Source organism: Ammospiza caudacuta, chromosome 10 (assembly GCF_027887145.1).
Source record: "Ammospiza caudacuta isolate bAmmCau1 chromosome 10, bAmmCau1.pri, whole genome shotgun sequence".
Classification (NCBI taxonomy): domain Eukaryota; kingdom Metazoa; phylum Chordata; class Aves; order Passeriformes; family Passerellidae; genus Ammospiza; species Ammospiza caudacuta.
The window spans coordinates 9,426,204-9,483,938 of record NC_080602.1 but is presented as its reverse complement, the minus strand read 5'-3'; the positions used below and the strand labels follow the sequence as shown (position 1 = coordinate 9,483,938).

The window sequence follows — 57,735 nt, the reverse complement described above, 5'->3', positions numbered from 1 at the left end:
TATAAATAAATAAAGGAATTATAGAAAGTAATCTCACCCCCTAAAGAGTTGCAGCTGGTTAATTATTAAAGATTAGGAGCAGGCCTGATGTTAACAGGCTGCATTTAGCCAATAAGGAGAGTGTTATAAAGAGTGGATTGGGGGGAACTGGAGTTGGCTGCTGTGAGGACAAGGAGGAGTCAGTGCCTAGAGGAGATGCCTACAAGAAACATCAAGGAGGTACAAAGCTCTAGCAATATGGAACCTTTGCAATGTAATGACAGTTGAACTCTTGCAATATAATAACAAAGAAGAAGGAAGAAGCATGAAGAAGAAACTCAGGATGACACCCTGTGCCCTCCATCTTGCTTCCATCCACAACATGCTAAAAACCCCAAAACCTAAATTTCTCACCAAGTGACACACCTACACTACTCTCTATACTCTATTTCACACTTTTGTGGATTCCAGGCTATCTTGAAGTCTGGGGAACTTTCTCCATGAATGAGGGTCAGAGTCAGTGCTCCCTGGGCGTCAGGGCACCCCAGAGCAGACACAGAAATATTCCCAGTGCCCTGGGTTGGCACACCCCAGCACATGCCCATGGTCACTGCCCTGGTCGTGCTGGACACACCATTGCTGGTGCAGCCCAGCGCCATTGACCTTTTTGGCCCCCTGGGCTCATGTTGAACCACTGTCACCAGGCAGTTCTTTGCTGCTGGGCAGCTTTCCAGCCCCTCTGCCCCAGCCTGTGGTGCTGCAGGGGCTTGTTGTGACCCAGGGACAGCACCCAGATCCTGCCTGTCCTGATCCCTCTGCAGAGCCTTTTTGTCCTCCAGCAGATCAACACTCCCATCCAACTTTGTGTCATCCATGAACTTCCTAAGGGTGCTCCCAATCTTGTCATCCAGATCATCAATAAAGACCTCAAAAAGGACTGGCCCCAGTACTCATCCCTGGGAAACACCACCAGTGACTGGTCCCACGTGGATGTGGCACCATTCAGCACCGTGCCAGACATTTTAACCCAGCAGAGAGTGCACCTGGGCAAGGCATGGCTGCAGCTTCTCCAGGAGGCCAATGTGGGACAGTGCCAAAGGCTTCCTGAAATCCAGGCAGACTGCACAGCCTTTCCCTCATCCCCCAGGCAGGTCACCTGCTCATAAAAGGAGAGCAGTGCCATAGTTCAAGCTCATCCAATGAACAGGGGAGTCCTAATCAAGGCATGGCAGAATTCCCTTAGTCACTGGGCGCAGGTAAAGTGCATCTGTTAAAGCCCTCAGTTCAAGAAAGGAACTAATAGGAATATCAATGTGTAAGGATGACCTCTACTCATATGCACTAAGTTCAAAAATCTTTATATATACATTAAAAAAGCCAGAAAACACTTGTTTACCGACACCTACATTTTAAAGAAAAAAACAGATTATATTGCTACTTCATTCCCACTCTCATTTTTAATTTCTCAAATGATAGGCATCATTACTTCTAGCTTTCAAACATCCCTTTTCCCCTTTAGTTCAAAGGTGAGACTGGGTAGGTAAAAAGACAACTGTGAGAAAATCTGTTTTCAATGAAGCTCTTCTCAACACACACAAAATTGTAGAAAATTCTGCATCTTAATTGCTTAAGTACAAGGTTTGAAAAAAACAACAGAGTTTAAAACATGTTGGTAGAAATAAGATCCTGTTATTTTGGCACTAACTGGAATCAGCAGGTCCAAGTCCTACCAACAATAATCTTATGAGGCAGTCCTGCCCTGAATGCCACCTAACCACAAGTCATTAACATGAGCTTTGCTCCTTAACTTTTGAACTCTGCTACCCAATATAATAATACTTCTGATGCATATCTCTAACAACTCTGACTTTGGCAGGTGAGGTGCCTCTGGAATTCATTACAGTAGATAACCATCATCTGACACTCCTTTAAAAAAGTCACTTATTACCTGTTTCCAGTAAATAAGTCTTTCACTTATTTCACTAGAAGGTGAATACTTCTATACTCATTGTCTTACTGCATTTGTTAGGTTGATATGTCCTGCTTTCAACTCCTAGTTTTAAGATCAATGTTTAATGTACAAAGAACAGTACTCTACTATAGTGATCTAAATGTATGAATTTTCCATGTGTATATACTGCAGAACTTTATATAGAAGAGGTTAAATAAAGTCATTATTGAGAAAAAAATTACACAAAGTATGTACAGTTAAATTCCAGAAGGAAAAAACACTGTAAGATTATCTGTAAAATCCATTACTTTCAATTTTGCTATTACAGTAGTGCTAAAAGTGGAGTTTCTTCAGTTTCCACTGCTAATCTAAACTATCTGAGCACAAGCATATTTAAACCAAATTATTACATGCCACAGTTTACAGCATTAGTTTACAATCAATTTGCAGTATAGGCAAAACCACAGACTGGTCACATTCTGGATCAAACATACCACTTGAAATGAACTTCTTTTGAGTGCAGCTTAAAGGTGGTTAGCAAAAAGAAATCTAAATGCTCTTAACAATAGTATTACAGAGATACCCACCCCCATTTTAGTATTCTAGACAACCACTATGAGCATTAGTAGCGTGAATTTGGGTTTTTAAAATCAGTCATTACACACTTTGTCAGTGACCACAGGCAGTTTATACAAGGTATTGTAGTAAAACCTCCCAAAAGCTGTCAGAGAGCAAATCCTAAGGAGCTGCCCAAATTCAGGTGCAGAGGACCACAAATGGAGCAGAGAAAAGCAGTACCAGGGGCAGCAGGTGCTCATCACAGTGAGGGTTTGCAGGCTGTCCCAGCCCAGCAGGAGCCACCACAATGCCTGTCCTGAGACTGACACAATGCAGGAGAAAACCCAACTGTCATTATGTTGTTTTAAAACATTTCCAGATCAGCTTTTGGAATTTTTCTGTTGTCATTCTAGCAAAGAGACAAAGTTTCTTTTTCTTTTTTTTTTTTTTTTTTTTTTTTTTTCTAAAATGAGATCAAAGCCCTTGCTTGCTGGGAGAAGGCTGGAAAGAGGAAGTTGTTCTCTTAGACCTGAATCTGTCTGTGTCTCAGTAGGCCAAGCCACTGTTGTACGGAATTTCTGTCCGTGCTAACTGACACTCAATGCTGCATTTCTGTTTTCTTAAGAGCACACTTCATGAAAAGTTTAAATTGTAAGATTAGAGGTAATCCATTCGAATTTACTCATACAGCAGGTCACTGAACTTCTAGCTGTTACAAAAAGGAAATGAATCTACAAGCAAAACCAAAATAGAGAACCAGAGGAATGTGTCCAAAACACATCCTGTTTTCAGATCATCCTGTGTGCCCTTCCTTCCATGGAAGCCAATTTCTAATGTGACTCTGAAGTCTTCCTCAGGCACCAGAGGTTCTTTACAGGAAAGAGTTCGAAGGGAAAGCCAGGAGGAAGAGGTGAAGAAGGATGGCACTTCAGAAGTTCTATTTTATTGTAAGTGGCACTTTATACATGGTGAAGATATTTTGTTTTATTTAACACAGAAAAACAGAACTCTACTGCAGATACTAAATCAAAAGCCTTAAGCAATTATCCTCTTTCCATTCTGCTGGCACATAAATAACATGTATTTGAAAAGGACAGGAGGGTAGTAGGAACAGCTTAAAACACAAGAACTGACTCTGTGCTCCTAACTGGTTTGTGCTGTTAGCTTCACAGCACAGCATGCAGAGGAAAGTATGAGTCAGAGCCCTTCCTAGTAAATTCCCCATGATACAACAAGAAATACTTCCAAAATACCTCTATCTGTGTGTCATCATCACATAAGGAAAAAATGCTAACACAGCATTACAGTGCTACAGGGCTGGGACAGTGAGAAGAGGAAAACCAATATAATGGCTTGGAGCACTGCAACACACGGGACTATTCTGGCAGAATAATGTAAGAATTTGGGGTGGAAAGTATTTTGAAAGTTGTTATAGCACTGGAGACACCAAGCCCAGCCTTGAGAATATTGTTGTCAGAGTGATATGCTTCTGTGAAATTACACCCTCACTTGTGCTCATGGCAAACTTTTCAAATAAGTTTTGCTGAATGCATCAGTTCCCTCTCAGAAAGGCAGTGTCCTGACACGTTCCCGTTGGGCTTTTGGGAAGACTTCATACCGAGAGATTTTTGTAAGGTCTGTTGTGCCACCAGGAGGATTTCTACTGAACTGCACTTTGAAATATTCCAAATATTCCAGGATAAAATACGCGATTTTACAGATTACATTTGTGATTACTGACTTGCAGAAAAAAACACTCAGCCTGTTAGAAAAAAAAAAAAAAGTTTTTTTAAAAATTTCCACTCTCTGCAATATTTTTATGTCTCATAAGTTCTCTAAATTGATTAAGCACATAAATGATAGCTAACATAAATTCTTCTGCCTTTTTCTCCTTTTTCTTTTTGACTGGGGTGGGAAATTGCAAAACAATAAGCTCACAGGTACAACTTCATGTAATGTATATTTTACTATGAAACAACAAACATATGTTCAGTTCTGGGTTCCTCAGAACAAGAAAGACAGGCAGAGGGTCCTGCAGAGGCCCACAAAGATGATGAGAGTTTTTGGAGCATCCCTCTTATGAGCAGGAGCTGGGCCAGTTTAGGCTAGAGAAGAGAAAATGGAGAGGGGATCTAATTAATTCATATAAATATCTTCAAGGTGAGTGCCAAGAGGATTGTGCCAGAGTTTTTTCAGTGATGCCCAGAAATGTGATGAGGAGCAATAGCCATAAACTAAAGCACAAAAAGTTTCATCTCAGCACGAGGAAGAACTTATGTGTAGGCTGGCAGAGCACTGAAGAGCTGCCCAGGGAAGTTGTGGAGCCTCCCTCTCTGGAGACATTCCAAACCCACCTGCACACCTTCCTGTGTCACCTGCTCCAGGTGCCTTCCAACCCTGACAATTCCACAATTCTGTGCCATATGAGTGATGATTTAGTCGCCATCCAGCGTGAAGCCAGTGCAGTTCTGTGAAAAATGTGTATTTTATGATTGGCTTTTTGCAAATATAAAAATGAATATTGTATGTGCTGTGTTAGAAAGTAATGCTGTATTAATTCTCTTAAGTACTGCGTTAAATATAGTTTTAGGTTATAAAAAATGTTAAAATAGAAACTAGGCTATGTAGGATGCTTTTTTTTGTAAAGAAAGGGCTCGCAGTGAGATAGCAGCCACAGGACACCTGAATCTTTCAGAGAAAAATAATTTATTTCTCCGTTATCAGAAGAAACGAACTTCTTCCTGCCTCAAAGGTGCTGTTAGGATTAGAAGGAAGAAGTTGATGATGACCAGACAGAATCCTGAGTTTGAATGGAATTTATGCATCATGTATGAGGTGTATGAATATGCAACAGGTCATTGTTTTTAAGGGTTAATCCTCTGCTAACGTTTGTCCTTTTTCGGGCTCGTGCTGCCCAGAAAAGGTACCTGGACATCCATAACTCTTTGTCTCTATTGTCTCATATTGTCCTAATTCAAATTGTCCAAATTATTATTACTCTTTTTGTATTACTATTTTATAACCATTTTATTACTATTAAACTTTTAAAATTTTAAAAACAAGTGATTGGCGTTTTTCACAGATACGTTCCTGTATCACCTGCTCTAGGTACCTTCCAACACTGACAATTCCACGATTCTGTGCCATACCAGCGATGCTTTAGTCACCATGCAGCGTGGAGCCGGAGCAGTTCTAGCGGGCATTCACTGCCGCCCTGCGGGCCGGTGTCACGCCCGGCGGTGCCGGAGCGCACGAGCGGGGCTGGCAGCGCTCGGTCCCGCCCCCGGCGCTCGGCACAGGCGCGGCTGCGGCGGCGGCGCTGAGGGGCGGCAGCGCTGAGGGGCGGCCCGGCCCGGCCCGGCGCGGACATGCCGGTGAGTTGTGTACGGTCCGCTGGTACCGCCCGGCCCCGCAGCGGCAGCAGGGACCTGGGAGCGGGGGCTGACAGAGCGGCCCGGCCGTGCTCGCTCGGGCTCCCGCTGTTCCCGGAGCCCCCTCAGAGGCCCCGGGCCGGCCCTGTCGGGGCTCGGTTGCGGCCGCGCTGGGGCAGCCCCGGGGCCCGGCCCGGCTCCCGCCTGACGCGCCGGGCGCTTCTCCCCTTGCCCCACGCAGCTGGCCAAGGACCTGGTGCATCCCTCCTTGGAGGATGAGAAGAGGAAGCATAAAAAGAAACGTCTCGTGCAGAGCCCGAACTCCTACTTTATGGATGTAAAATGTCCAGGTAAATATTTGAAACCTTCATGCATTATGGAAGGAACAAAACTAATTTTATATACTGTTAATCTTCATATAACAGATTATTATTTCTTATCTGAGTCTGTATTCTATAGAGATCTTCATATAACAGCTGATTATTGTTTCTTAACTGAGTTTGTATTCTATAGAGATCTTAACATAACGGTTGATTATTATTTCTTATCTGAGTTTGTGTTCTGTCTAGAAAAAGGTCTGCATATTGCTTTGGGCTTTTTAACAATAACACTGTTTTCCATCTTTGGAAAAAGTTGATGTAAACAATCACACTTTTTTTCTGGAGGTTCTGGCATGAGTTCTTTAGTTGGGTTTTTTCTGGTATAAAACTCTTGCAAGTAGGGAAAAACCCAGCTCCCCAGGTTTGCATGTATAAAGTGAGATTAACTGGATGCCTTAAAGGATCCATAGCACAAGTTTCAAACAAAAGCCATCGTTGTTTTCCTGCTCTTGTAACTTAGTTCTGGAAGAGCAACTAGAAAAACTTTTGACAAGGATATATGCAGGGACACTGCACATATACATAAAAGTAAAACATACAGCACTGCCTTTTTTGCATATGCTGTTAAGAACTAAGCTGCCATCTAACTCACATACAAGGGTTATAAGAAGTTGCCTGTGTCCACTTCTCAGAGATCCTCAGTACTTTGGCTCAGAGATATCTGTATAATAAACTTCACTTTTATAAACTAAACTATGGGATTTTGTAGCACCATGACAGGAATGTGCTCTACCAGTGAAGAGCTTTTTTATTCAGCACAGTCACATCCATATTGCACAGTGTGGTAACTTCCTAGCAACTGCTGCAGTATAAGAAGATTTTAGCAGTAAGAAAACATTTCAATAGTGATCTTCCTGACATAGAACCAGGGAATTGTTGATGTGCTCAGGTTTTCTGATCTTATTCTTTCTTAGTTGCTTAATTTTCTAAGAAGCTCTGAGACATATTCCATCTGAAGTGAGGTAAATTAATTTAAACAACTTGAAAGTAAGCTCTGATTGCTTTCAAACAAATCCAGGGTTGAAGACTAAGCCTCTGGGGTTTTTGGGGTTTTTTACACTTTGTTCAAACCAGAATACATGAATGCATACACTTAGTGTCAAAATAGGGCCATAGGTCATGAGTTATCTTCATTATTGTTGGGTTAATTGTTTTTTTGTGTTTGAGGGCTGTATAGAGCAAAGCAGGAGAGCTTCACTAATGATAGAATCCTATGCACAAGGCACTGAAAACAGCAGATGGCCTTATGTGTCCCCAGGTCAGTGGAATTGGAAGTTCCTACCTAGATACTCAAATGGGTTGGGCTCATTTCCCTGCCAACTCACAAACATTAAAAACTCATCAACATGGAAGTTCAGCTTCAGTAGGGGAAAAAAACCAATTTGCTGTGATTAAATTTTAGCTGTTAGCAGTTTTTCACAAAGATTTATACAGTTGCTCTTTGTGATTTAAACAGAGATCTGTTATTCTGTCTATAGTACTTCTCCCTACCAAGCAGAGCTTTTGTCACAGGACCCTGCTCACAACATATGTTCTGTCTTAGCTGTCTGATCCACATGTGCTGAAAATGCAATCTCTGCTCACCTTTACCTATTTATTTTGTATATGCACATCCAGATTAAATCCTTTACAGGATTTCTCCCTCCAAAAATACTTCTTGGCTAATTAAAAATACTTTTCAGGGGGAAAAAATTGAAAAGCAGTGAAAATCCCATTTCTAAGCCATGTATGAGTGATCTCATCCTTTCTTAAGTCATAAAATTTATAAGTTGTAGACAAAAGCATTACATAGGGAATTAGTGAAATTTTTCTGTGCAAGTCTTTCCATTTAAATATTATGTTAGTTTTATAGAATGCAACCAAGCCTTACATGTACCAATTATTAAACAGAAAGCAAACACAGATTGGAACAGCAGTGTTTATATTCCCAGCTTTCAGACTTTGTCAACAGCAGTGTTCCACTGTTACAAGGTAAATATTTCTCCAGCTCCATGGGTTCCTCTGTTCAGCAGAGGAGGCTAACCTGGAACTGCTGAACTTCTTTCCAGGAGATGTGATAGGCAAACTGGGGTTTGTCAGCCAGCAGGGCCTGTTGATTTTCATATGGAATCAAACCAGTTTCTGTTACCTAACTTGCTTTCCTGTGCATGTAAGCAAAGGCAAGCACTTCAGAACACAACCATGGCTTGCTTAGTTTGGCTTGGTGTGCTGTGTAAGGAACTACAGATGCATTTTGGACAAGTATGTTGTGTAAGGAAATATAGATGCATTTTGGACAAGTATTTAGAATACCTGATTCAATTACCACATTAAAAAATGATGCTAGAAATACCCAGTGGAAAGTTTCATGATGTTGTTTTTCAGGATGCTACAAGATCACCACAGTGTTCAGCCATGCTCAGACAGTAGTTCTGTGTGTAGGGTGCTCAACTGTGCTGTGTCAGCCAACTGGGGGCAAAGCCAGGCTCACAGAAGGTAAGGGCAATGTTACACAACCCAAATATGTCACTTATATAAATGCATTGTATAGCCTGCAAATATTTAGCTTGAATTTTGGAAACTGATACTGGAACACTGATTTTGCAAATGGCTTAGAGTTGGCTACTAGAAACATTGATAATAGGCACAGAATTGTGAATTTTTCTTCAGATTATTTGTTTTTAAATGGCTGTACAGATCTGCCAGGCAGCTAAACACCTACATTGTCAGCAAACACACTTCATTTTAGGTGACTTGTCATTCCCTTCAGCTTGTGTAGTGAATACTGCTGTTTAACTCTGAGCTGGGTTTAAAGTGTTCAAAAGCACCATCAAAGGAGTGGGGTACTTTTGCCAGGCTAAAGTAATCCTGTGCCACTGCTAGTCACTAATGGTTTGCCTGTTTGTTTTTAAACAGCCCTGCTGTAAAGCAGTTCCCTGGCTCAAAGTATATTTGTTTCATATAAATTATAAGGGAGCAAATAACCACCAATAATGTATATACAGATAACTGGTACAACACCAGCATCTTTGAGTGCAGCCCAGTTCTGAGGTATGTGAAAAGCACTGGAAACACTTTAGGATTTAAAAAATGTAAGAATTAACCCAAATTTTAGTAATTTCTTATTTAAAGGGCAAAAGGTAAGTATGTGTGCAAATTACACATAGCAGTGCTTATATAATGTGCTACAAAGGGGTGTAAACATGAGGACAGAATACCTGAAGTGAGGCTGTTGAAATGGTAACAACACACAGCAGCTGTTTCAGTTTGGGGTTTGTATCACTAAGGGATGGAATAATAGACTGAAATTTTAAATTGCATCTGGAAGAAAAGAAATAGTACACCTTAATCTTATTTTAAGATGAATTGCATGACAACCATGTTGCACAGGTTGAGCTAGAGAAGACTTACAGTGCTAAATCTTCACCTCTCATGGTACATGAAGTTTATATTTAATCCACGGATTTTTCATTGGATGGGCAATTTTTCAAGGCAGTCTGACAATTTAAGGACTATTCATATCTCTACTCATGTGATTTCTTTGCAGGCTGTTCATTTAGAAGAAAGCAACACTGAGCAGTTCAGCATGTGATTTTTGGATCTGTGTTCCTGAAAACCTTCCCAATTTAAAAATGCCTGTTACAACAACAATGTGATTATGATTGATTTTGTACTAATTACATGCTCCTGCTGACTAATCTGCTGGAATCTCTTTTTCAATAAATGATCTGAAGTGCAAGTTCTTCCTGTAAGTTTGCAGATAACCAAGCTCTATTTTTATAAGTTTGAACAGAAAAAACCTTTGACTTCCTGCATCCTTCCCCTTGCTAATCATAAACTACAGCAGTGTTTATAATGTTTATAGTTCTGTAACTATATAATGCATATAGTTAGAGAAACTGCTTTAAAGTGCATTTTATTTTATTACTGCAGCCACCATAACTGCAAGGGTTGCAAAAGCTAGATAAGATTTAAAATAGCTCATTTGCTTTCAATGTTGCTGTAGTCCCTTCCCCCTCTTGGGCAATATGGTGATAAATAAAAATGAAATGTTACTCACCTCTGTTCAGCTGTTTCTGTGGAATGCATGGGTTTTCCCTCCTGCTGATTTGATCTCAAGACTGCACTTGGTATTCTAAACTGAGATGGCTATCCAAAAAAACCCCAAAGTACTTTGCAAAGCACTGAAAACCTGCAGCATAGAGAAGGCAACAGGCATATAAACAATTTTAAGTCATGGAACTACACTGGGAGGTGTGAATGGTATCTAGGCACAGCAAAACTGTGCATACTGTTAGTATTAAATACTGGCATTAAATAATTGCCCTCTTGCAATAAGGAAAAGGATATAATTATTTTTTGAAAGCCATGTCTTTCTAAATGGCTGGTAAAAATGGATTTTGTTTTTAACCATGAGAAAATATTAAAACAAAATCTTACATATATCTTATTAAATAATATCTCAAGTTATGTATCAACAGCTCTTTACAAGTATCAGGTGTCTTGGTGAGCTAATTATTATTGGGATTTTCTAATTAGCTAGCGTTCTTTTTATGACTTTGAAAACTCTTACATGTCTAGTCAATAAAATAAACCAAAAACCTGCTACTACAATTGGTAGCATTTGCAAGGTAAGTTTTATTTCTGTTATTTCAAACAGCAAACATGTAATTACCATATGCAGAAGGAGGTGTTTGATACAGAAACAGGTGTACCCATGGAATGCACGTGCCTTCTAAGAAGAGTTGGGGTTCATGTCAGTGCCACTCACAACAAAGGTTCACTCACAGGTAAGTTTATCAGGAAAGCTGCTTTAATTAACCAAATATAGTCTAGTTAATTTTCCCACATACAATGGCAGCCCATCAGATTACAGGTTTTAGAACAAAGATCAAAGTAGCAATATTAATTGTGACCTGAATACATATGCTAAGGCCACATTGATTCCTAGTCTCTCATATCTCTGCCTTCTCTACCCTAAAATATAAGAACTCATGATTAATTTAATACCAAAGCAGAGACTGTCAGGGACCCATTTTGTTCCAGGTGCTAGAAGATGAAATGATTGGATACTCTTGAGATAAATACATTAATAATGAATAAAAAAGTGAAATTTTGGTGAGTGGGCCAGAAACCCCAAGCAAACCATTTTTAAGGTACAATAATGATTGTAGTTATGAAGAATATACTAAACTAGTCTTATTAGCTCTGATTAAAAATATAGGTAAAACACTGACCCCTCAAAATACTAAATTTCCTGGTTTCTTGTTCTTGGGTAATAAATATTACCACAGGCATAGTGGGAGCAGAGATGGCAGCATGCTGTATCATCCCAGGGCAGGTAACAGCTATGAGGATAACATTAAAAACATTAGTTTGGTGTGGGATCTCAGCACCTCAGGATGGAGGTGCAGAGTGGCCGAGACCACCCTTGGGGGGCTCGGGAGTCCTGGAATGTTGCCAGAAGTGTCTGGTGGCAGGATTTTGATCCTACACAGGAGACGAGACCTGTATGAGGATGGGAGGATTTCACTGGGTGAATGGTGAAGGGATAAGTTAATTAGAGTGTAAAACACAGGGTTTAGGATTTTGGTACAGGGGGGGTCTAAAGAAGTAAGATGGAGGAATTGGGGCGTGTCCTGTTCTTCTTCTTCTTCTTCTTGGCCTCCATCTTCTGTGGTGGTGGTGGCACTTTGGGATTGGTCATTACTAGAAGTGCACCGGTTAATAAGAGTAGAAAGTATTGGAGAAAAATGATAAATATTGTACACGTAACTTAGGGTATAAAGATAAGTGACCGCCCGGGGGCTTCAGGAGTGTGCCCATGGCTGACTTGCTGTGCAGACCTCTGTCGGGCTGAAAGAAAATCTTTTAGATAAACAATTAATAAACACCAAGACCGAGACAAGATCAGAAGTCTCTCCTCGTCCTTTGAAGCGTCAGCTCTTCAAGGCCATCCCTGGACCTAAACAGCCTAAACAGCAGAAACAGAAAACCTTACAAGTGGCGTCCCTGAGCTATCATCTCACAGGACATAAATCAGCAAAGAGAAGAGAAACATTGAAAATTTGCAGTTTGGGAAAAAGGCAGGGAGGGCTGTCATCTGCTGGCTGCTAACCAAGACATCTTGCTCCTTAAATTCAGAGCAGCAGAGCAGTGCAGGAAAGGAAGTATTGAAACCTTTCCTAAAGATACTCCTCTGTTTTGTGTCAGCCTGGAAGTGCTGTCAAGTGTAGCTGCAGGGGAAGTGAGGTGGGGTAAATCTTTGAGATGACAGAGATCTCCCATGCCATTGTGAAATAATAAAATGGACACTTCAGATGCCACTTTATTCCCATTGTGAAACAAGATTAGAAAATCTCCCACCTCTAGTCCTGCATCCAGCTCTGGGCCCCTCACATCAAGAAGGGCATTGAGGAGCTGGAGCATGTCCAGAGAAAGGCAGGGGACATTCTTTCTTTCTTTCTCTGGGGAAGGGTCTGGAGCACAAGTCTGACAAGAAGCTGAAGGAGCCTGGAGAGAAGGGGTGACCTTATCACTCCCTACAACTCCCTGGCAGGAGGCTGGAGCTGGGGTTGGCTTCTTCTCACAGGGAACAAGTGAAAGGACAAGAGGAATGGCCTCAAGCTGCACCAGGTGAGGTTCAGCTTGGACAACAGGCAGAATTTCTTCACAGAAAGGGGGATCAGGCATTGGAAGGAGCTGCCCATGGAGGTGTTGGAGTCCTCACCCTGGATGCAGCACTTTGAGCTGTGCCCCAGCTGCCAGGGCCATGTTTGTTGGTGAGACTTCTACTCCTGCCTTCAAGAATGGGCTTGGAGCTGTATTGAACTATTGGAGTTCCTAATTCCTGTTCACAAGGGAGTATCTGGGCTACAGAACACAGTGCCATTTCTGGCTACCAAGTGTTTAGCACTCAAAAACAACAGGACAGTTTGACAGCTTGCCACATTGTGCTATTCGGGTGGACTTGACTCTGGAAATAATACTTTTATTGCACAGTAAACTAATTCTACACATTCTGTGTCCAATAAAAATGGATGAGATAATATCGAAAAAACAAAAAGAATTTTACTTACATTGCTCTAGATTCATTCTTTTCTAGTTCTTAATCCACAGCTCTGATAAAAGCCTGCTTCTGGTATAAATCTGCATTCTGGAGGTAGCTTCAAGGTTTGGGTTTTGTTGGGTTTTTAAGCAAGTAAGGGAAGTGGCATGTGAAAACAAAAAACAATGGTGACACGATTTTTCTTTAAAAAGTAATACTGAATAGTTTTGGCAGACTGGAACTGTAAGAATAACAAGCAACATATTTGTGTGGTCAAATCAAGATGTGAAATTTTTCAAGAGTTTAACATTCAAGGTAGGTAATTTGTACTTAGTGTAAAAAAAAAGGCTATTTTTTTATCGTGGTCAAGTGTTTCACTAGTTGGTAAAAATAACTTGCTAATATAATGATAATTTACACAGGTACTACAGAAAGTTATCTTTGACTGTTACATTCTCATTTTCTGTAAGTTAGGAACTTCCCTGAGAGATGAATTCCAGTTAGACATAAGATTAGCACCACTAGCAGAGGTTAATTAAATGAATTATTTATGCTGTTTCTTCCCATATTCTTAGTGAACTCGAGGTCCAACTCCACCCTTTGTTCTCCAGCACAGTGGGTTCAGTCCCACAGATCTCAGCCCACACTCTGTGCCTGTTTCTCTCTGTCGAACTCCCTGGCGATCTTTAGGGCGGTGCTGTTGAGTGAAACCGATTGCATATTGCAGATGATGGTGACAACGACCCCTCTGGGGGGTGCCACTGGCCAGGCACCCACGGCCCCGGGGTCCAGCTCTTCAGGCAGGATGAGGAGGACGCTGCTGGCCCCCACAGCACCCCCAGTGTGAGATGCATAGTGTCTCTGCTGTCTGCAGCAGCCACACTGTTGGTTTTTCTCCACCACGGCCCAAGCCATGGCGTATTTACCGTCCCTGTCCCACGACACTTCTGTTTTTGGCACTGGAGTCCACATCATGGCAACTGTGCTTGGCTTGAGGTACCCTGGGAGGAGTTTGCTGTTGTTGGTTTGAAATTGTCCAGCTTGATAACTGTACAGCAAGGCATTTCCAAATTTCAGGAGGTCACCTACTGATGACAGGAAGCCACCACCAGCCCACTTGTAAGAGTTGTCCACATATGGTGCATTTACCAGCCGTCCCTTTTTGTTGTAAATGTAACACCTGAAATGCAAGAAAATTCAATTTGTCATTCTCATATACTATGCACAATGATTTTAAGCTGCCCTACCTTAAAAGAGCAAGCTGAGCATGTATTAGCTCATTCTCGTGAACATTTAGAGGGTTTTTAAAACACATTTTTAAAATATATTTAGTGCAGAAAAATCAACAAGTAATTCAGACAGCAAAGCAAAAATTAAGGTGACTTCTTAGGTTAGAAGCTGAACTTCAATAAAAGTACTAATCCTGCTTAATCTTAGGATATACTAAGAATAAAGACAATATACAAATAAGAGATGTGACAGAGATAAATAGATCAGGCAACACAGATTTTTTTCTTAAATGCCTGTACTAGAAATGTTTAAAAGAACAAGGAATTCTACAACTGAGGCTTAGGTGACTGCTCCCAGACAGTAGTTCCCACTTATGGCTGATTTCCCCCCACTGCCCCATTACGGTTGCTGTACTCTAGAACAAAGCAAGGACCATTAAAATCTTGCATAACACAAATGTAGAAACTGCAAACCAGGGCTGCAGAATGAACTGCCAGCAACAATACAACAGAAATGCAGAACAAATTGTGCTTTTGAAAGAAACAGTCCAATCATGACTTGGGTAATTTCATACAACATATGAAAAGGACTTGTTGAATAAATATATAACCCAAAGAATTTCAGCCTTTGGTCTTTTGACCAATTAAGGTCTGTGGAGAGTTTGTGAAAAGGAAAAACCCTACCTAGATTTCACTTGTGTTGGAAAGCTTTCTAACAAACTTCTGAATAACTTATAACACTGGAAGTCAGAGGTTGAAACAAAGGAAGAAAGATGAATGGTCCAGGATGCAAAACTGACAGTGATTTAGTATCCTGTTGTCCCCATAATGACAACAGGTTTTTTTATCACAAAAAAAACCTGTTACAAAGACATTGACTTATATTTCTAAAAGATCTAGAACATGGGTTTTTTAGCCTTTGCCTGTTAGATAAATATAATATGACCAAACCATTAAACAAACCTTAACACATCAGTACATTCTATTTTGAGGCATCAAGCTCCAATTTGTGGAAGCAAATCCATCAGCATCTCAGTTTTGCTTAACAGTAAATACCTATAAAAAGATACCCAGAAGAGCATCTCTCCCAACTCCTTGATCCCTCCCATATTTCAGTTTATAAAAGGATGAACATACACATGTTCTAAAAAACCTTGACTGTACAAAGTTGATAATTTATAAGAACATCACTATCATCTAGATGAGCCTCTGATCCTACAGCCAGAGAGCCTCTGAAATTTTGCAAGCAAATTGAACACCAGCACAAAGCATCTTAGAACAGAGCAGTAAAGCTGTGCACACACTTTCAATATACACCTGTACTTATAAACCTCAGCTACAACATGTTTATCATTCTTTGAGAACATTTTAGAAGCCAAACTTTTAAAAAGTCTGTCTCATTTTCATGAGATTGTTACTGAAAACTACTTTGTCATTCAATAGAATTCTTGTCCCACACCAAAATTTAACAGGGGAGTCAATAATCAATTTCTGAGCCCAGACAGGAAATTCAATAAAATAAAACAAGAAACTCTAGCCTGATCCACTATATTGGAATGGATAATCCAGTTACAAAATTTATCTCAGCTTGTTGTTTTGTGGGTGTTGTTTGGGGTTTTTTTTGTAGATCTGGAGCAGAGGGGTGTGTTGGTTATTTTTTCCTATGTTAAATTAATTTTAAAATTAAATTGATGTTAAACAGAATTTTAATTCTGGTCAACATGCATACTGAAATTTGATTTATGAAAACATTGTGTTGCTGTGAGACTATTACAATTCCATGGAACCCTTTAAATGCTAGTATATTAAGCAAGGTAAGGTAATTATATATTCCAACATAATTTCCTAGTTACTCCTTATTTAATTTGCATTTATGTGCTTACTTGTACCCAAGGTAAATGCAAACTTTGAAGTCACCCCTATTAGTCCCCACACCTCCCATATCCATACTTAGAACAAGAAATATTTATTTCTTATTCTGTAATTTTACATGCTAATTAGAGAACCTATACCATGACATTGGAAGCAGCTACATGAGTAATGCTGAGGAATTCCCTTGTAAATTGTAATGTAAATGTAAAAAGTAATGTTGAGGTAACATACAACACTTCATTCAAATGTCTGGGAAAAGAAAAATCACACATTCTTAATTCAGGTGTCTTAATTAAGATGGAAAGGGGAACAGTTGTTGTGGAAAAAGCAGAGTTCCACCCCTGTGTACCTTGCTCTGTTGTATATCATTGCTTCATTGTCATCTAGGACAGTTGACAGCATATCCAAGTCACGAAACATTTTCAGCATATAATCTGTAAATTTCTGTCCTGAAGCTCTCTCCACAACAGCACTTAAGAGAGTAAAGCCATATGTTGAGTACAAGAACTGACTACCTTGAAGAAACACAGTGAGAAAGGGAAAAAACCCCAGGTTAATTGCATGATGCTTAAATGGAATCATATGTACAAATAAAACTATATATAGCAATTAATAATCAACTGTTGTTGATCCTGGCCTTCTGTACTGCAGCAGGCACACATCCTGCCAAGAGAACAGCACTAAAATCTCCCAGAGATCTCTGTGTACACTCAGGTTTCATGCCAAGGTGTCAATGCTGACATTTAACATCCTTTCCAGGAGATTTACCACATCAGGTCTAACAAGGATGTCTGGATTTGGAAAGCTGACACAAGCCATAAAATCACTGCTTAAAAGATGCTCAGCTACTGTGACTTGTTTGTGTGTCCATCCCCTGGAGAAGGAAAAACAACAGCAATACTCACATTTTTCAAGGGTATTCATCACTTTAAGCACAGTGTTTCTAGTTCTAGAATATCCCAAAAGATTATATGAACACAAGCATGTGTATTATTTAAGACAACTGAATTTATTTACAAAACAGTGTTTCATATTAAAAATCTCATTCTTGTACTAATGCCTTCTATGAAACATTTACATATTGAGCAACTGCTGAAGTGCCTACATCTGAGACAGGTCACTTATTTAAAGTGAGCTCTCCAAGATTGTGTGTTTAACTTCACCCTCTTTCTACCTCTCTCCCCCTTAAATGCACATTATTTACTGTTTATCAGCAATATATAGAATTTACCTTAACCTACCTCATTTAAAACTTACACGTGAAGCTCCTCAAAGTCCTCTCTAGACCTAATTTAAATAATCCCAACAATAAATTACTTGAGTAATTCTGTGAGTGTATGGGGGTTTTTTTAGATTTTTTTTTAGGTCTGATTTAGTGTCTCAGTAAAACATTTTGCTTTTCATTTCCTATCTAGAAGGCCCAGAACATGACTACAGCAAGTTGGTATCTGCTTACAAAATACTTTGTAGATACAAATTTGTTACCAGAATTATCTTCTGCTTCACCATTTATAAATCCACTGACTGGTATGTTTCAGAGCACTTACTGCATTACTTACTGCTCCTGGGAGAAAAGTCTTACACATAAATACTACATGACCAGATGGTTTGTGCAGAACAGACCAAATACCTCTCTAATGAGCTTTTAATGGGGCATGTGAAGAAAAACTAAAAAGGGAGGGAAGCAGAACAAACCAAAACACCCACACAAACACTCTTCACTGGACTCTACTACCATCATTACATGTCAAACTATTTGAAACAAAACTCTCACCAGAAGAGCATATTTTAGTCTATATTAATAGAAACTCACCTGGTTTAAAGAATAAGGGATCATTTTTAAATATCTTCAGTGACTCAATCACACTTTCAAATTTTTCCTTCAGATAATACTCTTCCTGTTCAAACTCCTTGTCGTTCCTGCCAGGCTTTGAATTTCGGCTCTTTGTCTCACTATCATGTTCTTTCTTCTGTTTGACACAACCAGTGTTTTCAGTCCCTTTACCTTCTTTTGCTTTTTGTTCTTTATCCTGATGGGATTTTGTTAGCTTAAGTGCTCTGTTTGCCTTTTCCTTTTCTTCTTTTACTTTTGTAATATCTTTTTCATAGTGACGGATCCCACTCAAGTGTGAAACTAACTGTCTCGTGGTAATGGTGACCTAGGTGGAGAGGACAATGTGAGCTCTCTTCATTAAAAGAGAAACAACAAATCACTGAAAAAGTAACATTCACCATGACAAAGAACAGACAAAGGTGCAAGACATTTTAAATATCACATATTAAATAGAGTATTAAGAAAAAAAAGGGGTGTGTATGTGGACACACACTGATATAAAAGTGAAGATCCAAATATGCTTTTCTGAGCAGGAAATCTCAGTACTTGTCTAAATGATTTTGAGTGTTTTATAGGAATAGGTCCACACCAGACACCTGCACACAGATACCTATGCAATGACAGGAACAAAAATTTTTTAAAACTCTTACCAACAAACAATTGCATACCTTTTCACCCTCGTAGACCTTTTCTGGAAATTCAGGGACATATTTCTGCACTGGAGCATCTAAATCCAGCTTCCCCTCTTCCCACAGTTTAGCAACAGCCATCATGGTGAGACACTTGCTGATGCTGGCGATGCGCATGACGGTCTCAGGCTTGCACAGCACACGGTTCTCCACATCAGCATAGCCCAAACCTGGCAGGAAACAAAACACTGCTAAGTCCTTGGCACATGCTGAATTCATTACATGCAATGAATTAGATTTACTGGCTCTTGAAAATATTTTTTCCCCAGGTAAACTGGGATATGAAGCTTTGGAATATCCCAGCCCCGGCTTCAGTTCAGTCAGTAACATTTTACTGTAGCAGCAGCGGGTAATCAGAGTCCATTGGATTAGACAATGGCATCTCAAATTGATGATTAAGACTACAACAAACATAATGATAAAAGAGATTAAAGATTAAGCCAAAATTTACACTCCTGAGGTCAAATTTTCAGCATAAAAACCCAAAGAGACCAAAATCTAGACTGTAAAATAACTAACCAACAGTCATAAACACTCCTTTTACTGGTCTAAATTAATGGCTAAAGCAGTAAAGGGTCTTATTGTATCAATCCAGAAACTGAGAGAGGAAATCACTCACAAATTTATTCCCATTACCTAAACTGTAAGGTTTCACAGAACCCAGGTGTTACTATGTTTCAACATCACTCAGTATAACTTCAATTAAAACACAGTTTAACAGTCTCTGTAACAATGTTTTCCTATGTAACCAACCCACAAGTCTGGGAGCAAGAACTTGAATTAAAAGAGCATTTTCAAGCTGCCAGACCTGCCTTCAGTTTGAGAGAGGTCTGAAGAAAGTGCAAGTGATGCTGCAGCATAAAAGCAAGAAAATGCAGCAATGACATATTTGCAGTTTTCTGTACAAGATAGGCCTGCAAGCAACACACCTCTGTCTATATACAACTGCAGTCTAACAATGAACTGCTCAGGATATTAAACCACAAACCTTGACAAAGTACAAGAAATACAATAGATGACATGCCATTTGCCCAAGATCCTTTCTCTTACATAGCTGCTACTCAAGTGCCTGGTGCTTGTTAATGCAGGCACTTGAGCTAATTAAGCTTGTTAATGATGTTCTCCCAGTGAAAACACCTCCCAAACCTCACACCATCCCCATCAGCAAGAGAGCAGGTTCAGTGCTGTGGTCACAGAATACCTGCAACTCACACCTGACCCTGCTTTGCCCCCATGGAGAAAGGGAGGAGGAGACCCAAACAACCCAGAACTGAGTGTTTTGACACTCATGAAAATGTTTCTGAGAACAGATAGACAATTTGATTGTTTTTTTAAAAACATCAAATGTCTACATTATATGAGGAATACTAACACACTCTACTTACACCCTGCGTAACCAGAAAAAAAACAACTGCAACTTCTGCAAGGAGGGCACCTGTTAAATCCCAGTGCCTTCCCAGTAAACACCTCAGCCCACAAACAGGAGACAGGTCACCAAATGTGAGCTCTGATTCCTTTGACTGCTAAGGAAGTTCCTGTGGGGAGAACAGCTCTTTTCCTCCTACACCCAATGCTACCAGACCACTGCACAGCTCTATGCCCAGAGTACATTCAAAGGTTATTCTGAAAAATTACTGGAAGAAAGATTCTCCAATCTAACTGTTGAGACATACTAGCATATTATGGAAGTTAACTAATTATCAATTACTGGAAATTACTGAAGTTTACCAAGGAAGGTGCCATTTGATACTCCCTAAGCACCCATTTCTGGTGACTGTCCAGAGATGGGAGATCAAGTAGACAAAATCCCAGCCTGATTAGCTTGTCTGAATTGTTCATTTTTCAGATGTTCATCAGTTCTTGACAGCATGCACAGCTACTGCTCCTACATACTAACCTTCTGACCAGACTTCCTTGCCATCTACAGAAACTCCAACTAATATACCAGGGATTCCTGCTTCATCCTGCAAAAAACAAAATGGACAGAAGACATTTAGAAGGATATTTAAGATAAAAACCACCTCCTCCCAAGCCTTGAACTGAAAAAGCTACAAAACCCCTACAAATAAACCTGCTTATTGTTGTCAAATTATAATTGAAATTTTGTTATGTACCAGTTTGGTTGAACTGGTACAATCCGCTTTGCAAAACTGACATTTTAACTCAGCTATTGGGAAAAGCATACCTAACAAGAACAGCAAGGTAATATTTTTGCTTTTATAATTCAATTAAATTACTGAAAGGAACATGCAAGAGAAACAAATCATGACAGTTACTATGCAACTGGCAATCTGCATCACCTACTGGCAGGCAAGATTTCAAAAAAGCTTCGGCTGGATTTTCGAAGTAACTACAAGGTGCTTTTTAAACAGGATCACAGAATATCCTGAGTGGGAAGGGACCCACAAGGACCTTAGAGGCCAACGCCTGGCCCTGCCCAGGAGAGCTTCACCAATCCCACCCTGGGCATGAGACCGTGGCTCAAACACTCCTGGAGCTCTGCCAGGCTTGAACCGTGCCCACTTACCTGGGCACCTGTTCACTGCCTGGCCACCCTCGGAGTAAAAAACTTTTCCTAATTCCCACCTAAACTTCTCCTGACATCATTTCCTGGTATTCCCTAGTCACAGAAAGCAGAGATCAGCGCCTGCCCCTGCGCTCCCCCTCATGAGGAAGCTGCAGTGAGGTCTCTCCGCCAGGCTGAGCCAAGTGCCCTGGGTCACTCCTGCCTCTCTTCCTACAGCCTTCGAGGCCCCCCTTGTTCTCAGACACCCCACACTATGCCACACTTCCACACTCCCCCGTATCGAGCTGGCCTGAGCTGCGCCAGCCCCGCCAGCCCCCAGCGGTCCCCCCTCAGCACCTTGATCCTCCGCACCAGGTCCCTGCTCCTCTCCACGGCCGCGCCGAAGCCCCGCGGCGACGGCGGCTTCTCCTCCCGCCCGTTCTCCGGCTCGCCTCCCGCCGGGGCCGCCCGAACCCCCAGCGCCAGCCCCAGCGCCAGCCCCCAGCCCCAGGGCCGCGGCTCGGCCCCGCCGCCCCCTCCGCGGGCCGGGGGGAGCCGCCCGGGAGCCGCCGCCCGCCGCAGGGCCCGCGCCAGGCCCGCCATGGCCGGGGCGGACATGGCAGCGCCGGGCCGCAGGCACCGCCTCGCCGGGCCGAGCCCCGAGCGCATCGAGCGCCGCCGCCTCACGGAGCGGCGCGGCCGCGGCGGCGGGAACGGGCTCCGAGCAGGGACGGGCTCCGAGCAGGGACGGGCTCCGAGCAGGGACGGGCTGCACTCCACGGGCTCCGCTCCGGCAGGGACGGGCTCCGGGCAGGGACGGGCTGCACTCCACGGGCTCCGAGCAGGGACGGGCTGCACTCCACGGGCTCCGAGCAGGGACGGGCTCCGGGCAGGGACGGGCTGCACTCCACGGGCTCCGCTCCGGCAGGGACGGGCTCCGCTCCGGCGGGGCCTGCGGCGGCTGGGGCACGGCAGTGCGGCTCGCCGCCTTCACCACGGGCTGCACACCGGGCGCTCGGGCCGCTTCCCCGGGGCTCGGCGCGACTGGCCGGCCACGGAGAGAAACAGAATCACAGGAACGATGAGGTTGGAAAAGACCTCTGAGCTCAGCGGGCCCAGCCCGTGACCGAACACCTCCTATCAGCTGGACCGCGGCACCAAGTGCAGCGTCCAGCCTTTTCCTTGGACACCCCAGGCTCGGTGACTCCCAACACCTTCCTGCTCAGTCTATTCCAATGCCAGTCTCTCAGTGAAGAAATTCCTCCTAGTGTGAAAAATGTGTATTTTACGATTGGCTTTTCGCAAATATTAAAATGAATATTATATGCGTTGGGTTAGAAAGTAATGCTGTATTAATTCTCTTAAGTACTGCGTTAAATATAGTTTTAGGTTATAAAAAATGTTAAAATAGAAACTAGGCTATGTAGGATACTTTTTTTTGTAAAGAAAGGGCTTGCAGCAAGATAGCAGCCACAGGACACCTGAATCTTTCAGAGAAAAATAATTTATTTCTCCATTATCAGAAGAAACGAACTTCTTCCTGCCTCAAAGGTGCTGTTAGGATTAGGAAGAAGTTGATGATGACCAGACAGAATCCTGAGTTTGAATGGAATTTATGCATCATGTATGAGGTGTATGAATATGCAACAGGCTGTTGTGTTTAAGGGTTAATCCTCTGTTAACGTGGGTCCTTTTTCAGGCTCGTGCTGCCCAGATAAAGGTACCTGGACATCCATAACTCTTTGTCTCTATTGTCTCATATTGTCCTAATTCAAATTGTCCAAATTATTTTTACTCTAATTGTATTACTATTTTTATAACCATTTTATTACTATTAAACTTTTAAAATTTTAAAAACAAGTGATTGGCGTTTTTCACACTGGTGCCTATCCTAAACCTCCCCTGGCATAGCTTAAGTCTGTGTCCTCTCATCCTGTCACTTGTGGTGTGGAAATAAAGTCAGACCCTCAGCTGGCTGTACCCTCCTGGTGCAGGGAGTTCTAGAGGGCAATAAGGTCTCCCAGAATCTCCTTTTCTCCAGGCTAAACACCCCCAGCTCCCTCATCTCACCAGATTTGTGCTCCAGACCTTTCCCCATCCCCATTGTCCCTCTTTGGACCCACTGCAGCCCCACCAAGTACAGGGACTTAGAGTTGGTTCCTTTTGTTAACCAAAAGCCACCAGCTGTGTCCACAGGTGGTATTTGGCAAACTGAGCCAAACCCCTGTGAATCCTCCCCAAAAACTTATTTGAAAATAAAATTTCTTGAAGCAGGCTCAGTACTAATTCGTCCTCCTGATGGAGGTGAGGTTGTAACTCCTACCAGCATCAATGTGCCTCTGACAAAATAACCTGCTATTAACCAACACTTTCATTGCTCTGATGCACAAGAAAAAGGTAGAGAAGGTAAAGAATACTTCAAGCCACAAAATAATTTCTTTATTTGTCACTCCCCAGCAAATGTTTGCAGAATCAAATGACAAAAGCCTGCTGCTGAACATATGCCAGGCTGAAGTACAGCAAGCTAGGCTAACACCCAGATAAAACCTCTTAACTGCAAGATGACCATATTTGAACTAGGTTTGTCAGGAATTACAGAAGCTGAATCTTCCAGGACTGGCTGTAGGGTCAGGTTTCAGCCTAGAACAGTGTGGATGGCACAGCTGGCTCATGGAGAGTTCTAGAAGGACAGACTCCCCACTTCTGCTTACAAGTGTGGCTCACTTCTTTGAGGGGCTAACCTAGGGATTTCAATCTTCTTCATGTCTGAAGATCTCAAAAATGGCAGGATTTGGCAGAAAGTCAGGCCAAATAGCTTTCACGTGTGAGTCAAATGCAGACCAGCTGCTACCTTTTCACTGCAGGCATTTATTGCTCATTAGTACTTTCTCAATAAAACTCCACTGCTTATCACAGTACAACTTCATACCCAACTGGTACAAGATGATGCATTTCCTTTCTTGTAACTCATTTTCATTGTGTTAAGCTGTCTCTGGAAGCATTTTTCAGCAGCATTCTCTGCATTCCTACATTAACCTGCTCAGCATGAGCACTCTTTGCCATCACACTTTTGAATGGGCCAGAAACAGAGCTTGCCATTTTTGTCTGATTGCCTTAATGAAGAGCTTTGTGCTAAGGCCAGTAGCACAATTGTGTCAATTGTTATCTGGTTTATTTTCCTCTAAACTTCTGGGTTTGCTAACTTTGAATTGAACTATCAGGCTTACAATGTTTTGAGGATTTTCAACTCTTTTTCTACTGATTGCAATAGAAAATGAGGACAGCAAGCGCTAGGCTTATACAATTCTAATTTAACAAAAAAGACAATGTGTTTCTTCCATTCTTGTCCATCAGTGACTCAGAAGTACAGGCACAGAGTCTCAGCTGTAATCTGTCTTCTTTATGCAACATAACCAGAAAAGTCAATCTGTAGACCCCCCTGGCACAGTGGAAAAATCTCAACATGGTTGGTTTATTACTAAACCAGATAATTTTTCTCCTGCTTGCTATACTTGCTGGATTTATGTTGAGATATGCCTTACTGAGATGATAAAGAGTGGTGTGAGACAATGGGTCTCTCAGCAAGGCAGGGCTGTGCTCACTCTCCTCCACTTGGGCCCAGTTCTGGAGTCTCACCACCAAGAATCCCTTAAGGTTTTAGAGCTTCTAAGATGTGGAGGGATAGAATGTAAGAAAATAGTGCAGAAGGTAATCTCACCCCTGAGGAGGTGCAGCTGCACTAATCACCAAAGATTAGGAACAGAGAGGTGGGCAGCAGCTTCTGTGCTGTTCTGCAGGGCTGTAGCCCACCAGCAAAAGGCACAATATGCTCACTCTGCTGCTGATGGTCACCAGTTTGTGGGAACATCAGGCATTTGCAAATTGTGAGGCTTCATTGACATTTCCTAAAACATAACTCTTGGGGCGAAAAAAGAAATCAGGAATTTTGAAAACAACATCATCACTTCTGTCACTTGCATTTCTGTAAATGCTTGTGTGGATTCTGATGTCTCAGCAATAATAACAGATGTTATTATGGCTGCTCCTGCTTGTAGGTCTGGACTTTGATCACATTATTTCTTGCTATGATGATCTTATTTGCTTTTCTAGCTCACTGACAAACTTTGCAGTGACACTCCCCTAAATGTAACCATTCAATTGAAAAAATGGGTGAAGTTTTCAACAAATAACATGTAAGGTATGAAAGATAGAATACAAGTGATCAATATCAGTATTCCCCTGATAAAGGGCTGGGCAGACCTGAAATCATGAGCCCATCTCTATTCTATTATATTTTTAAATGCCATTTGTAACTGCCCCAGACTGACGGTTGTAGGATGAATGGGTAGGAAAGGGCTCTTAAAAATGAAGACAGTAGTAGTGTGAGGAAGCTCCTTTGTTTTCTTTTTTGGATTTATTGTGAAACAATGAAATGGTCCAATGGATTCCCATTATTCCAGCTGAATTCCCATTATTCCAGCTGGATTCCAATAATTAAAGACTAATTTCTGTAAAGATTTCTGGATCTAAAAGTGTTGAATCTAATAGAACATAATTAACAGAGAAGAGCTAAAGTTGTCAAAAAGGATTGTAATTTATATTTGTACTAGATAAAATGAAGAAAAACAGGAAAACAGTAATTAAAAATACTATCTGTGTATATATAGATATGTGGAAAAATTATGTTGATGGAAAATGCAAAGAGTGAAGGGATAACAATTACCTTGATCAAACCTGATGATTCTACTCTCAGCACAGGAAGGAAATAAAAGACCCAAATCCTTTCTGAATCAGAAAAGAAGATAAATAAAGAGAATATTAGCTGTAGAGAGAAATCAAGCTCTGCTTTCCCTCTCTTTTCAGAAGTAATTTCATTTATATGAGAACCAAGAGACAGAACTCTGGCTTGAAGCATTTGCACAGTAGATGGCAGCAAAAACCCTCACCCATTTAACAGGCTGCCAGCAAAGGGAGTGGTTCCACCGCAGGGGGAACTTCCTTGGTTGTCCCAGAGTTCCTGATTTCAGTCTCCTCACCCACTTACATTTTTTTTTTTTTGCTTGGTTTTGGTGAGTATAGCAGTCCTCAGAGTATTATTATTTGTCAAGTAAGGTAAGAGCAGCCTGCTCTCAGTGTATGTACACTGCAGTAACAGAACCAATCTGCACCTGGAACATTCTGTGCCAGGACAGTCAGAGCCAGCACAAACCCAGGCATAAACCCCTAAAGGTGCAGAAATAAAGGCATACTCACAGCTCGAGTTTAACATTTAAATCTTCCCCAGGTTGTCTGGGGTGGTTTGGGTCTTTTCCACAAGCTCAGCTGGGACACATTAGTCAGGAACAAATCTTTAAGATATCTTACAAGAGAACCAAGAGAAAGAGCAGGATTAAAAGCAGTGGATCTTCAGGCAGTGAGCTCAACACATTTATCATCAGCTCTGCTTAATTTGTTTCATTTTCCTGTGTACTCAGCATGTACCATCTGGGCATTATATATTTTCAATGAAATAGAATATGCAAGTTTTATAGTGCCACACTGTTACTGCCTTAGTTTCAAAAACTGCATGCAGTCTGACACAGTTCCTAAAAAAACAGGATGGGAGTTTGGAAAATATTTTGCATGTTAAAAAAAGGAATGCTGAAAAGACCGGGCTGCGGTTACAGATCAGCCAAAGGGCACACACACTTATTTTTCTTCTTTGCAAAAGCATTGGTTTTAAAATTCCAGTTTTGCAGTGGTGATTTTCTCATAGTTTTAATTCAGGGCCTACTTGAAACTTTTTTGGACCCAGAGGAAAAATAATTTTCACCAGCTGAAAGTATGTAGTGAAGGAACATTTGTGAAATACATCAGTGTAAAAAAAGAGAAAACCACCACACATACACTCTTCTTCCAAAGAAAAGAAAACATGCAGATTTTTTTTTCCTGTTTTCCCTGAAGTTATTCTCCAGGTTGCAATCCGTTCTGGTAGAAAACAGCACAGAGAGCACTGGACAATTTTGTGCCTGGGAATGTACTCACATTTATCATTAAAATTCAGTTGCTGTGTGTAACCTTTTTACCCTCTCCAGCTTTTCTCCCACTTACTGGGCAGAGGTACAAGACAGCATGGAAAATGATGGTGTGCATCACCACCCAGAGTGCCAGAAGCACCACACACCATCAGAGAGTTTCACTTTCCAGTTTATCTCTTTTCAGACTCAAACATGTTTCTAAACAAAGTAAGAGCCATGGGAGGTGTAAAACATCTGAAAGATTAAACATATTAACAAGGAATTGTGAGGCTCATATGCCCAAAAATAGAATTACATGTGCAGGCACTTGGGAAAGCTTTCTGGCTTGCTCTAGAAAGAGCTCCTCTGTAGCCATGATATTTTATAGAAAATCCTTTCCTTAGGATTTTTCCTCCTGAGAAGCTGGGAGGCCTCAGGAACAAAATGTAATCAATGATTATCTGCTGCTGTGGAATGCAACAGGGGCATCTGTGATTGGTCTCATGTGGTTGTTTCTAATTAATGGCCAATCACAGTCAGCTGGCTCAGACTCTCTATCCGAGCCACAAACATTTGTTATCATTCCTTCTTTTTCTATTCTTATCCAGCCTTCTGTTGAAATCCTTTCTTCTATTATTTTAGTATAGTTTTAATATAATATATATCATAAAATAATAAATCAGCCTTCTGAACATGGAGTCAGATCTTCGTCTCATCCCTCATCCTCAGACCCCTGTGAACACGGTCACACTCCTCACAGGAGGTGATAACAACCTCTCTCCACCCTTTCTCCCCAAAATACAAAGCTTAATGAAATGAGCATGGCCCAGAGTCAAAGATGTGGCTGTGGCAGGACAGATGTGAGCACTGACAGCCTGACACTTACTGGTGAGACAAGTGGGCCAGGCACTGCATTCAGCCACCCTGAGGTGCCAGCACCGAGTGCCACCCCCACAGCAGGAGTCTCCAAGTCAGGAAGAAAGACAACAGGCACATTTGCTTGGAAAGATACAGCAGCAGAAGGAAAAATGTGGTTCCAGATTTTCTGTGTGAATCTTCTGCTCTGTCTGAAGAATGCAGTCCTGATTTGCATTTACTGTACTTATCTGTTCTTCTAGACAGAAGACTCTGGATCCTGCTCAGGACCTTGTCCAGCAGTTTTTCCAAGCCATTCAACATTATTTGAAGCCCCAGCAGGTATTTTTACTGATATCTACTGCCACAAGCAAAAGGTTCTGTGCAGTTTATGCCAAATACTCACCCAGCTATAAATGCAGGCTGGTTGCCAGCCCATTTCCCACACATTTACTGCTCTGACCACCCATTCTCGTGTGCTTTCACCTGTGCTGCAACTACACCTTCATTCTGCTTTGCAGACATGTTCTGTGCCACTAAAATTGCTCTTCGTGGGAAAGGAGTACAGATAGCTTGAGAAACTGCACAGGCCAGTAAAAAAACAGGAAAAGGACTCTTATCAAATTAGTAACGTCTCGGGTATTTGGGTGGAGGCATTTGGCACTGGGCTTGCATATTCTTATGGGACTGAGTCCATGAATACTACAAACTCCATTCCTTTGCTTCATATTTTTCTTCCCAAACTTAGATATATTTCAAAAGAGCCCCTCTAAAGATGTCTGATTACTATATGCTACACAAATTGCTAAGCAGGAATTTTACTTTATTCCATTTCCATACAGGATAAACCAAGTTAATGATATTTGCAAAAACTAAAGGAGGTATTTCTTTTGTACCTTTGCGAGCAGGGCTGTGGGAAACAACTAAGAAAATTTAAAAAAAAAATTTGCTACTGAGGGAAGACAACTCCCTGGGATGAGTAACTTCTCTAATATGCCCTAATTGTAAGACAGTTCATGTCTCTTGTGACTTGGAGTAACTCATCAGCTGCTTGAATTGGAAATACTGTCATTTATCTCTTTTACCTTGAACACAACCAGGACCATTTCCTTGTTTTAGATGCTACTTGTACTTTCTGGTGTATAGCAATATCCATCACACACTTATAGTTGTGCCTCAGTGTGATTAACATGACTCAGTAGCACAGACTGACTACCTGCACACTCATCTCAGTGTCTGCCACCCAGCTTGGGTTCTTTTCATCCTTTCATCACCAACAGCAGCAATCTGCAGTGTGAAGACAAGCAAGATAAGGACACATCCATCAGAGGAGATCAAGGCTTGCTGGTGCTGGAAGGAGGCTGTGCTCTACTTAGTGGATGACAACATTTTTTCCAAGTGCTGTAACGAAAGCTAACAAGTTCCTACTCGACTTGTTGCCTGGAAAATTTAACCAACAGGTGTGGGTAAAAAACATTTTTTATGTGGGCTGTTATGTTCTTCTAAATTCTCAGCCAGGGAAATTAAATAGAACCAAAGCTAAATCCCATGTTGTCTGAGAAATACGTGTATAACTGATAAGTGACACACCTGATGTTAGACAGCAATGTCTTCATTATTGATTCACATGCAAAACAGACTTGGGCAAAAGAGGAACTGGGAAAAGAGATATTAGGGCTTTCTGGGTTTAAAGTAGCTTGAAAAGGGATTTCTGCCATCTCACACCTTTAATACAGTATGCAGATGTTCTATTCAGATTTAAAAAAAATTCTCAGCATCTCTGAACACAGTTTTTTCTCTAAAATTGAAATATAACATTGCACTGCTCACTGTGGGCAGCTGTTTGGTTTTTAAACCTACATACCAAATGTCACAGCAGCTAAAGATCCAGCAGCTTTAACACAAGAGAGAACTTTTCATTGTGCAATGGTGATTAAAGCTCAATTCTGCAACACTGAGACTTTGCTCTAATGGAACTGTTTGTTTGACTAAGGCTTAGTCAAACAGGCAGGCCTGAGCTGTGTGTGCTCCATATGTGTGTATGGCCAGAGCTGTGTATGCACCTGGGTGGTTTGGGAAAATGATCTTTAAAACAACTTAGCTGAAATGGCACAAATCCCTACACAATCTGCACCCAATTTAAACTTGGATTTTATCATTTTTCTTTAATTAAATCCAAATTGTTAATAGCTTGTGATTCACAAATATAATGGATCTAGGGCAAATCCTTGCTATCAGTCCTTTTGCCAGCTGCAGTGTTCCTACTGAAGGAGATGCAGAGGGAGGAGGCAATAACTTAATTGCTCAAAATGACAGTAATGTCTGCATCTCCTGCACACAGCCTCATAAGCTCATGTGCTTTTCATTCCAATTTATGACAGCAAGTCTCAGCACTGAGCACCTCCCATTGACTAACAGCCAGTTGGGGTGGTGAGCTGAGCTGTCTCTTGCATCCACAATCCTTCCCAGCAGTTGCTGATTTCCTGGAAATGCCTTGCTCTCAGATACAGCAGCATGTGAATGCAATGAAAGCACACACACATGTGCTGCACGTTTGCTACCTGCTGACAAGCAGCAAAAAATGGTGGGGGTTTGTCTTTTTTTTTTTTTTAATGTTGTACTTTCCTGGTTAAGATAATTGAAAATGAAGTCCTAGCACAGAGAAATTTTACCCAGATTCTGCCAGTGTGGCAAGAACTACTGAAAGGATTTTAACAGAAAAATTTCCTGCATACTTTAAACCCAGACAAGGTTGACAAAGAATTCCTGTTACCTAGACCTTAGCAAACATCTTCCCCTGTGGCAAAGGAATGTGGTGACTGCATAGACATGTGGAGGCTGCAGGACCAGGACAAAACAAACACAGCAGCATTTAGAGGGGAGGATTCATCCCTCTGTAGATCATCTTTGTGTTCTCCATACCCTCCCAACTGGCCCTGAGCCCCCATGTGCAATTCTATCATCTTGTTTCCCTTCCTATTTTCTCACCTAATTCATGTTCCAGATTTTTTTTTTCTGGAAAGCCTGCAGCAATTACATCACCCTTTTATCCTATTTCATGGTCTACATGTGTACAATAAAAAATAAGGAAGTAGCACTGCAATCCAGATTAAGTAGAAAGAAGTCTGGCAGGCTCTTCCTTGCTGGCTGCAAAAAACCATAATCCTGAAAGCAGAGGAAAGATTCTGAAGCATTTTCCCAGGCTATTTCTCCAAGTAATATTCTTGTCAAGAAAAACATAATAACCTATCCATTGGGCCTGCAAAGAAATGCTCTATTCTTAAACTGGAAACTCACACAGATCTCCATGTTAATATCAATACCAATGTGTCCCAAGTTAAAACAACTTACCAGAGCTTTGTAGTTGCTCCACCCTGATTATTCTTTCACCAGAGCTGCATAATTTTTTCCTCAGTGGCACAGCCAGCTATCACTAGGTGCAGCACTTGGCAGGTTTTAGCCAAGGAAACACTGTTTGCCATGAGCTTTGGCTCTGACAGACCACGTGGATTCTTGACATTTCTCTTTGTGTCTCAGGGCAAGAATGAAAACTACATCTAAGAAAGGAACAATCCCAAGAAGCAGATCATAGTCAGACCCTGGAATAGAAGGCATTCAAAACACTTTGCTGGATCATGGCCTCAAACATACCAACCCTTTATACCCATCATCCATAAATCTTGCTGTGAGGAACAGAGAAATATTCACAACCCTGCATGTCAGTGTGTTATGACGTGCTCTTGGCAGCTGCAGCTGGGTCTGCAGGACTTGGGGTTTTTGTATGTCTTTGCTTTATTTCTTTAATGAAAAAGAGGCTGTTTAGTCTCTGTCCAGCTATTCCTCAAACCAGCAAAGATAGAAGAAGCCAGTGCTGTGGTGTCCTTAAGGCCCACAATACTCAAATCCAAAATACTGTAGAGTGTGCTTTTATTTTGGTGCATTATGAGTCAGGAAATAACAAATGGAAAGGAGTGATGGGGTTTTATGTGTCTGTAAGATTTCTGTCTGCTTCTGTTTCCCATTGTTTCCATCTGGACTATCTGCACTGCTCACTAAGCTGCTGGCATTGAGGGGCATCCTGCATTTATGTAATTCTCAGCTGCAGCTTATGAATTGGCAAAGCTCTGACTTACAGAAAACTAGATGGGTTTGCAACTGAAGCCAAGGAGATGATGCAAACTTGTAGAGATTCTCTGTACCTCGGGAAGAACACAACACACACTGAAGACAGTAAGTTATACAGCTTCCCTCCATTAAAAGAGCTATTGCTGTGTGCATTTTCAAAAAGTCCTCCATGAAGATAAGAGGCATTATCCTTGGTTCCTCCACTTTGACCTTTTTGCTGCAATTTCCACTTAATCTTTCACTGATGTTCCTGGTTTATTATTAAAAGAAGCCCACCCAGAGGAACACCTGAAGGAAAAAGTACTCTCTTTTTCTATGTGCTGAGTAATGTATAAAGTATTCCCTTCTTCAATTTTAAAATTTAGTTGACTAACCACTTTTTCTTTTTCTGACACTGAAGAACATTCTAGCAGTCAGTGGCAGCCCAGTGTAATAGATATTCCTGTGATATTAACAGTGTAGTGAAGTTTGACAACCCAGATTTTGAGTAGCATTTAATACACAAAATACTTACAGACCCAGAGCTGAGGCAGTGCTCTACAGGTGCAGCTTACTGGCTTTAGCCTTGCTTCCTAATCAAAGTTCCTGTTCTTTCTTATCTCTCAGCCATTCAATAACTCTGGAGTGAACTGATTGACCACACAGAGCTCTAAAAGATAAAATACATTTCTGCAAGCTTTGTGAACATAAGGAACCATTAAGATAGAACAGGCCTCTGAGGGTCATGATGGAAGGAAAGCACACCCTGCAGCAGGGCCTTGTACATTATTTGGTATTCTGATGCCAAATACTCCAAGAGGGAGCAGGAGACAACAAAAATGTCTCCATATCTGGAAAATAACTAATTCCAAGTTTGCAGCCAACCATGAGATAGGAATCTGCAAGAAGGCAGGTTTTGCCAGTTCTGGTGCTCTCAGAACTACTCATTTCATTGAGAGAGGTCAACTCAAAAACCAAACCAGACAATTACAGAGCATGGCTGCACAATTAGGATACATTTCAGACTGCCAAATATTTTTTCTGGATTAAAAGAAAGGGTGAGTAACTCTCCAAACCAGGACATACATCTTGAGGAATGCTGAACGATGCAGGGTTCTGTGAGTTAACAAATTTTTAGTTAAAATACCAAAGTAGCTGCAAATGTGCTAGAATGGGGTTAAATCAAGGCTCAGCTTGTTTTTACAAGCCAGTGCTTTGTAGCTTCACTGACTTTTGTCTGATTAGACACCCCATGAGGGGCAGTAGCTTATGAGATACGGTAAAAACAATTTTTCTGCTCCAGCAAATATGCTCTTATTTGTATTTATGTGTCTCTTGCTAGTCAGCAAAAAGCCACTTGGTGAGATTCATCATTATCATGTTCACTGCTCCATTCAGCTCTCCCTGAAACTGGAAAGCTTTTACTTACCCATTATGAAGCTTTATGGATTCATCTGCAAAGTGCACTTTGGGGAAGTCTAGCTTGCCAACAGATTTTTTTCAGATTAATTCTTATCTCCTTGCCTCACATGCTTGCCCTATTAATGGTGACATGACACCAGTAAGAGATATGAAAACCACAGCCTTCTCATATCCTTACACACAGGGAGAGCTGAACTCAGATTCCCCCAACCACAAGGCAGTTTGTGGTCTCCTGAAAAGCAATATAAGCAGCAAACCAAGGGTGTGACCTCACTCAGAGCCATTGTTTAGGACTCAAGCACATCCCAAGGGCCCATGGCAGCAGTGCAGTGGGGCTGGCAGCACACCCAGCTGGGTCAGACTCACAGCCCAGTGCCAAGAGCTCCTCTGCTCCACTCCTGCACAGCCTCTGACTCTCTGGGTGGCCCTGGGCCCCACTCCACAAACAATTCCCAGCACAGACTTTGCCATGGGAAACCCTCCTGACTCCAGCAGCACCAGGGGAAGCCACACAGGGATGGGGATTTGAACTCTTAGATTTCAACTACCTCACACTTCATCCTTGTGCTAAGCAAGGAAGCAATAAGAGATTAGAGTGACTTACCTCAGCACTTTGTGGTTGGGATTTTATCTGTCAGTCTCCAGTTCAAGCTAAGGCCCTGTAACATGTATTTTGCTTCCCAAAAACACAAGAGAAACATGAAGCCAGGGATTTCATCCTTTCTACTTAGGATGACTTTGCAGCAGTCAATAAATCACACAAAAACTTGTAATGTTACCAAGTTCCTCCCTTTAAAACATAATAAACAAACTCCAGGCTCATACCAGTACATCTTCCCTCTCTGACTCCCACTTAACCTGAAATTATTGTGTATTACTTTACCCCCTCACCAGCTTACACCAGGGGCTGATAAAGCCATCTGTTTTCAGTGCCTTGCTAAGGGCCCACTAATGGAAATTCTTTGGTGATCTGGAAGGTGTCTGTACCTGTCTCCTACCAAGCTCCTTGCTGCTAGAGGGATGGACAGCATCTGCTTTCAGCAATATACTACAGAAAAAGAAGGAAAAAAAATATTATTTTTCAAGTCCTGAACCTGCCTATTGACAGACCTAACAATTCAAATAAAGACACCTACATATATAGAAATTAGCAACCAGAAGTGAAAAGTTGAGTGGAAGTACCTCTTGTGAACACAAAACATGATTTTCTAAGGTTTATTCATTGCATTAAAGTAAATTAGCACTTATTACCAGGTAAGATATACAAACAGATGGTAATGCTTCCAAGAGCATTTCCCAAAGAGCTCTGCAACGGTCTTACCAAAACCATTTTTTGGTCAATGATGAGTAATTCTGGAAAGTTCTACCCTCTGCTATGGGGTAATTGCCTCCTGCACAGAGCTGGGCATGCAGTGAAGTGACAGGGACAGGCTCCTGAGGTGTGGCCCCCAAAGGGTCCCTCTGAGCAGCTGCACACCCACATCTGTCCACAGCACCCCATTTCCATACCTGGGCCTAACAACACAGCAAAGACCCAGAGCCAGCGTGTTACCAGTGATCCACACCATGAGAGACACTGCACAACGCACAGGAAAACTGATGTGATGAAAAACAAACCACAGGAGGACAAGATTTACAAAATGTCCTGAAATGTGCATTTTATTTCATATCATTATACAATGTTTACATACAGGTATACTTTTAAGACTGCTCAAAGAAAGTGTGAAAAAAGTGAGGCAAATATCAGTTTAAAAATTCCTCCCCTACCCCAAACCCCCACAAATAAAATACATTTTAACACAATCTCTTCCAAATTAATGTTTTGTCCTGAATTTATTGAATCTTTCATTTCAACATGAAAAATACAATCGAATGAAAACTCAAGGTGAAATGCTGACCTACACTTCTGTATTGAGTTGCAAGAACACAATTTAAAACCTTCAGAAGCCTTCACTTGTCTCCACTGCTTAGATATCTTCGTTTTAATGAATTAGAAGGCACAGAAAGTCCAAATTCTCACAGACCAGTCAAGTTCTGATAAAAATAAATTACTGTGCTGGACATCTCCTGACTTGTCTGATATCAAACAAAAGACTTCAAGTAGAACCTTTTGTTCAAAATAGCACCATTTCCACCTGATCTCTCTGGAACACGAATCATTCTTCTTGTGTAAAAACTGTAGTTGGCACTTGAGGTGGGACACTTTCTGCCACAGCCAGGATTCTTCAAAGACTAAGCAATTGCTGAATTGCATACCAAATTGCTGAACTCTCTACAAAGTGTAGGTAACATTTTTGTTGGGAAATGGCACGTTTAAACCATAATGTAATGTCATTTAACCCGCATATGGCTTGCCCATTTTGGTGTTTCCCTGACCCCTGCTCCATAATTTAGCAGATGTTCTTGTGACTGGTGAAAATAAAATAAAGACATGTTTATGGGGCTTCACGGCAAGCAGGTGTAAAAATAAACAAACAAATAGTGTGGTTGCCACTAAGAAGGTTTTCACATGTTGTTTAACTCCTGTAAAGTTTGATCCAGCATCTGATGCATATTAAGGTTTTCTTCTTTGGCATGCGCCACTTTCTCTGTTGTGGGATTAGAAAATTAAAACATGAATAGCAGTTCTTTGGAGGCACTGAACATGAAGGCATGCAATCATCATTTCTCTCAGAGGGTTTAGAAAGTTAAGAAATGTGCATGCTCATAAATATCAATGTTTCCAGATAACACAACTAGAGAGAATTCCAAATTAATAAAACAAACAGCAAGTAATGCGAGTTTGGAACTGTTCACAGCTGCATTTGTTAAGGAAATGCACTGCCAACAGAGACACAATGCTCTGGAAACTCTTTGCTTATAGGTGAGATAAAAAAAGCAGCTTTTTTTTCTTCTTTTTTTAAGTAGGCAATTAAGAAAATAAGTTCTTTGCAGCTGCACAATTAATAGTTTCATAGATTTCAAAAACACAAAGAACAAAAAAAATTAAAACTATTTTAGTTTTCAGTGAAGTGACCTTTAAGAAATTTATTTCTTCTAGAAAATAAATTAACTCTAAGTTAGTAGCCTTATCCTGCATGCACACTTTTATAGGACAATCACTTAACACACATAGTTAATACAATAAATGAGCATAATGTTCTGGTGGTGCATCCCACCAGGATCCAGTAATAGTAACTTCATACTATGCAAGCATACCTTTAACTCATTGGGTATTGTCAGATGGAGCTCCCATTCTTTTTTTTTTAATGTCAAATACAAGCCAAATTCATAGTAAGGCAAAATTATTTTATCAAAGTCTCCAGACAAAACAGCTGTAGTATCCTTTAAGTTGGTTTTGAAATACAGAAATATGGATTCTAGTGAATATTTTTCTCTCACTGTGGTAAAAATCTTAGGGCCAATTAATGTTGGATAAAGTGAGTGCCTTTCTGCAACACAGGCTGTTACTTTTTGCATACTGTGAGTGAAATGCTGTAGCTCTTTACTTAAGTAGAAAGAAACTACTGCACAGCAGAAGAGCTTAGTGCTCCTCCAAAATAGATGTGCAGACACATAATGAAAAGCCTCATCCAGAAGAAGCATTTCCAGATTTTCCCAAGAGAATTTCTTTCATTAATTTACCACAGAATTAACAGGAAAAAAAAAAATCAATTTCTAAGTTTCTTGCTTCTTTCTACAATTACGAATTCATTTTTAAAGGAAATTTGGAAGGAGGTGTTTTCAAACAAGTTAACAACACAGTCCCACTAAAGTTTAATCCTCATTCAATGCCAGCTTTAGTTCATTAGTTAGGCGACTGTTTTGCTCAAGTTGCTGGTAGAGCTGGTCTGTACAGGCAGCAAGCAGGTTAGAAGAGAAAAAAAGAGGCAGAATGAAGACAGATTAGACAGAGAAAACAGTTAAATAAGAGTTACTAAAGAAACTGGTCACATGACAGACAGTTCAGTAACATAGAGAGAAACATTTTACCTCTGTTTCTAGAACTCTAGCAATAGCTGCTCCAAGGAACAGCTATTGTACATAGCAAGAACTGGCTAAGAATCCTGTTGTGGGGAACAGCTGTGAGACAAAACTGCAATAGAAATGGAAGAACTGCAGCTATACTCCTAATAGTACTAAGTCTTACTTTACTCTTCTGTACAGTGTGTGAATTTGTTTTATTGAGTGCCATTTTTCTTTGTAAGCTATTTAAAGTGTAGTGGAACCTCATCTGCCAGTAGAGAGAAAGCAACTGCACCACAGCCAGCACAAGTAACAGCAGGAGAGATGCCAGTAGGCAGCCACCACCAGGTCTTCCTAGGAAAGGAGTGTGGGCTGAGGCAGTCTGATGGGCTGAAATGTTATTTTTGATAGGTAAATATTACTGGAATCCACACATTTTGATACCTTTACGTTGCTGAGTTTTACTTTGTACGAAAACAGACTCACATTTGGTGAAAATGAAAAGGAAGGATGAACACTTTGCTCAAAAACAGCAAACAGAGAGGACAATTTGTGCTGGAACAGAACAGCCACAGCCACGTTGTGACAGCACATTAAGTGAGAGTTGCTCTGCAGAGTGAAAAAAATGTTCCACAATGGCTTTTGACTATCTTGTGCTCTCAAATTGTCCATGCCCTTCTCAATAACTGCACTCCTGACCTCTTGATCCCAGATTATTCCCCTGCAGGAAATGACTGTTTCTGACTGCTCCACAAGCTGCCTAACAGCTTCCACAGGAATCCCCTTCCCCTGCAGGCACTGGACACAGCAAAGGCAAAGCTGTGCAGTGAGCTGCTCTGCAGGACATGCTTGCATGGTGAGCAGCTCCTCCCAGCTTCCTCCCCAGCCAGCTCAGCAAAGCCAGGGCATTTCACAGCTCTGATCCTGCACCAGTAACAAATGGATCTTGTCCCTCTCACCATGATAACGCCACATATATGTGGGAAAAAGCAAAACCTTAGAGTAACTAAAATTTCACTTTGTCTAGCAAAATGTATGTAGCTGTTATTCAAAAATGAATCATGTGAAATTACTCTTATTACCATCAGAGCAATCTCCTCTCTGAGTGAGGCAGAGATTTACACTATTTCTCGACTTCCAAAACAACTAAATCCCCCAGCAAGGCAGGGAAAGCACTTCCCAAGAGTACAGTGAGCCCTGGATTCCCATGGGCCATGTGTCCACGTGCTCCAGAGGCAGAGGCTGGCTCTGCAGGAGCCCCAGCAGCCAAGCAGAGTCAGCAAAGCTCAAAGCAGAGCCCAGAGCCAGCCCTGCACCCCTGGGAAGAAGCCTCAGGCACAAAAGCAGCCAGACATGGTACAATACCACAAGTGAGGGGACAGGAGGGCTGAGCCACACCAGGGCAGGGAGCCACACCAGCTCCCTGCAGTGAGGATCAGAGCAGCAGGAATTCTGCATGCAGCTTCCTGGGGCTCTACACTGCACTGCTCACTTCCAGTGCTCTGTCCAGCAACCTGTCATCCCTCAGTGCAGAGCTGATCATGTGTGACTGACACAAAAGGCAAAATTTTAATACTGATGTTTAAAATCACTATGTTAAAAATTGACAGGTTCCTACAATGGATTTTGCCTTTTTTGTTTACTTTTCTTAAGAAACACCAGTACTGCAAGGAATTGAGTGGACAAAAAACTCTGCTAAAACAATGAACCAAAACACAATAAATTAAGTAGCTGGAGTTGCTGTAGCATATTTTACTCTGGCTCAGATGACAACTTATAGTTGACCACAATGCCCTGCTCCTGCATTTGTGAAGTTATTAGCCTCAGTCATTTTACAAATGCTCATTCCATTATATTTGGTTAACTTTTATATATCCCATTCTGTCTGGTTACCCTTCACACACAGCCACTTACTGTGGCAGTCGAGGAGTGGTAAGTTACTGAACTTTATTACTTGAACTGTGTGTGATTGCTGATTTGTATCCTGTATTTGGGGTTCTGTCCCCATCCAGCAACATTAGGATGTGTCAGAGGTAGAGAACTGGGATATGCCAAAGTTATCCAAGAATGGCAGGCCAGGAAGGGCATGCATCCATCCCAAGCCTTATTGGGAAAACAAGTTTTGAGGAGGGGAGAAAATCTACTTTAGACTGCACTGTTGAATAATCTTGAAGCTGAACAAGAAAGAGACATTTACATTATTCTAAAAGTTAAAAACTACAGTTCAGCTATGGTATAATGAATTTATTTAGCTTTGGTGACTTAGGAACTTTAGCAATATATAGAGTTAAAGTATCACCAGAAATCAATCTGGTTTTCGCTTCCATGTGAACCGGAAAATAACTTCTTTCACTGTGATGTAAATAAAGTTAAAATAAGGCAATAAACACCCTAGTTGCAAATAACAATACAAAAAGAGCACAAGATGTCAGTATTTAATGCTTCATCCTTAATCAGACAGTGACAAATCAGCAGAAACCTGAAATCCACGATGTTCCACTTTGCAGCAGAGTAATTTCATTAACAGCATAATCACTAGAATTTTCCTACTCCAGCTTTGAAACATTTCTCATGAGTCTGCAATTCAAACTCACAAGTCTGAACTAAGCACAAGTGGAAAGCTACTGAAACCTCCCCAATGAACTTCCAATACTATCATGCCACTCAAGAAAAATATATTGTAAAAACCCCAGAATGTTAGCAAGAATCATCTTTGCTGAATAACTGAGGTGTGAAAGAGGGAAAACTTTTTTTGCAAGACATTTCAAGGATTATTTTTGGGTGAAAAAAATAATTTAAAGTTTATGATGTTGCCTCTTTAAATCTGTTTCAAATATATAAGTTAATGAACAAAGACATTTAAACAGAGATAAGAAGTCTTCAGCATAAAGCTAGGAAAAGATTTCAGGCTTTAAAGTGAAAAATCTGGTTACATCAAGGATGTAACTGCTCCCTCAGCCAGGCTCCCACGACCAATGACCCCAAGGAAGTAGTGACCTTGCAAATTTTGTCCTAACAATAACAACTGGAAGAGTTCCTATTACATCTATTTGTCATTTTATCTGCAGCAGAGTTTGAGAAAAACTAAGATAATAACTGGTCAGTTTTCACACACTGCACTTGCTGGCTTGGCATTGTCAGCGTTCAGGCAAAAGTGTTTTCAGCTAAAAAATGAAAACACCAAAAAATGAAATCCCTAATGGCATAAAAGCGCAACTTTTATTAATAACTTAAATAGTTACTTAAATAAATAAAAGGCAAAGGAATAGCAAAAGGGATACAGCTGAGATATTTATTTTACATTGAGAAATGTAGTTTCTGTACAGCAGAGCGCAAACAGAGCATGTTCTGAGACAGGTGATAGAGGAAGAGTCAACTAAGCTAGAAGACAGGACAATGAGCCCATGAAACATCCAAAGCTTGGAAAGATGTTTTATCCAACCCGATGAAGATGTCTTTGGAGAACTGAAGCAAAGAAAATTATCTGCATGAAAAGAAAAAGTGAGATAAGGTAGAAAATGAAAAAAGGTGCAGAAAGACTTTCAAAAAAGCAGCAATGGCACAGCAGAGCCCAGCATGCTGAGATGACTATGCTAGAGAAACAGCACACCATGCTGGGACTGGAATGATACAGTCATGTCCTCATATACCAGTAGACTACAATTTTAAATCTGTTTTCCACTTAGAAATATCCCAAATTGAAGAAATATTGTAATCTCTGTATAAAGAGGAGGAAAAAAGAAATCCATTTGCTTGATAAGCCACTAAGCAAAACCATATGTTGGGGAGGAATTTAAAAACAAAAAATCAAAGCATACAAAGCAGGCAACATGAGACCTCTACTAAAATGTTGGTAGAGAGGAGGAGGAGGAAAGTAATGAACAGACATGGGGACAAAAACAACAAGAAGAAAAAAACCATTTAAAATATGGGTGCAAACAAAATAGGTTTCAAGCTCAAAGACATAAGCAAACCTTATGTCCTGTTGAAAGCATGCCTGGGTTTCCAAAAGGGAATGCTGGGACTAAACACTGCTAAACCTCCTAAGCACTTGAGAGCCAGAGCTCTTCCCCTGTCCCATGTCAGCTGCAGTGTCCATGCATGGGAAGGTGGAGGTGGCACAGCTGACCTCTGTTCAGAGTCACTTTGTGTCAAACTCTGCACTGAGCAGTCACACCTTACAGCTGCTGACTCTCCCACTTTCCTGCCACTCTTTATTTTTCTCCTTATGACTAAAGTTGGTATTACCACATTTTTGGTGTATGCAAATAAAATTACTACTGCTACCCAGAAGAAACCTACAAATTGTTGCCTTTATGGGTTTAAATGACAAGGTATTTTCAATCCATTTCCACACATGGAATTCAGTGATAACAGCTGAAATTTTCAGAGCAGTTATGAAAATTTAGATAAACACTTTCTACTGTCATTAACAGAGAATACAGCTAAATCTAAATTTCTCTGACATTTTTGCAGGAACTTTGCCAGAGCAAAAATTGTGACAGCAGGCAAAGGAATACACTCTGAATGCAACACATACCACAGCAATTTTCTTTGGTAAAACAAACATGATGTGCCTGGTAGATAATGTTTGAACAGAGGTGAACTGAAAGGATAAACACAGAGCTACAAACAAAGGGCAACCACAAGACACAAGGATTGCAGAGACAGAATATCAAAAAAGTAACCACAAGCTTACAAAATCACCATGAGTATTTACCAGGCTTGGCACAACACTCACCCACACTTTGCCAGGGTAAAGCAATTGTTCATGGTATTTTGTACACCTATTGTCTCTAAAGGAAAGCATCTCCCACTACACAGGGAGCATCATTTCACAAGGGCGGAAGTGCGCAATCAGTGAGGGCAGGGAAGCAGCAGCAGGCACAGGCTGGGAGGACATTTACATGGAAGTCATGTCATTGAGAGCGTGGTCCAGCTCCTCACTGATGGCTTTGTACTTCAGTTTCTGAGCATACAGCTCATCTGGTGTTCCCCCAGCAAAAGCAGAGGTGTGCAAGGAAATGGAGCAGGGTCGTGGGATGGAAGGTGAGGTGGTGAAATGGGGATACCATCCAGAAGCCATAGGAAATGGGAAGAGTGCACAGAAAGAAGTGTTGTGACAAATAAAATGAAACAAAATTAGAGAAGAATAAAAGAAAGAAAATAGTGAACAGTTCTATGCAAGAAAATAGTGAACAGTTTTATGCAAGAAAATAGTGAACAGTTTTATGCAACAAGTTCATTAACTGCACTGCCAACGGGGTAACCTGTGATATACAGAAAACCAAGAAAAAAGAATACAAACGAATACAAAATACAAAAATCCATGTTTCAGTGTCATGGATTTTTGTTTTAATGCTTTTTTGTTTTAATCAAGAGAAAACACAGGAGCTAGGTAGAAAAGATCCAAAAATGGGGCTCAAGAAGGATGTTACCATTTTCTACCATTTTTTTAAACCACTCTGGCTTGTGTGATTTCAAACTCAGCTTCTTACAGCAATTTTTGTTCCTTCTAAACACTTATCTTCCTTCTCTGCTTCCTTCCTGAGTCAGGGATCATAAATTTTCAGCAGCTACTTAGGCATTTCATCACCTTCATGCAGAATCCAGCCTGCCACACCATGCAATTTAGCTTCTTCAAATCCTACACTTAGTGTAATGCCTCTAAATAGCAAACTCCACAGAACTTCAAATTACAAAGTCCTACTGAATTGTTTTCTCCAGAGGCAGAAAGCACATTCTACTACTCTGCTGCAATTCTGGCAGATTTATCAAAACCTTACAAACAAACCTCTGAAGTTGAATAATCCTTCTGATTATGTATACAATCTATTAGCTTTACCAAAACCCAATAATGGGTCTATGTCACAAAATGCCTGCCCCAACCCACACTTAACACAGTAATAAATTAGGTTAGCTTGCTACATTCCTAACTATTGCAAACATAATGCAACTCTTCATCAGCTCTTTACTAAGATGACAATAACACTTGTTATTTACCTGATCATTTACCCTGTAACATTTATATACTTCCAAATAGAAGAGTATAAAGCAAAAAAATGGAAGGAGTCTTGAGAACATAAGAGAAAAAGCAACAGGCAAGAGCAAAACACTGTTCACCTGAAGCATTTAAGATATCAATACACTTCATTTAGAAAACATTTTGTCCACTCTTTAGGCAGACCCATTTATAAAAGCAGGACAAGTCAGCCCAGTAGAATTGGGTAATAAAAAAAAAGCAATAAAAACCCTCACACAAGAGAAGAATAAGAGATATGTATTTCCACAGGAAGTAGAAAAACAGCCCCACATACCTTCTAGGTCATCAATGCTCTTCTCCAGCTTGGTTACTGACCTCTCAGCAAACTCAGCACGGGTCTCAGCCTGCAGTCAGGACAAATACAGACTACTTTAGGAAACACACACAGTGCTTAGGAGTAGAAAAGAAATAATTCAAGTGAGGAAAAAAGCACTGTGAGAAGAGGCAAATAATAAGGCTAATAGAAACTAATTTCTAGGGGAGATATTTAACAGTAAACTTTTTCCAAAATGGTATGCTCATCCTTGCACCATCAAAGTAGTGTTTGTACTAAAAGAATCAAAGGTGCACTGGAAAATATGTTGCAAAGAACAGCTCTCATTTTACCTCCTTCAGTTTGTCAGTCAGAACTTTAATCTCCTCTTCATACTTGTCTTCTTTCTGTGAGTACTGTAATTAGAAAGAGGATCACTGGTATTAGATGGGTAATCTAAATATACCCAACAAAACCCCACCTTGAAACTCTTGTAACAGATTATCTGTACACAAGAAATTGTTATAGGTAAAACAAAATTAATTCCACTTGGAAGGCTGTGGTAATATGGTTTATTACAAGAGTCAAACTTCCCTTGAGTTACATTCCAGTGCAATATGGTGGGAACTTGGAGAAGAAATTAGTACTACAGTTTTAAAGAGGAATGTCTTCTGGAGAAATTTAATGTTAGTGCACAATGCCATTCTGAGGACATTCTATAATTAACACTTAATCCTGTCAGAATACTCAACAGAACCAATGTGGCCAAATAATACTGACCTATTTGGAATTACAAGATATGCTATGTATGGAATTGAGTAATAAATCCAAATGCCTCTACTGACAACAGCCCTGAAGAAACGCTGCAAAGTGATTGGCATACAAAGAAAACCCCACAGGCCAGCTGACAGTGTAAGGGACACATTCTCACAGAAGTCTCTAGCCTACCTTCTCAGCCTGAGCCTCCAGCGACTTCAGGTTGTTGGTCACAGTTTTCAACTCCTCTTCAAGCTCAGCACATTTGCTGTTATTTCGGAGGTAAGGCAGGAAAGGGGAGGATGGAAGATTCAGTCAAGCAAAAGAAATAGGAGAAAATAGGGGGAAAAGATAGAGAAAAATGAAAACCATTACAGGGCAAAAGAACAGCCTCAAAAGCAGCTGATCCATCACAGACTGAAAGCAGCTCTTTGTGATGCCAAATACCAGTTCAAGTGCACATTAAGACAATGACCAGACAGAAATTTATCTACAGCTCTTGGCTTACACAGAAACATTTACAGAGCTTTTACACATGAGACAGTTCAGCTTCTTTTGGCTGCACAGGAGATCAGTTTTAAAGATAAAAATCAATAAACAAAAAAGAGACCAAAGAAAACCACCAAAGCGAGATGCAAAGAGAGAGTAAAGAGCATAGCAAGGACTTATTTGTTACTACTGAGTGAGCTAACTGGCTATGGAAGCTGAAACACTTGGGTTGCAGTTAAACCTAAAAACTGTTTATTAGTATCAGTACCTTATCCTCTGCAGCCATTAATGCTTTCAAGGTTTGATCCATTATTCTTAACTGTTCTTCCAGCTGTCGGACTTGGCTGTTAGTGAACACATGAAATGCACAAAAGCCATTCACAAAATCAGTGTGCAGGTACAGCATGCAGTGACAAAACACGCGCACACACATAGAACACATTTACTTTGGCACCGACCATTTATCTCACCATTACAGTAAATGAGCAAAACATAGCTTGGAGCTGAACACACAGTGTGCTGCCAACGTTTCATGCAGTTACAGTTCTCTTCTAGCACTTCACACAGACCCCAGGGCAGGTCCACACTTACCTTTCTGATAGCTCAGCACGCTCCTCAGCGCGCTCCAGGTCGCTCTCAATGATCACCAGCTTACGAGCCACCTGCAAGGACAGGCAAGGCACAATCAGGGATGTTATGCTGCTGCACTGCACCTCACCTGCTTCTAGAACCTACAAAGCAGGAGGCCAGGCCTCTTCATTTCTTGGTCAACACATGAGTTTAGATTATGTGATATCTTCATTATTCATTTGAGACTTAGTTACTGACATTTTTCAAGGCCTCCCTTTCATTCACCAGAGCATAACTGGTGAATGAAAGATCACCAGTTTAGTGAAAGATCTAAGCTCAGATCTCCTGTTACCTTGTCCCTTGAGCTGAGTGCCTGATTTTCCTTCCATAGCTGTGGAGAGGGGTGTTTGTGATCTTTTGAACTTAAAAGGCAAAAGAGAAAACCAAAAATTCCAGGCCCAGCCTCATGGGCTTCAGAGAGAGATCACCTGCACTCAAAGACTGACCTCTTCATACTTGCGGTCAGCCTCTTCAGCGATGTGCTTGGCCTCTTTGAGCTGGATCTCCTGGATTTCCATCTTCTCTTCATCCTTCTGGGCCCTGTTTTCAATGACCTTCATTCCTCTGAAAAACGTGAAAAACAGGAAATGCAAGGTTCAGGGTTTGCCAGTTTATCTCCAGCTCTGCTCCTTGTGGTATGTGACTTTCAGACGGTGGTATTCAGGTGAGTGAAGCACATCAGACACATGAGTCCCCACACCATAGATTTAGTCCTGTGCACTTACATTTCAGAAGTTCAAGGAACAAAACATGACTTAGGAAGAAAGAAAAAATGTGATTTGTTTAGCTCATACTGTAATTCAGCTGTAGAATTCTTTTTCATTTTAAACTGCAGGAAACACTCCTCTTACAGAAAGGTTAACAAAGGGTGTTGCTTCTACAGACCTAATAAGACTTAAAGCAGCTGTGCTTTTACACTCATCATCAGCATGTAGAACCCTTGCAGAACTGAAAAGAGCCATGTCTATGGGCCAGACTCCCCTGGGTTTTGCCATGTCAGAGCCCTAGAAGCTCCCTGTGCTCTCTAAAAGCAAAATTGAAATCCTTCATAACAAGAAACACTGTGTGTTGCACATGTTTGATATAAAATTACCTTAAATGTTTCAAAACACATCGTGAGTCTGGCAAATTTCTTTTGAATAGACCCCATTCTTAGTAAGGTAGAAGCACACATGCAGAATGTGTGGGTTTCTTTCACAATAAAAGGTTCTATCACAGCTATAAAGTACCATTGGAAGAAAACAGAAGATCTTCCAAAGTCATGAAGCTCGAGTTCCTAACTTACACTACAGACTTCTGGAAATGTGAAGGAATTATCAGTCTCTTTCCATTCTTCACCCTCACATACCAATCTTGCCAACAAGAGAACCAAAGCCTCTTCCAGCACTTTACTACTCTCCAGGTGAGATTTTCTACCCACAATGAAAGCAAGAATCACCCAACAGCACAAGAATATTACAAGGAGTTGTCACCCAACCAGAGAAGTCTGGGCTGGGCCAAGCAGTTTTCCCAGGATGTGAATGATCCATCAAAAGATCTACCAACTTAAATGTCATCTTCACAGCTGGAAAAGAATCCAAGCCCAGATACTTTGGACATTTCTACAGACAAGCTGTTACTGAAGCCCATGTAGGCAAAGGAAGAGCAGATTACACATATTCAGAGACCTAGGAGTGGTTTAATTTATGTCCCTAACCCACACCCTGGCAATTATGATCTTTGTCATAAGGGTAACAATCCATCCAGGTGTGGCTCCACCCACCTTTCACTCTCATCTGCAGCCTTCTCAGCCTCCTCCAGCTTCTGCAGGGCAGTGGCCAAGCGCTCCTGAGCCCGATCCAACTCTTCCTCAACCAGCTGGATGCGTCTGTTCAGAGAAGCTACTTCACTCTCAGCCTAAGCACAGGAAAAACAGAAATTAATTCATAGTAAGGCACACATCTTCCCTTGTACAAGGTTACCCCATCACCTGCTAGTGCCACTTAACAGAACTTTGTCATTTCTGACTTCATCCATTAAAAAGTCCATACACAGAGATGTGCATGATTGAATTGTGAAGTTATTGCTTAACAGAGGGAAAAAGTGATTAATGCTTGCTTTCAACGAAGCACATCAAGGACTGTACAATTTGTACTAGAAAGAACTGCACAGGAAGAATTGTGCACCATTACCCAAATATTTTCTGTTATTGTATTTGCAGGCATTAATTACAGACCATCCCTTTTTCAAATCAAACCAACACAAGCTAATTACTCAATTCTTCTGTTACCCCAATTCCTTTATTTATGACCTTTCACCATATTTGGCAAGAATTCTCCCGACATTTCCTTGAGTCCTGTAAGAAGGGTTCAGTGTAAACATGTAAAAACACACCTGGAGCAGCATTTGCAACAAGACAGCTGCCACAGAGAGAGTTTGAGAACATTTAAAAAGTGCCCCAACACCCAGAGGTTTTGTTTACAGGCAAGCTGTGCAAGGGTTGACAAAAAAGGCACCAGCAAGGACCCTAGTACAGGCAGCAATCCCTTCAAACATCCTTTTTTTTTTTCCTCCCATAGTTCCATCCTCAATCTTCCCCTAAATTTGCTTTTCTTGAATTACTTGTTCACTTAACTTTCTGTACAACACTTGCAACTCATCTGCCTCTTATCACTACAAGCTATTATATACTACAGCTCCAAACCTAAGTTTGCAATGTAAGTTCTAAAACATTCTTCTTATGGTAACCTCATCATTAAACTTACTTTCTTTCAAAACTATATTAGGCACAAAGTATACATAAAAGGGTAACTATTCTAAAAAGTTAATTACTTCAGAGAATAACACTTAATTAGTACTGTAAACATATATATTTGCTATATGTGAGGAAGTACACATCTGAATTTCCTATGACGTCTTTTGAGGGGAAAACCAACCCTCTGACAAGAGTGGATACCAAAAGTATCAGTTTGGTACTTTTTCTTCTCTAACCAGAGGTAGCTGGACAGAGTTGTCCATATCAAAGATTTTGCTGTTCATAACACAAAAAATAATAACTTACAGACCAGACAAATAAAACAACCTTTGACATAAAAGTAACAATGTCCAGCTAGAATGACTGAAAGTAACACATGAACAGGGAAGCAATTATATCTTTGAACATTAATATGCATTGGCAGTGAACACAGAACCAGAAGGAGAAGAGACTTCATCCTTAGAGATCCACATTACTCCAAATATAAAGTATTTAGCTATGTAATCATAAAGTAGTATTGAAAATCTCTGGTTTTGGACTTCTGGCTTTAAAACAGTAAGAATTTGAACTTTCACATTTAAGAAAGAAAATGACCCTTCATAAAGGCTACCCTAGGGAAATTTGTAATGTTCAAGTTAATTATTATCATGTCAAGACTGCTCATCATGATAAGAGCAGAAAATGTGGTTCAAAACACAGGGTGACTAAAGTTCAAGTTTTCACTTCCTGCTCCACTAACTCACTAAGGATTTACCAATCAGCCTTATATGGCCCCATTACTCTTCTGCAGAGCAGGACTTCTCTCCTTATATGGCAAGGAAGGAAAAAACCCCAGTGACATTCGGGGCACTCCCACTGCTACCATGCAAACATAACCCATGTTTCTGCCGTGGCACTTACACACCACATATTTTTACAATGAGTGATGACATGGATAAGTTACCACTGGGTGTTAATTATCACTATTATAAGGGAGATTCTGTTTTCCAGAAGGAGGAAGAAAAATGCATTTTGAAAAAGTGGTTACCAACAGCCCTTTGAGATGCATGCACTCAAACCAAGATTCTTCTTTAAGGGAATGGCTGCTAATCACAGCCTTGAAACTTTTAACAATCTGGTATAACAATCAAAAGCTGCAGGCTGTGCTATGTTCTGGCCACAGCTGTAGCTTTTTTGTTGTTTGCATGTTTGTACCTTGCACAGGAAGAAGCAAACCCTCACGTAACAACCCTGGCAGGTCACATGCCATACATGCACCGAGGAAAGAGCAGATTCACACCTCAGCTCTTGCTGCAGAGCTCTCACAGCCTCCCTCCTCAAGCATGCAGAAATACAGCTGCAACAATAAAACCCCTCATCTGTAGCCAGCCCTGCAGAAAAGCACGTCTACATGTGCCTGGGAGTTCAGCTTTTTCAGCCTTTATTCACCCGAACACTGACCCCTCCACACAAAAACCTAAATACCATGTAAATGTACTCTGCAGAATTTCACATCATCCACATAAACCAACTCCAGGGAAGAGATAAACATTAACCTTTAGCGTCCTAAGCCTTACTGCAATGTAGCTGAACTCTTAAGGGAAGCCTTCTTACTCCAGAAGGCTGTAACCACTCCTCCAGCACTATTCCTTCTGCCACCAAAGTTAACAGCAAAACTTTCCTTTTCAATAGAAATTCCTTAATTCCTGGTCAGAATAATACATGTTACTGAAAGTAGCGATTTCTGTGTCCTTTACTCCACAAAGATTAGAAAACAAGTACAAGTTTTTAAAAAAAACAGAAACCCTTATGAAATGAATTATGGCTGTTTGCTGAAAAAGCCAGATATGCCAAGTGATCTGCAAGAATGCAATAGTTACACAAGCACAAGTGGCCATATTTTGCTCCAGAAGGAAGATCACCTGCAAGTAATCAGGAGGTTCTTCTTTTGAACTTACTGCCCAGAATGTGTAGAAAGGCCCATATTATAAGGAAATCAAATAATCACAATTTTTTCTATTGTAATAAACTACACAAGAACTTTGCTCTTTTGCTTTGTTTTTATGCAACCACTGAAGACACTAAAACTGCCTCAAAGAACACTGTACATTTTACAGCAGGAAACATTCAGCTACAGCTGCTGGAACTCCCAAAGGTCAGTGATAAGACAAAGAACAGCCCTATCAGGTTTTTTTTTATTGTGATTGCCACCCATAATTACATCTCTCTGCTACGTAAGCCTGTGCTGCTCTCACCTGATCCTGCTCTGCCTAAAACCAAGCCTACTGTTCCTTTCCCCTCTTGGCGAGGGGCTTTGGTGAACAGCACACACCGCAGGTGTTCAGTGCCTGGGGTTGTTGGGGAGTTGTCAGGTATCATCTCAGGTGCACTCCTGCGTACTTCCAACAGCCATCATGCTGACTTCCCTCACAAATGAGCTCGGATAAGAGAACTAGGACTTGTGGGGAGAAACACCCCGTAAAACCTTGCTCATAGCCTAAAACAAAACAACTAACCTCAAACATCTCGCCAAAGTGCGAGCTCACTCCAGTTCGGGCTTTTGCTGTTGCCCAGCACACCCAGCGCTGTCTCTGGGCGCGCTCACCTGGGCCCGGCCCACGCAGCACTCGGGTTACCGAGCCGGGGAAGGCAGCGCCGCGGGCCGGCCCGGCAGGTAACAGCCGCCAGCCCGGCAGGTAACAGCCAGCAGCCCGGCAGGTAACAGCCAGCAGCCCGGCAGGTAACAGCCAGCAGCCCGGCAGGTAACAGCCAGCAGCCCGGCAGGTAACAGCCAGCAGCCCGGCAGGTAACAGCCGCCAGCCCGGCAGGTAACAGCCGCCAGCCCGGCAGGTAACAGCCGCCAGCCCGGCAGGTAACAGCCGCCAGCCCGGCAGGTAACAGCCGCCAGCCCGGCAGGTAACAGCCAGCAGCCCGGCAGGTAACAGCCAGCAGCCCGGCAGGTAACAGCCAGCAGCCCGGCAGGTAACAGCCAGCAGCCCGGCAGGTAACAGCCGCCTTGTCGCACGGCGGTGAAGGAAGCGGCCTCCCGCCCGCCAGCCGGGGAGGCAGGCGGAGCACCGCGCCCCGGGACCCGCACCCCGAGCCCCGGGCCCCGGGCCCAAGCCGGGCCCTACCTCCTCCCGCAACGCCCGCTCCTGGTCCACCTCCCGCTGCAGCCGTCCCGCCCGCTCCTCGGCGGCGTCCGCCTGCTCCTGCAGGCTGCGGATCTTCCTGCGCACGGCCTCGAGCGAGCTCATCGCCGCCATGCCCGCACCTCGCCCAGACCGCGCCGCCTCCCTCCGCCCGCCGCAGCCCCGGAAGTCCCCCCGCGCCGCAGCGCTCCGGGGCGGGGCTGCGGCACCGGGCTGGGACCGGGGCGGGGACGGAGGATGGTCCGGCCGTCCTAGGGATGGGCCGATCCTGCCCGGGGATCGGCCGGTCCAGAACCGCGATGGGCCGGTCCTGGCCGGGGATGGGCCGGACCTGGCCCGATCCGACAGCTGTTGGGGTGGTCGTGGCCGGGGATGGGCCGCTCCTCAACCGGGATGGGCCGGTCCAGCCCGGGATGGGCCGGTCGTGGCAGGGGATGGGCCGGTCCTGCCCGGCGGATGTGCGGGGCAGCAGCGCCGCCTGGCGGCACAGCCCGCCAGCTGCCCCGGAGCGGAGCGGCCCCGCCTTTCCCCGCACGCCGCCCCCGTACGAGCGGTGCCATCAATGCCATCGAGGGACCCGCCAATGCTGCTGCACCGGCCTGGCTCCTGAGACACGGCAGGGGACAGGGGGCTGCAGCTGCCCCCTCTCAGCTGGGGTGGCTCCCGGGATGTGCCTTTGGGACATGAATCATACCGGACAGGTAAGATTTTCTCGTCCCAACGAAAGGCAAGTCCATCCCAGCGAGCCGACACTCCCTCCCTGCCTCTGCCCTTTTCCTAAGGCTTGGAACTATCCAAACTAATAAGGTAAATACTGGGTCAACTGCAATGCCCCAAATATACTCTTCATTGACAAAGAAATCCCTAAACTGTCAGACGTATTCCATGCATACAAATAGATAAGACATTTACCTCAATGAAAACAAGCCAGACACTCTCCCACCCTCCACCTCAGGGAAGACTGCAAATAAAATTGCCCTCAACTACCTTCCAAACACTGTTTTCCAGCGGGGCAGGTGGCATGGGAATCAGTTAGGAAGATCCTTAGTTTCAGAAAGGGAATCTAGTAGCATTTCTCCAGTCTTCATCCAAGGCAAGCTATTTCCAAATAGTCTGCATACTTTTCCATATAAGGAATATCTCCCTTGGATCTATATGTGGTTCCTTTGAACAAGCTAAATAAATGTCCTGCTAGGAAGCTGTCTCTCCTATGGCAGCCTGCACAGAGCAGACATCTGATCCACATTATACACGGATCCCTCTCCCCTATTCCTTTGAACACTTCTGTTTGTTAAGTTCTTGGGTTCTCTTTCAAAGCTCTATAACTTAGTTGCCATACTGAAGCTAAACCTTTTCTTTCTTTATGCATTTTAGAAGTAAAATAAGATAAAAACATGGTGTCTTCTATGTGAAGTTGTTTGTAACATTTCCGTTTCTGAAAGTATCCTTCCTCCCCTGAAATACTTTGCTTGCTTCATTTGTGGCAACTCCTTTTCATTTTGGCTTTGAGGTTGACTTTTAAAGCTGAGCTATAGGAAAAGGAGGGTGACTGCTTGGGAAATGCTGTAGTTTCATCTAATCCTGTAATTCAGACCTGAGATTTACTCAAGGAGAATTGAATTGTCCAACAGCAGCAATAGAGACCAAGACCTTAACTGCAGAGACTCTCATGGTTCCATGCATGCGATCCATTAAATGCACGTCAGGAACAGACAGGTGGGAGGGATGAGGGCCTGGGAGAGGCACAAGCTCTTGCCTTATTACCATATAAAGTGCTGAGCTATATATATCTCCCAGCTTGCTCCCAAGCTCCCTGTCCTCTGAACAGCAAAACTAGCAAGTATCATCTTCCAGACAGTCTTCTGTCACACAAGACTGAACTCTTCTTTGACAAGTGAAGCAGTTCCACTGATTTCCAAGGGGAAAAAAAAAAAAAACCAAAAAAAAAAAACCCAGGAGAGAACCTTTTATCTCAGGGACTAGTGAGCCAAACCAGTATCTACCAGCAGTTCTAACACATGCATACCTAGGAACAGCTCTCTTGAAATCAGAACTAGCAGCCCTTGCTCTTCTGGATCTCCCTCTCCTGCACCTACTCACTATTAACTCTCTGCTTCTGTTTCACTATCAAGACAGTATTGTTCCACCCTGAGTTGTTTTACCATCACCTGAATAGATAAATCACCATTTCTTTACTTTCACATCTAGAGTGGCAAGTACACATAAAAAGCACATGTCAAGTGAGCAGAAACCCAACCAGACACCTCTGATAGTGTGCAAACCTCATGCAGAGAGGCAGTGCTGTGTTTCCCACTCCCTGTCCAGGAGGTGCCTGGACCCAGCCTCCAGCAAAGCTTTGCAGTGCTGCTGAGGAGGAGTCCAGGCTGTCCTGAGCAGAGGGAGCGTGTGGTTTCTCTGTTGGGCTTGTGGTGAAAGGGATGGGGGTAACTTACATCTGTGGCCTTTTTGTCAGCCAGTTCCAACTTTTCCTGTGCATCTTTAAGGGACTCGGAGTATTTGTCCAGCTCATCCTCAGTGGCCTTCAGCTTCTTTTGCAGAGCCACCAGCTCGTCCTCCAGCTGTGATGTGGGTGGAAAGTGGTGGAGAGGGGAGGGCGGGCGGGAAAAGGTGCAGCAGGCAGCGTGATCGTGCAAACGGAGAGGTGCGAGTGCAGAAGAGACAGAAAAGGACAGACAGACAGAGAGAGAAAGAAGGAGAGACAGTTAGATCCTCTTTGCTTGCAGCACGGGCACGATACCTTGGCAGCATTCTCCTCTGCGGAGAGGAGGCTGTCCTCAGACTTGTGAAGCTCTTCCAGCACTTGGTCCCTTGTATCCTCCGTCCCACGCAATTGCTTTTCCAATTGCACAATGTCACTCTCTAACTAGGTGCACAAGAGGAAATATAACGCACAAATATGTTTCTCACTTGGCTTAGAAAACGGAAACTAATTCATAAAATCACTCTTCCTTTCTCCCTCCTCCTTCAGGATCTCCCAGAAACGTGCAATCAATGCATTCCCCTCCCTCAATCGAGAAGCCCCAGGTGTAAAGGAAGGGGCTTGGAGAAGGACAGTAAAGTGGGGCATGTGTCCGGAGAGGGGCAGGAGGGCAGTCTGAATCGGACACATCTGCCGAGTGATGCTGGAGTGGCCGAACACAGCTTTCACTGTCCCTTGCCAAAGCGCCGCACATCTGCCCAGTGCTAACCAGGCGTTCAGGGCAGCCTCTCTAAGCCATCCCCCTGTGACAAAGGCACAGAGGCCACGCAGCCATCCCAGGGCCCTGCTCCCCGGCTGGAACGGTGGGGAAGGGGGAAGAACCTCCTGCCGCGCCCCCGGGAACCTCCAGCCTGCCAGGCTGAAGCTCTGCCTTAGGGAAAGTTCAACCAGTTCTGCAGGGGCGCGGGGGTGGAATAGAACAAAGTACGGTGAGGGGGAAGAAGAGGGGTGGAGGTAAAAAAAAGAGAATAGTCTGGAAAGATTTGCGCCCCGGCGCTCGCTGCGCACGGGCCCTCGGTGCAGACCTGCTTGCTTCTCTCCTCCGCTGCCTTCTTGTCCGCTTCGGCTTGCTCGGCTCTGTCCAAGGCGTTCTCCTTGTCCAGCTTCAGCATCTGCATCTTCTTCTTGATGGCATCCATGGTGGCGGTGGGCTAGGGCGCGTCCCCGCGCGAACTCCTTCCGAAAGAAAAGCTTGGAAAGTTGCGGGAGAGCCCCGAGTCCGGACGCAGGCCCCGGGGGAGCGGAGCGGAGCTGCCGGGCGGGGTTGGTCCGTGCGGGACGGGGCGCCGGCCGAATGCAAGCGGCGGGCAGCGAGCGCCTCACAGATATGTACTTTCCCAGGGGGCTGACTGCATTCCTCAAGACATCCAATACTTTTTTGGAAAGGGCTTTTTTTTCTTCCCTCCCTCCCTCCTCCTTTCGTCCCTACCCCTTTCCCTCTCTCACTGCCCCCCGGGTTTTTTTTGGGAGGCACAGCTTTCCCATTCGCTGCCGCCTGCCATTTGACCGCAGATATGACTATATATGGGATGCGATGGGCGAGGTAAGGCGGGGGAGCAATTTGTTCCCATTTCCAAATAGGCAGGACGGGACATTTCGCTGCTACTCCTGGGAGAAAAAAAGAAAAAAAAAAGAAAAAAAAAAGAAGAAGAAAAAAAAAAGGCAGCTAGGCGGGGAGCGGAGGAGACGGGAGCGAAGGCTGCTCGCAGCGGGCAGCGTGTCTGGGTGACACCGGCCCCGTGCTGGAGCCGTCCCCGCCCGTGGAAATCAATCGGTTCTACAGCATCAGGCGGCAGGGGAAGGCGGGGCAGCGGGGCACGGGGGCTGCAGGACGGGCACTGAGGGGTTAATCGCATGCACGTACGGAATGAAAGCGTTCTGAGACCTTCCCCCGGCAGCCCGAGCAGGAGAGGAGGAGGGGGCACCTCTGCTCCACAGCCAGGCTGCTGCTAGTGCGGGCAGCGCCGGGCACCAATCCCAGACTTTGCGGAGAGAGCCGGGCAGGGCTGGCATTCCGCAGGGACCCACGGCCAGGGGAAGGGGCTGAGCGCGACCCTGACCCCCAGAGCAGGGCCGGGGCACGCAGAGGTGCCAGCGGCTGGCAGAGCTTCCCAAGCACACCGCTCTCTGTGCAGCACCGGGGCTCCTGATACTGCGCCTCGGTACTGCACACACAAGGAGCGAACAAAAAAAGCGAACGGGAGCTCCTGCCACCCTCAACGGGAACGCTGCTGGGGCCATGACCGGCCAGGGCTATCCAGAGCTGCGAGGGAAGGAGCCCAGGAAAAGCTGGGGCACGCAATCTAGCTACAGAGGTGACTTGCACCCTTTCGTAATGCCAGCGAGGGACAGCAGCAGATAGACAATTAACAAAATTACATATAATTAAGTGAAGACCTATTTAATTCACTTCTGGCATCTCTCACAGTCTCATCAGCAGAGTGAGCAAGACACAACACGTCCTCAGGACGCACGCTGCCTCGTACAGCGTAGAAAGTACAGGGATGTGCATGAGTCCCACAGGATGTGGGTTACACAAAGAGAAAATTAGGCAGCCTTTGTCTACACTCAATCCTTGTAGCAGAAAATTCCTCCCTGGTGCTGTCACTGCATCAGCTGAGCTGATGTTACTTAGCAGGAGGAGGGAATGTCCTACAACTTCTGGCCCATGGTTCTTACCAGGGCAGATAAGGGTTGGATTTGCAAAGCTGGCCTTGGAGGCCAGCTCCTGGAGAGCTTAAACAAGCTGCACCACAAAGCCTCAGCTCTACAAGACAGCAAAGCCCCTGATGAGGGTTCAGACCAACAGTTACAGTCCCCAGGTCCTCAGAAAAGCCATAATCTGAATTAACCTAGGAACTGTACAAAATTCAGATGCTCACAACTTGGCATGGGGATTCATGTGTACTGCTCCTAGGGAGCAGAAGTCCACTGTCAATATAGAAGCTTTCCTTATGCCTACTTAAAGAAAAGCTGATTTCTCACTGCATTGGTTTAATAACCAAATTACTACAACAATAACAGCAAAAATTATTGAGTAAAACATTGCACTTTCACAGAATGTTTCCAAACACAAAAGTATTGAAAAAGTCTACAGATTTAGTTGCAACCACCTCTAAAGTGTAGTTTTTCTCTTTGCACCTACCTTGATTTTACACTATAGTCAGGTAGAACAGATTTGGGGCCTTTCTGGGGTAAGTATAGTGAATATTTAAAAGATACCTAGTTACATATTGTTCAACAACCCGACTGCTTTGTTAAATGTATCAGTATGTTTTAACCCTAGTTTAGGAGAACATATTCCTCTGCCACAGAAGATGCCTTAAAAACAGAGAGTGTCATGGCTGGGAATTCACTGAGGTAGCTGTTCTCACTTTGGGGAAAGAAAATGTCTTGCGAAATTAAACAAACAACTGTCTGGTTAATTTGGGAGTGGTGCTGATAGGCTCCTAAAAGAATGCCTGAGCAGCTCCTGTTGGAG

General features: G+C 42.6%; 3 protein-coding genes across 20 annotated transcripts; 1 reads left to right on the top strand and 2 right to left on the bottom strand.

The window, feature by feature from the left end:
• Positions 1 to 5,763: 5,763 nt before the first annotated feature.
• On the top strand, positions 5,764 to 10,247 carry RPS27L (ribosomal protein S27 like). The gene is made up of 4 exons (XM_058811514.1): positions 5,764 to 5,862; positions 6,101 to 6,209; positions 8,604 to 8,714; positions 9,766 to 10,247. The coding sequence occupies exons 1-4, from the start codon at positions 5,857 to 5,859 to the stop codon at positions 9,792 to 9,794; spliced, it is 255 nt and encodes an 84-aa protein (XP_058667497.1). The 5' UTR covers positions 5,764 to 5,856; the 3' UTR covers positions 9,795 to 10,247.
• A 766-nt stretch (positions 10,248 to 11,013) lies between these two features.
• On the bottom strand, positions 11,014 to 21,999 carry LACTB (lactamase beta). The gene is made up of 6 exons (XM_058811390.1): positions 21,754 to 21,999; positions 20,788 to 20,854; positions 18,870 to 19,060; positions 18,181 to 18,526; positions 16,717 to 16,882; positions 11,014 to 14,446 (listed from the first exon to the last, which is right to left on the bottom strand). The coding sequence occupies exons 1-6, from the start codon at positions 21,997 to 21,999 to the stop codon at positions 13,903 to 13,905; spliced, it is 1,560 nt and encodes a 519-aa protein (XP_058667373.1). The 3' UTR covers positions 11,014 to 13,902.
• Positions 22,000 to 35,414: 13,415 nt separating this feature from the next.
• Positions 35,415 to 55,570, bottom strand: TPM1 (tropomyosin 1). Of its 18 annotated transcripts, XM_058811194.1 has the most exons (11): positions 55,280 to 55,562; positions 54,513 to 54,638; positions 54,208 to 54,333; positions 47,652 to 47,785; positions 46,336 to 46,453; positions 45,851 to 45,921; positions 44,963 to 45,038; positions 44,368 to 44,430; positions 44,036 to 44,105; positions 42,460 to 42,704; positions 40,997 to 41,202 (listed from the first exon to the last, which is right to left on the bottom strand). In XM_058811194.1, exons 1-10 carry the CDS (start codon positions 55,391 to 55,393, stop codon positions 42,622 to 42,624), a joined length of 981 nt encoding a protein of 326 aa, XP_058667177.1. In that variant the 5' UTR covers positions 55,394 to 55,562; the 3' UTR covers positions 40,997 to 41,202; positions 42,460 to 42,621. The 18 variants fall into 18 exon arrangements, with proteins under 18 accessions (XP_058667176.1, XP_058667180.1, XP_058667179.1 ...); XM_058811193.1 differs by lacking the exons at positions 40,997 to 41,202; positions 42,460 to 42,704 and adding an exon at positions 35,415 to 36,361 and having other exon boundaries at positions 55,280 to 55,563; XM_058811187.1 differs by lacking the exon at positions 54,208 to 54,333 and having other exon boundaries at positions 55,280 to 55,563.
• Positions 55,571 to 57,735: the final 2,165 nt, after the last annotated feature.

Bases quoted from the DNA above. Each gene is read 5' to 3' on its own strand.
- LACTB (XM_058811390.1), bottom strand. From the start codon at position 21,999: ATGGCGGGCCTGGCGCGGGCCCTGCGGCGGGCGGCGGCTCCCGGGCGG. The intron at 20,855-21,753 runs GTGCTGAGGGGG...TGTTTTTTGCAG, and splicing joins ACCTGGTGCGGAGGATCAAG to GATGAAGCAGGAATCCCTGG. The intron at 14,447-16,716 runs GTACACAGGGGT...CTTGCATTTCAG, and splicing joins ATGATATACAACAGAGCAAG to GTGTTACATTTACAACAAAA.
- TPM1 (XM_058811199.1), bottom strand. From the start codon at position 55,393: ATGGATGCCATCAAGAAGAAGATGCAGATGCTGAAGCTGGACAAGGAG. The intron at 54,334-55,279 runs GTCTGCACCGAG...CCCACATCACAG, and splicing joins CGGAGGAGAGAAGCAAGCAG to CTGGAGGACGAGCTGGTGGC. The intron at 45,922-46,335 runs GTCAGTCTTTGA...CTGTCCTTGCAG, and splicing joins CTGACCGCAAGTATGAAGAG to GTGGCTCGTAAGCTGGTGAT.
- RPS27L (XM_058811514.1), top strand. The intron at 6,210-8,603 runs GTAAATATTTGA...GTTGTTTTTCAG, and splicing joins TATGGATGTAAAATGTCCAG to GATGCTACAAGATCACCACA. The intron at 8,715-9,765 runs GTAAGGGCAATG...ATTTCTTTGCAG, and splicing joins CAAAGCCAGGCTCACAGAAG to GCTGTTCATTTAGAAGAAAG.